This window comes from Numida meleagris, chromosome 1 (assembly GCF_002078875.1).
Source record: "Numida meleagris isolate 19003 breed g44 Domestic line chromosome 1, NumMel1.0, whole genome shotgun sequence".
NCBI lineage: Eukaryota > Metazoa > Chordata > Aves > Galliformes > Numididae > Numida > Numida meleagris.
The window spans coordinates 19,971,037-20,036,345 of record NC_034409.1 but is presented as its reverse complement, the minus strand read 5'-3'; the positions used below and the strand labels follow the sequence as shown (position 1 = coordinate 20,036,345).

Here is a 65,309-nt window from a genome sequence, read left to right as displayed (position 1 = left end):
CCCCGTATAACATACTGTAAAATATACAGCAACTGTTTAATATATAGCATCCTAAAATAGCGAATAAAACCGACTACTTGATGTTGCTCACACATGCATGAAAAATAATTTTAATGTAATTATCTTTCACTATTAAATGTCCCCAGATTTTGTTTACAGCTTGCAGAAAATTAGAACTTTTCAGCAGGTCTTTCCTGGACATAGGTAAGAAAGATTTCTAAGACACTTAAAATGTGATAGCATTCCTTTACCTGTACCTTAATTTCTGTATAGAGACTTTTAAATTTAATAGGCCTTTTTTATGGAATTCTTAAAAACTCCAGCAAAATGAGTAGGACCTTTAGACAGTGTTCATTATAATTTAGTTCACAACCACAGTTCTCATCCCTAATCTGTTTGTTGTGAATTATTGTGAAACTTGTGTGTGCATGTGCATTTGTGTGAGTGTGAGACAAAGAGAGAGAATTATATTCATTGAGAGAAACCTTCTTATGATTTAACTGCTCTCTGAACCACTGCTTGGCAGCAGTAGTTGCTGGGCCTGCCAGAAATAACAGTGTTCACTGCTCACTTAGTATTGTCATGAAGAAAACAGACTTGGTCCAGCCCAAGGAAAGTACGCCTCAGATCTGTCAGTGATCAATAGTAATTACTAGTAAACCCCAGTGAAGTATGGATTCCATTTGTCTTTTGTGGTATCTTTTCTTTTGCTTGGAAATATATGCACAGTACTGGGTTTTATTTCCCAGAAGAACAAAAATTCTTAATTCTACAAAGATGTTCAGTGATTCATTCCCAGGTAAGCGGAAAGCAGCGCATTTTGAGAGACTGTGAGACCTACAGAATAGCTTCTCAAATGTGAGTAATTGTAGGTTTTGCCCAGGGGGTAAAAAGGATATGTATATAGTAAATAAGCATGAGAAATCAAAGACTTTTGCTCAGTAAACAAACTTTGATGGGCACTGTATTTGGACTTTATGAGCTTCCGTGCTTTTGCTGGCATCCTTGCTGGGTTTACCTAAAGGCTCAACTTTATTTCCCCATTGATATAAGTCAGGGCAGCATGCATCCAGACTTTTTGTGGATGTCACTTTGTTGCAGTTGCCAAAACTGTGTCCTGCGATTAATCTGCTCCTCCTTCAATCATGTTGTGTCATATTATGAGTCTAGTACCTTCCCCTTTGCTATCTCCAAACCAAATCATTCCAGTGGAAAGTCTGGCACACTGGAGGAAGAGACACAAATTCTCTTTTTGCTATACAACACTATATCTTCTCTTCTGTTCTGGTAGCCCATAAATAGATGGCATCTGGGAAACTGAGGCTTAGAATCACAGAATCATAGGATCATCAGTGTTGGAAAAGACCTCCAAGATCATCCAGTCCAACCATCTGCCTACCACCAATATTTCCCCACTAAACCATATCCCTCAGTACAACTTCTAAATGTTTCCTGAAACTTCCAGGGACAGCGACTCCACCACCTCCCTGGGCAGCCCATTCCAGTTCCTGACCACTCCCTTGGAGGAGAATTATTTCCTAACATCCAACCTGAATCTCCCCTGGCACAACTTGAGGCCATTCCTTCTCATCCTATTGCTAGTTAATGTGGGATAAGAGGCTGACTCCCACCTCACCACAACCTCCCTTCAGGTAGTTGTAGAGACTGATAAGGCCTCCTCTGAGCCTCCTCTTCTCCAGATTAAATAATCCCAGTTCCCCCAGCCTCTTCCCATATAACTTGTGCTCCAGAGCCCTCACAGGCTTCATTGTCCTTCCCTGGACATGGTCAAGGGCCTCAGAGATTTCTTGCAGTGAGAGTCCCAAAGCTGAACACAGTACTCGAGGTGCAGCCTCACCAGGGCTGAGTACAGAAGGACGATCACTTCTCTGCTCCTGCTGGCAATGCTATTTCTGATACAGGCCAGGATACCAACAGCCTTTTTGGTCACCTGGGCACACTGCTGGCTCATGTTCACCTGAGCATTGACCAGCACCCCCAGGTCCACTTCGTTCACATAATCTTTCAGCCACTCTGCACCAAGCCTGTAGCATTGCTTGGGGTTGTTGTGGCCAAAGTGCAGGACCTGGCACATGGTCTTGTTGAGCTTTAGGAACCACAATAATAAAAAGTAATGTGTGAGGACTGGAAAAGTTAAATCTTTACTACTGTAAATCTCATCCTTTCTTACGTGTTGAGCTAGCCTTGATGAATTAGCTAGGCTTTCAGTGCACACTGTCAGTAGAGCTTCTCTGTGCTATTGCCTTATTCAAATTTCTCTCCTGTTATCTCTCAAGCCTCCCTGTGTTTGTAGAAGGACACATATTGATTTGTACTTAGTAAAATTAAAGGTTCTTCTAGCTTGTACTCTGTCTTCAGCAGATTCTTCTGCAGATAGCCAGGACATGCATAGGGTGATATTCCCAAACTCCCTCAAAGCCAATGGCTTAGGAGCTTAACGAATGAAATATATATTTTTTGTGTTATATATTTTTTGCTTTCAGTACCTCTAGAAGTATTTTTCTTCCATAGATTTATGTAATTTTTATGAACTCATGTAAACTTCTCAAATTTTTGACTTCTTGTGGCACTAGGATGGGCCTATATCTCTAGGACTCTACAGTTTAAGCAGGTGACATATGAAGTACACATCTTTGCTGTAAACCCGTAATCAGCGACCATGCCATTTGCCTAGCTCTAGCTGTCCGCTAGCTCTTCTATTGTAAGGGATAATAAACAGTTTATCTACACTTATTTTCTCACAGTCTGTGTGTTTTATTGATCTCTCTATCATTTCTTCCTGATTTCTTTGCCAGTCTGAAGAACTGATGTCCATTTAATCATTTTTTAATTTCATTTAGAAGTCACTTGAACTGCATAACTGCATACCATATTCAAACAATGAGTATATAAAAGGTTTAGATAACTGTGGTGATTTTATGTCCTAATCTCTGTTTCTTTCTTAGTAAGTCTTCTGTTTCGTTCTTAATAAGCTTTTTTTTTTAACCAATACAACCAAGTGCAGACCAGTTGATAACACGGAACTGATATAAACCTGAGATATCATTTCTTAGTGGCTATAGCTAAATCAGAGTTTAGCAGTATGTAATGTTACAAAAACTACAGCTTTGTGATCTGTGATCACTCTACTTTTTGCAGGCTGGAGGAAGAAAGAAAGGCTTCATTATTACTTGTTTAACTAAACAAAACTTGAAGGGGAAAGAGGTAACTGCTGGAACCCACTGTGTATTAGACAATATAAGATAAATGACCTGTAATATTTTCCTGCAAGATAGATTGCTTTGGAAAAGTTTTGCAGCCCACTCATTATGGATTATTATTATTTTTCCCACATGGATTATTATTATTTTTCCCACAAACCTAGTGAGTTAGTAAGCCAGCACAGAATGTGTTCTGTATGTATGTAAGGCTTTATGGTACAGATACTGATGGTAGTGTCAGTGAAGTCTTTGTAGTTGCTAAGGAAGGATTGTTTTTTTTACCACACATATAACTTTACTTATCAGCATTCGAAGTCACCTACCAATTTTTTATCAGCTGTTCACTGCTGTGAAATCCATTTACAATCTGTCATATTCAGCTTGAATACCTTATGATGATCATCAAATGGTTTATATCAGTACCTTGACCATCTATGAACCTGTTGAACAATTTTGAAACTAAAACTAACATTTGCTCTCTCTAAAGCAATAAAAATTTACATCACTATTTCTTCTTAAGCTGCTGGATATCTTTTCCATGCCCTTTATCTTCATCTTCTTTTTTTTTTTTTTTTTTTTTTGGTCAGTAGACGATATCTTTGTCTCTGGATAAATTGCTTAATAACACAGCTGGGGACAAAAATGAAAACTGTGGAATGGAATTGCACTAACTTGCAATTGGCCATGGAGTGCTCTAAAGGGAAGTGTCATCTGGAATTTATTTCTTATTTTATGCAGATTACTGTGTGCTTTGGATTAGCCATTCTCCTTCACCTTTTCAGCTATGAGTTTTATGAAGTGTTTCTTAACAGCTTGGAAGGTTTAACATTTATTTGATTAACTGTGAAAAACCAAACATAGCATTCAACTGTAATGACTGGTAGGGCAGGAGAATACCTATTGGGCCTAGTAGTTTTGCTGATAGGGGAAATTTCGACCTATGTTGAAATGTACTTCACCAATCACACAGTTCTTCCAAAATTGCCTAGCAAAATTTTCCATGCAATATCCAGGTCATCTAGTTATTCAGTTGTTCCTCTCTTCCTTCTTTGTCATCCTTCAATGTCATCCTTCCTTCCTTCCTTCATTGCCATCCTTCCTTTCTTCCTTGTCTTCCTTCAGTCTCTGATTTCTGAGACAAGCTGTGTGGAAAACTCTTTCTAGACACCAGTTCTCTGTGTGTTTTCAAGACCTACTGGGACCCCTCAGCAGTAATTTAACCTCTTGTTCCTCTTAAAAGTGGCAAAGAGAAGAAACAAAGACCATCCCTTTCTTGGTGCACTTGTGTATTGAAGGTTGGAGTATGATGGAAGATAACTTGTTTCATAGGATGTGCAGCTAGGTAATTGATAATGCCATGTATGTCTGAGCTGTGGTGTCTGACCTCATCTACAACTTGACTTTTTGCATTGTCCTATCTCCAGACTGAGAATTACACAAAATACCCTTTTGGGTTTGGAAGAAAATAAGAGGAAGAAGAACTCCCATCCATCTATGCAATAATGAATATAAAGTAGGAACTTAAGGTACACTGAGAAGAACAAGCAAGGCTGGAAATTCCCCCTAGGAAAATGATAAGACTTAATCTCAATTCAAATTTTTTATGGCCAACGCCTCAACACTGATCTGTGTCTTGCCTTGCATCTCAGTAACTCATGGGAAGGAACAGGAGCTTTCAGCCAGGGCCCAAAAGCTGTCCCTTAAGTAGATGACTATGCTGTGGTACCAGTAAGTGCAAAACTGCGGCTTTGGTTGGAGTGACTCTTGGGCAGGTGGGGAGTACAATGTTTTTGCTGTGTGTGCTGAAAACAGACTGCAAAACCTGGGGCCTGGGCCAACTTGCAGACTGAGAGAACTTACTGTGTGCCAAGAACATGTCTCTAAAGGATTTATTTGGAAAAGAAGATAGATAGTCGGTACACGAATCTTCCCGTTTTAACATGCATTTCATAAAAAGCAAATACATATGCATATGGTGTCAATTAAAATGAGGCACAGGAAGCAAGCGCAGGTGAGGCAGTCTTTGGGCTGTTGCTCCTATAGGAGAGCTTATTCATCGAAAGGTAGAGAGATTACTTTCGAGGTGACTTCCCTGCTGATTCATTGAAAAAGAAATATGGCTTTGTGGAAGCAGATGAAAGTTAGTTACAGATTAAACAGTTATATTGTGGTGGGTAATGATATTATTTTTTAGGGATTTATTTTCCTCATGAAAAGCAGTGGTAACTTTGCTGTGATGGCTGTGGGACATGGCTGCATTTTCCATAGATGTAGCTCCTTTGTTTTCCCAGAGTTACTCCACATATAACTTTCAGAAGGAAAAATGAGCACATGGTGGTGAATCATCATAAATTTTTGGCATAGCTTTAAATCCACAGTTCCCTGATATTTTTCTGCAAAGGCGCCAAAGTAAACCTCTCAGATCTCTTCTGTTTCTCATCTCTCTTCAAATGTCCACTTCCCATCCAATTCTATCTACTGTAGATCATCCTCAGCAGTTCTCTTTTCATGATGCTTCTGTTTCAGTTCTAGGATTCCCAAAGCATACTCCCAGTCTCAGCATGAAACCGCATTCAGAATAGCAAGTACTGCTGTTTACTTCACAGCTTTGTGGTATAGCAATGACAGATGCCCTGAGGGAGGTCCCTCCAGTATGCAGAGACAAGAACGGGGAATTGAATGCAAGTTTGCAAACACCTTTCCTTTTTTTTTTCTATAAAAATCTCAACTCCTCTTAGGTGCAAGGGGAACAAAAGAAAAATGTTAAAATGATATAAAAGAGAGGAATGTGTAACCTATGACTAATTTGGTACCTTTGGAAACAAAATACAAAGGATCTATCTGCTGCTGTCAGATTATCCCCTCCTATGAGGTAATGACTGAGGTATGAATTGCGGAGGCAAGCCTTCAGGGACAACACGTGCACAAATTAAGGAGTAATTGTGTACTAAGGAATGGGAATAACTTGACTATGAATCCTGACTTCAAACATTAACTGTCTCTGCTTCCTCAGTTTTCCTTATTATAGAGGAATTAGTTTATATTAATACTTCTCCCAGTATTACACAAATAATTTTCTCCCAGTCTGTTCATAACCCAAAGATTTGCTCACATCTCTGCATATTTCCTCTTCTACTAGCTACCACTGGGGGAAAAATGAGCCATCAGTTATAATATTGTTTTATTACATTGTGATGAAACTTTCTTTTGTTTAACTTTTATTCCCTTCCTTCTTTACTTTGACAGATAATTCCAAATGTTTACTTTATTCTATAAATGCCTTGCAGTGAGAAACTTGCTTCAGAAGTAGTTTCTGCACTTTCTTCTTATCATTTATCTGTCTTATTTTCGTCTTTTGCATCCTTCAACTGTTTATGCAGAAGGGCATAATAAGTCATTGATTATGAAGGGACATAGTATCTGGGTTTGTCTTTGAGGTGAATTTTTATTTATTAAAAAATGTCTTTCAGAACAGCTTTGTTATCAAGTAGGAAGCTAAAACCTAAAATCATTTATCTTTGTTTATCTCTCTCCGCATTTATTTTTTCCTAAGCCTGTCAGAAAATTTTTCCAGTCCTTAATCTGTTAGCTTCATACTGAATTCGTGGATTGATTCACCACCAATAACATCCATCTCAGTGTAAAATCTTGTTCCAGAATTTGATTTTTATCTTCCGCAGGCAGTAGAAGAGGATTGTGGAGATAATTCCAGATGTTCTTTCAAGAGACCATGTGAACAGGCAAAATGCCAAATTTCAGGGATGCGTTCACATAATCAATGCCTGTGCCATGGTGGCAGTATCTCTGCAAGGAACAGCCTATTGCTGCTTCTAGGTAATGATGTTACCTGGAATAATATTATTAATGATAACAACATTATATGTATAATATCACCTTCCAGGAAACAATTTTCTAAGCCTGGGCTCAGAAACTGCAGACACTAAGGTTATGATCTGTCACACAGCCCACTACAGAACTGCTTGTCCTTGTCCATTCTCCATTCTCCAGTTACAATAGAGCTTTTTTTTTTTTTTTTTTGGTCAGAGGAGGTAACTCAATGAAAGTAACCAGCTGATTCTGAAGCCACATTCTGCACTCAGTGTCCTGTACAAAAAACAATGCAAATGTATTGTAGACTGTAAACCATGTAAGTGTTCAAAGCTGAGAATTTCTCCTCAGTGAGCATTTCTGCAAACTAGTGCAATAATCATGAATGGTGAATTCTGTGAAGAGTGATAACAACAGGAACGGTAGTTTCCAGTAAAGCTTTCATGACAGCCCGGTTAGCTTGTGCTGGGAACCACTAACAGAACCTGAGAACTGCACACTGTGACAAAAGGAGAAATTACTGCATGACAGCAAATGCCATTAGTGTCAATGATTCTTCACGTGGGACTGTGAGGAAGTGTAACTTCCTCTTCTCTGCTGATTATGGGTTATTTTGCATGAGAAAACCCCTTGGAATTTACATAGATAACGCTGAGCAAACCATGGCCTTTGAAGGCTGGGATTCTCTTGTGCATCTCTGGGTACTGCCCTTGCTCAGGCTGCACTCAGCTGAATGGTATGCACTGCTTTTTGGTGCAACTGGAAAAAATCACTGCATCTAAGGAGAGCACAGATCAACCTGAGAGGTCTAAATAACTAATCTTGTTCTCATTATGATTAAATGCTAATCATTAATTAACAGCTACTCAAATTACAAGGTAATGAAATGGAATTAAAGAAGATTAAAACTCTCTACAGATGTTTTCTTAACATTGTCCTACTAAGTGAGTAAGATAAGGAACTTACAGAGGAAGTCAAAGATATGGCATCCCAACTTGCTGGGTATTTGGGACATCTGGAAGAAGAGGAAGCCCTAAGTGTAGCACTGTCTTGCTGCTGAACACTACCCTTTCCAGCAGGCTGCGTTCTGTATGAGGCAGGTAGAAGGCTGCCTAACCTAGTGATAGTGCCCACTCACATTTAACCCTGCTGGCATTTTGAAATGGAAATCTGGATTTTGCCAGTAGATCAGTAACACAAGGAGCTGTTGCTCCTATGCTGCAGTCAGGAGATACCGTAAGTGTCATTTTCCATGGATCCCCAGGGACCTCAGAGGTGTGGGCTGCCGAGGACAGTCATGTGGAATGCACTCCAAGCCATGTGATTTATGATTGCTCCTCTCCACATGGATGTGAAGGGAATGAACAAGGATTTTTACTTGTAATGAAGGATATTAGCTGTGCAAGTTGAGAAAGGGAGAATGATCACAGTCTGTATACACTCTGCTGTACATCTTTGCTCTTTTGTGGGCTAGCTTGTGCCAGGTTGTTGGATAACACACTGATCACACATATGGAAACATTAACAGGAATTTCTTGCTGACACATAGTAAGCTTGATGACTGTAAGCAAATCAATGTGATAAGAAATGACTACTTCCTCTTTTGCGTGAACTTCTCAGCTTTCATTTGTTTGCTGAACTAATTTTGCAATCCTAAGTATTAAAACATGTTCTTATTTGGCTAGTGTACTGTCTAATTACTTTTTTGGTAAAGAATGACCTGTGACTACATCAGTCTGATGAGACATATCTGAAATATCCATGACAAATTTGTGCTAAACAGGAAAGGGAAGCAATTTTTTTTTCTAGATTTTGAATCATAACAGACTTGATCACAGATACAATGCGCATTTCATAGTTGATGTAGAAGTGCACTTTCAGATCAGCTGTTGTGGTCAGGAATTCCCCCTGAGCCAAAAAGATTTATAGCAGCCCTTTCACAAAGGATCCTTACTGCAATTTGTTACATAAGGTTAAATAAAAAGGAGTAAATTTCTAGTGAAAGTCTTTTTTTAAGCAGGAGGAGCCCCATCTCAGGAGCACAAGAAACTCAACTTCAGTTCTGATACAGGCAGTGAAAACTCCTCTGGAGGTAGGGAAATAAAACTAGAGGATAAGGCCATATTTATATCATTCACCAGGCTCTTTAACAGCCAAGTACAATGTGCTGGTGTTGTGGTATAGATAGCAGTGCCTGTGAAACAAGGAAACATGTGCCTCTGAAATGGCCTTAGAGAGCAGGAATAGATGGGTGCAGGCTTGACGCTCAGAGGGTGAATAACACTGTACTGTCATGCCAGGGAACAATTCCTTCTGGCAACACCAGTCCCTCGTGCTGTCCAAAGGTTTCATGTGGATGGCCCGAGGCCACTGGTCATTAGTGTTTAATATCTCTGCTTTGTGCTTGTCTCTCTTCCCGTACCTGTTATTATTTCCAGAAAGGAACTGTCTCCTGCAGCAGGCATTTTCTCACTGAATGACGAGGTTATTTACAGAAATTCTTCCCTCTCCTCTCTCAGGAACATAATATCTCCACTTCATTGTCAACTTTTCTTCCTTTACCTTCTATGGAGTTTAAAGAAAGAAGACGTTCAATTTTTAACTTTTGTCAAGACTGGAAAACTAATATTTTTAAAATGGGAAGTGTGGTTTTAGGAAAAAAAAGACAAATTTTCATTCTGAAAACTGAATTGCAGGAAAATTTGAGACATTTTAAGTCATCCTAGCTAGTAACTTTGATTTAATTTAAAAAATGAGCGGTAAAACTGAATTACAGAGACACAATCTTGTGAGATTGGTAAAAAAAAAGGTGTGAGTGGGGATTTTGGGGATGAGGAAGAGGTAAAGGCAAGTTATTTGACAGATTGTTTATTTACAATATAATATAATATGGTAAAAAGTATTACATGCTGTGTTTAGCCATGTGCTTCTAATATTTGGTTTCATGAAGCTCATGGTTGCTCCCATGCCAGCAAAGCTCATCCTAGTCAGTCACTCCCCTCCTTTATTAGAATTTTGAAGTGCCTAGATTCAACTCCTTTTCAGTAGTGGAGGGATGATCTAGCCCATAAACTCATCTAGTTAACTCCTAGTTTTATCTTACTCCCAATATTTTCGTAATATCATTTCTTCCCAGAAACCAAACTATTTATGTGTTATTTAATTCCTAGCATCAGATTTCCCAAGCTTGTTTTTGGTTATTATCACCAAGTCAGTGAAACTCTTGAAACTTCCTTTTTGTGTATTTCTGCTGGTCATCCTATTCACCATGCCGTGCTGTCTGAAAAGGGGACCTTGAGGTCAAAACACACAGGTGGTTGATGCATGGTGGTGAGTGCAGGATCCTTGATATACAACTCCTTGTTGGCTCTACAGCCCTGTGACTCTACAGTTTGTAATCATTTATCTTTACTAATAATTGTGGCAGATCTGGTAGCAGATAAGGGCTTGACAATGAGGGATTATGTGTGGGACTAGGAACTGAATTAGTCTGTGAAGGATGGGAGGCAGCACTTGTGCTGCTAAGCGGAGCTGGTAGTAGGTATGCTGAGGATTTATGGACATTTTGAATGATCAGTAAGATAGGGCGATGCAGTGGCATGTTGGGGATTTCAGACGTAGGCTGTAGGTGCAGCTGTGGGGTACCTGACATTGTCTGGGGAAATGGGGTAAATGAAGACTTTGTTCCTGGAGGTAAATGTCTATGAGTGCCTGGCCTGGCAACAGGAGTCCCTACACACCCACCTCCCACCCCAGGTACTGGGCAAGGCCCTGGGCTGGGATGAAAAAAGAAGAATTTATCTTCATTTAACTGACAAAAGATGCTATCACCCAGATCCAAAAAAATTTCACGTTTATTACACTGTTTATTGCTGTTGCTTTGAAATATGGTTTTCTGTGAGCAGTCACCAGTCAGCCAGACGAGGCTTTAAACATAAAAGACAAGTGTGTAAAAAAAGTCACTCCTCGGGGTGTTTCCCAGTAGATTACAAACCTGTATCCACAAGCCTCAATGTCAAGTCTTGGTTATTGTAATTAGTGCTTTTACAAAGACAAAGAAAATAGCATGCTGGAATTTGGCTGTGAAATACCAGCCCACCTCACAGATTTATTGGTCCATAAAAGTGACACACATAAACCAAACCTTCTTTTGGGGTTCTCTTATTAAAAAAAAAAATAATCAAACACTATGGAAATGTGATATAATTTGTGACCTTCTCAAAAAGTTATCAAAAACCAAAAAAAAGACTGAATCGGGGCAAACCAACTCAAATTTAAAAATGCTGTCTATGCTACTGCCAAAAAATATAAAATCATGCTTGAGTGCACGCCTTATTTTATAGCACATGCCTGAAGATAAATTTTATGGTTCAGATAAGGCCTTTTGAAAATAGACATGCACAAATCTTTTATTATAGGGAACTCTTCACTGGGCACTACTCTAATAAAATCACATCTCTGCAAAACAGATAATAACCTCACGTTGTTACCATGCAGCACAGTGCTGTTTGGAAGCCTGGCCACAAGACATATGCAATATTGCTCCAGTTCAGGTCAGCAAATATTTAAGCTATCCTTTGAGCAGAAATTGTGGGTTCTCTTCAACTCCAGTTTTTCTAAATTTGAAGGTGAATTTTGACTTGTCATTGGAATGTTTTGGTTTCAGGAAACCTGAGAGTTAACCATGGTTTCACTCTTGCATTCAATTCTCCAGTCCACAGGGACTTCTGAAGTTGAGGACAGAAAATTGTTACTCATTTTATGAGAACCTGAAGGTGCTGCTGCTGAATGCACAAGGGCAAAGGAGAGAGACTTTCACCATCACTCTCCTTAGCTGTAGTTTCACTCCTTGGCTCTATTATGGGCTTCCCCAACCTGCTTTAGTTAGGGTGAAGCCCTGACATTGTTCTGGGGACCACTCCATACTCTTTTCTCAAAAAGTAGTATATAAGCGACTATCGTCTATTGTGCAGTCTTTCCACAATACATCAGCATCTTTTGCCCTCTAACACATCTTTACACACTCCTATAACATATCCCTGGTCACGCAATGCACACTCTACATCACTCACTATGAAAACATCCTGGAGACCCCACCTGGAGTACTGTGTCCTGTTCTGGGGAACCACATGAAGGACATGGAGCTGTCGGAGCAGGTTCAGAGGAGGGCTACAAAGATGATCAGAGGGCTGGAGCACCTTCCCTACGAGGACAGGCTGTGGGAGCTGGGGCTCTTCAGCCTCGAGAAGAGAAGGCTCTGAGGAATCATAGAATCATAGAACTGCTCAGGTTGGAAAGGACATTCAAGATCATCAAGTCCAACCGCAACCTAACTGTACTGCTCTAACAACCCACCTCTAAATCATGTCCCCAGGCACCACATCCAAACAGTTTTTAGCACATTCAGGGATGGTGACTCAACCACCTCCCTGGGGAGCCTGTTCCAGTGCTTAACAACCCTTTCTGTAAAGAAGTTTTTCCCAATATCCAATCTCAACCTCCCCTGGTGCAACTTGAGGCCATTTCCCCTTGTCCTGTCACCTGTCACCAGTGAGAAGAGACCAGCCCCGCTCTCACTGCCATCACCTTTCAGGTATTTGAAGAGAGCAATGAGGTCTCCCCTCAGTCTCCTCTTCCCCAGACTAAACAGCCCCAGTTCCTTTAGTTGCTCCTCGTAGGGCATATTCTCCAAGCCCTTCCCCAGCCTTGTTGCTCTTCTTTGGACCTGCTCCAGCACCTCCATGTCCTTTCTGTACTGGGGCGCCCAAAACTGAACACAGTACTTGAGGTGGGGCCTCACCAATGCCGAGTACAGGGGCAGGATGACTTCCCTGGTCCTGCTCACCACACCATTCCTGATACAAGCCAGGATGCCATTGGCCTTCTTGGCCACCTGGGCACACTGCTGGCTCATATTCAGCCGACTGTCCATCAGCACACCAAGGTCCCTTTCTGTCAGGCAGCTTTCCAGCCACTCCTCCCCAAGCCTGTAGGGTTGCCTGGGGTTGTTGTGACCAAAGTGCAGGACCCGACACTTGGTCCTGTTGAAACTCATATGGTTTACCTTGGCCCATCAATGCAGTCTATCCAGGTCAGCCAAGAGGAAACCTAATAGTGGCCTTCTAGTACCTAAAGAGGGCCTACAAGAAAGCTGGGGAGGGACTTTTTATAAGGGCATGTAGTGACAGGACAAAAGGAAATGGTTTTAAACTGGAAGAGGGTAGATTTAGACTAGAAATTAGGAAGAAATTCTTTACTGTGTGGCTGGTGAGACACTGGAACAGGCTGCCCAGCGAAGCTGTGGATGCCCCCTCCCTGGAAGCATTCAAGGCCAGGCTGGATGGGGCTGTGAGAAACATGGTCTAGAGGGAAGTGTCCCTGCCTATAGCAAGGGAGTTGGAACTAGATGATCTTAAAGGTCCCTTCCAACTCAAACCATTCTATGATTCTGCGATCCTCTTATTATTATTTTAGACTCTTTGACCTATAAACAGCAGACAGAATAATAACAGTACATTAGAACCATCAGAGGACTACATGGTGGAGTTCATCTGTCAGAGAAGGGAAAAAACATCTTTATCTAAAGGCTTGCCAAGCTGGTGAAGAGATATTTACACCAAAGTTGCTGGGGAAGGGGAATCTCAATACACCTGACTCTTACCGGATCAATGCCAGCACCAGCAACTGATGCCTGGAGCCAGGAAAGGGACTAGAGGTCAGTGGAAGAGCACCAGAAGAGCAGCACAAATGAATTCTAGCCACTCTAGCTGTTAAAACTATTTCACCAGTGGCCTGAAAATGCCTCTACCTGAAGACACATAGCACGGGGAACAAATAAAAGGAGCTGGAAAGAGATGAGGCACACTCTTGCAAAGCTATGATCTTACTCACATCACAGAGATGTGGTGGGATGGTTCACATGACTGCAGTGTTGTAAGGGAAGGACACAGGCTCTTTAGGAAAGGGGGGGGGAGGTATGAGAAGGGGATGTTGTGTGAGATGTCAGTGACCAGCTGGAATGCATGGAGCTCTGTCTAGGGATGGATATGGAGCACACTGAGAGTTTACAGGTAAGGGTTAAAGGGAAGATGTGTCCAGGTGGTAACATAGCGGGGGTCTGCTAACAACCACTTGATCAGGAAAAACAAGAGGATGAGGCCCTCTATAGACAGGCAGGAGTACCCTCACATTCAAAAGCCCTGGTCCACCCCAATATCCACTGGAGGGACAACACAGCAGGAGATTCCTGGAATGCGTTGATAATAACATCCTTCCTTCCAAGTGATCAAGGAACAAATGAAGACAGGTGCCATGCTGGACCTTGTTCTCACCGACACGTTTTTATGATGGGTTGCAGACACAAGCACTGATGGAGCCAGCAGTGGTTGTGAGGTCACTCCATTACTTTTGCTTGATTGTGGCAACTGGGAGAAGTGCTGTCTGAACCCTTCTTTTTTTTTCTTGGCACAAAGCTTGTTTTCTGAGGTGTCTTTTGTGATAAGACTCTAACTGACTTACCAAGGAGGCAAGTGGTGGGTGTTGCTGTGTGGCAATCAGCATCACCTTGTGGACATTTGAAAGCATTTCCTTCGTAGCTGTCTGTCTCTGGAAGAGAGTGCTCAGGAGCGTTTACTGGCAGAAGATCTGGCCTGTGGCCAAATAACTCCAGCCTGGTATGGGAGACTGGGGAATGATACCATCGTATCCTCTGAAAAATAGGATGCAGGTGGGCACCTCCCTGCTCACTCTTATCTGCTGGCTAGGCCCGGAAGATGGGGACAAAGGAGTTTCTGCTGAGATCCCAAAGCCAGAAGCTGCCACTCCAAAGAGAGCTGACTCAAATATTTTGGATTTGAGCTGTCACTCCAAAGAGAGCTGACTCGACCACTTTGGACTTATAAATAAGTTTGTACTGTTGTTGGAAGTGGTTATCAACCGAACAACAACCCCTGATGACATATCTCTACTGAAAGTCAACGTCTGCACTACAAACAACGCTGGACCCATGGTGGTGACTATCTCTCTTGCTTTGTACAAAGGCTCCTTGCTCTTATTTCCTATCTCTTTTCTATCGCCCACTTTCCCTTCCCCATCTCCCTAAGCAACTAGGACTTGTAATAGACCGGTTGGGCTAACGTTTGACCTGCTGTGTCTTAATCTTGCTGTTGGGTATACATATATTAAAAGAACCCTGTCTGCATGTGTAGAGATAGGATCAGGAAAGCCAAGGTGCAGGTAGAGCTGAACTTGGCTAGGGATGTGAAAAATAGCAAGAAGGGGTTCTACAGTTACATAGGCAGGAAGATACAAGTCAAGGAGAGCGCTCCCCCTCTGATAAATGAGGATGGAGAAGTGGCTTCCTCAGACATGGAAAAAGATGAGGTGCTCAATAAGTACTTTCCCTCGGTCTTCACTGGTGCTCAGACTCCCCATGTCTGCCAGGACCCTGAACCTCGAGGTGTGGGTGAGACAAGCAGATTCCATCCCACTGTAACAGTGGAACAAGTCCGAGACCTACTCATGAAACGGAATGTATGGAAGTCCATGGGGCCGGATGATATCCATCCCAGGGTTCCGAGAGAGATGGCTGATGTGGTTGCCAAGCCTCTGTCCATCATATTTGAAAAATCATGGCTGTCCGGTGAAGGCCCTGGTGACTGGAGAAAGGGAAACAAACATTACTCCCCTTTTTAAGAATGGGAGAAAGGATGACCCGGGGAACTACACGCTGGTGAGCCTCACCTCTGTGCCTGGGAACATCATGGAGCAGATCCTCCTAGAAGACATGTCAAGGCACATACGTGACAAGGAGATGATCTGAGACAGCCAGCATGGCTTCACCAAGGGCAGATCTTGCCTGACCAGTCTGGTGGCCTTCTATGATGGCGTGACGGCATCAGTGGATGAGAGAAGGGCAATGGATGTCATCTACCTGGACTTCTCCAAAGCCTTTGACAGGGTCCCTCACCACATACTTCTCTCAAAATTGGAGAGGTATGGATTTGAAGGATGGACTGTTCGGTGGATTAGGAACTTGTTGGCTGGTTGCAGCCAAAGGGTAGTGATCAATGGTTCTATGTCAGGGTGGAAGCCAGTCAGGAGTGGTGTCCCCCAAGGCTCAGTCTTGGGACCAGTGCTCTTCAACATCCTTATCAATGACATAAACGATGGAATCGAGTGCACCCTCAGCAAGTTTGCAGATGACACCAAGCTGAGCAGTGCAGTTGATACATTGGAGGGAAGGGAAGCCATCCAGAGGGACCTGGACAGGCTGGACAAGTGGGCCCACGAGAACCTAATGAGGTTCAACAAGGCCAAGTGCAAGGTGCTGCACTTGGGCTGGGGCAATCCCAGGTATTTATACAAACTAGGGGAAGAAGTACTTGAAAGCAGCCCTGCGGAGAGGGACTTGGGGGTCCTGGTGGACGAGAACCTGGACATGAGCCAGCAGTGTGTGCTGGCATCCCGGAAGGCCAACTATGTTCTGGGCTGCATTAAAAGAGGAGTGGCCAGCAGCGAGAGGGAGGTGGTGGTCCCCCTCTACTCAGCTCTTGTGAGGCCCCACTGGAGTACTGTGTCCAGACCTGGGGCCTCCAGCACAAGAAAGATGTGGAACTCTTGGAAAGAGTTCAGAGGAGGGCAACCAAGATGATCAGAAGGCTGGAGCACCTCTCCTATGAAGAAAGGTTAAGGGAACGGGGCTTGTTTAGCTTGGAAAAGAGAAGGCTCCAGGGAGACCTCATTGTGGCCTTCCAATAGTTGAAGAAAGCATATAAACAGGAGGGGGAACGATTGTTCATGAGGGTGGATAGCGATAGGACAAGCAGGAATGGTTTTAAACTGAGACGGGAGATTTAGGTTAGATATTAGGAGGAAGTTTTTCACTCAGAGGGTGGTGATGCACTGGAACAGGCTGCCCAAGGAGGCTGTGGATGCCCCGTCCCTGGAGGTATTCAAAGCCAGGCTGGACGTGGGTCAGGGCAGCCTGAACTAGTGGTTGGCAACACTGCATTCAGCAGGGGGATTGAAACTTGATGATATTTGAGGTCTTTTTCAATGAACACTTCCTCAGATGATGGCCAGAAGTGGCTTAAATAATTCAAGGCTGGGGATGACTGCAATAAGCGGTATGGATAAGACTACACTGTTCTGGAGAAAGAAAACGTCTAGCTAGGTTGAAGCAAAGAAGCCCAGCTGTCTCATTCATTTGCATGGTCAGAAAACATACTCCAACTCTCCTGCTTACTAATACAGATGTGGTCAGTCTTTCATAGCAATGAGCATTATGGTACAGCTGATATAAAAGGGAAAACACTACAGAGGTGTTTAAATTTGGTAAGTTCTTCTCCACTGTCATGCCCTTTTGAAACTTCATGACTTAATTGGCTGAACTTGGTATGTTTTCAGCACAGTTAAAGAGAATCCAGTTTTGATCCAAAGCAAAATTCCAACATTTCAACATTTTTTTTTTTTACTTACAAAGAAAAAAATGTTCTTCAGAGAACAGATGTTCCCACAGAAGTTTAATTAAAATTCTAGACATTTTTCTGCTGTTTTTAAAATCTAAAGCATTATCATAGTCCACAATCAAAAGAATCCACTTTGGTTTATTGAAGTAAGCCCAAATGATTCATTTTCAGGTTTTCACCTCCCATTGCACACCCAAAATAATGAAGTAATATGGCTATGAAGAGTGATCAAAAGAAAATAAGTATTCACCATGGAAACTGTAAGGATTGAAAAGCCTCTGCTCTAGTAGTTAGAGCAATGTTTTGGCTGACAATGGGATTCAGTTGGTCAGGTGTAGACATCTACCGCTGAGCTGGTTGTCTGCTCTTTTATAATCACACTTCTGAATGTACCTAAACTACACAGAGACTGAGCTAATGATCTAATTCTGGGTAATTTTAATGAATAGAAACAGACCTTTTGGGGTGAAATCTGTAGTCAGTATTTACTTTAGAGTGACAGAAAAGGACCTAGAGACAGGCATGAAACACTGAACTTGCCTTTTGTATTTTATCCTGTTTGAGTACATTCCTGTCAGGTATTTTACTGCCTACACACTCTGGAAAATTCATGAATGATCTCTATAGCATATCTCAGTATAATCAGTATAAGTAATAACAGACAATGACAATGAAGAGAGAAGCAGTAAAATCTTTTCTCAGTGCCAGGAGGTAATCAAGCTTTTGATCTCACACATCTGGCATCAGATCAATCTGTGCTGCAGTTATTAGAATGGTCTGGTGTATAACTTCTAATTCATCAGACATGTCTTTAAACATCAGAAGGGAACAGTCATAGATTCTGAACAGGAAGACCTTTTTTCCTTGCCCCAGCTTACTGCAGACTTGACTTGTTTACAGGACTAACCAAAAGAAAATGTAAATGTTTGCATTTCTGAAGAGCTCAGAGTTAGGAATGTCTTCTCAGTGTCTCACGGACAATGGAGGAACTCCTACATGCTTGCTCCTTGCTCCTGATTGCTACAGCTTTTTCCAAAATCGGATGGGTATCCTATGACTTGTCCAGCCAACCCAAACCTTCTGTACCCCACAGAATGGAGTATGGAACAAAAACATCCCTCAGCCTAAAGCTAGTTGGTTGCAGTGATAACTGCCAATCTCTTCTCTGTTAATCTTTGCCACCTCAGTTGTCATCAGTGAAACCTTGATAGGCAGGATCACCAGGCTTTCTGATCATAATGATGATGCCTGAGACTTTCTAATGCTGTATGTAATACAGCAAATCTACAATTCAAAGTATTTTCTGGAGATATAAGAAGCACTGAGGCAGCTTTTTCTTAAATTTGCTCATGCTACGTTAACTACATGGACTTACTTGGACAAAGTATTTCTTAAAAACCTCTCTGCTGAAAACAGATCAAGATTCTTAGCTAAACTTAAAAGGTTCAGTTATGCTCTTCCCCAAAGCTCACAAATCCTATATAGGAACAATGATTTAAACTCTAGGTGCCAGAAATAACCTGTTCTTTTGGATCACATATTTTGGTTGTCTTGTGTGTTGCTATGGCCATAAAGGAGGTGGAGGGTATACCAATCTCCAACCATTTGGAATTCTCCAAAAGGACAGCAGGTTGCATAAAGAGCTCCTACCAGTTAGTTAAGATACTAAGAGTATTTGTAACATTTTAATGGACCTTTCTCAGTTCATGTTATGCTATTTAAATTTCCTGTCTGTATGCAGTGACAGACAGCATCAGTGATTTCTCTGCAGTCTCTGAAAACACATTTGAAAGATCAAACCTAAACATCTGAAGGCTTATTGATTTACAGAAGCCTCTGGATTTAATAGCTGGCAAAGCATTCCTGTAATCACCGTTTTCCTTCAGTTCCTCAAGTTATGAGCTTGGTGTTGCCACAGTTGTTCCCGGAGGGAATCCCTTTGAGGGACTTTTCTAATGTAACTTACATTACAGTAGCTGTAGTTTTCCAGAGCATGATGGCTTCTAGTCTGTCTTGTTCTCCTCAGCAAAAGAACCAACACGCTTTGCTATGGGCACTGTCTATCCTTTATACCCCTGAAGTATGAGTCACTACAAAATGCATGCCTGCTATGTATCTGTACAGACACATATAGATACATAAATAAACACACTATTATCTGTCCAGTAGTCACAGTAAAGTGACTGCAAGGCTGGGTACAAGTGCCATGCAGATACAAAGAGCTGTTACACAGTTCCACATGCAGCCAAAATGACTTCTCACTTCCAAAATGGATTTTCTTCTTGTAATCTTGCTTATGACTGGCAGCTCAGTGTGATGGTAGCTCTGCTGTCTTCACTTATGTAAATTTTCTACCAGATTGACTAGCAGAAAGGAAGGCCCAGTTCAACCCATTGGTCAAGCTCAGTCCCTGGGGAACCCTAACAAATGAGCACAGGCACACACTGTTTTGCACTCCCATGCACGACCATAGGGAAATTAAATTAAATTGAAGAAATTAAATCAAGCTCTCAAGGCTTTGAAGAAAATGTTTCTCCCTAGTCATGTGCAATGTATTGAACAAATGGATCTAAACAAAGAGAAAATGGTGGGAGGAGAGAAAAAAAAAAACACATCATGGATATCCCCAGAGGTAAACCATCACCCTCAGAATATACTGGCATCAGTCTAAATCCAAGCTGTTCCCCTGTAAGGGTGGAAGCAGGAGGCAGGGGATCACCACAGACAAATACAGCAGCCACCACCTGTGCACTCATTAATTTGGAAGATTGTGGCCTCTGCTTCTGAAACTTATTTTTCAGGTTGTGATTGAAAATGAAGGTCTGTGTTTTCTTGGAGAACTGTCTGAAATTACTTTTCTCTAAGCCAGCTGCCAGTGAGTAAGGAAAGCCCCCTTCACCTCTAGCTGTGTTGGGTATTACCACACCTGGACAGAGGCCAAGTTACTTGAGCAAATTATTAACACTTCATATAGCAAAGAGGATGAAACAAAACAATGTGACAAGAAAAGCTAACAGGTCACTTTGATGGATAAACTAGCTTCCTGCTCTGACTTCTTCCATCTGTTAGCCAGGAAGATTTTCATGGTAAAAGTTTTCTAATGTTGCTGTGCTGTCTGTCTGACATGGGAGTAAAGGTGAGTGTGCCAGATGCCCTGAAAGGGGGAATTCAGCAGTTCAAAGCTGTGTCTGTCTCAGATCATGTCACTGGCAGTGGAATCCCCTGCCAGAGTTGTCACTTTACACGGTGATGAGAAATTACCTGGCCTCTTCCATAATCATCCCAGAAATGATTTAAATGTGGGAGTTCCTTCTCTGCATTTTGGCAGCAGCAGCAGTTTCTTTCTGTACTGTCCCACACAGGACATTTTGAAATGCACCACGAGTTGCTCACCTGGTTTGGGAATCCCTACGTGGGGGCAGTCTGAGCTGCCCCCTCACCTCTCCCAGCATCTCACACGTATTCCAGTACTCTGCTCAGAACAGATATTTTTGGCTATTTTGGAAAGCTGTGTTGCTTATTCAAAAAACCTCCCTGAAGAATTTACACATCAATGTTCATGCTGTCAAGAGCATGGAAATTGTAACTACAATAAGAAGGATGTTTAATGAAACCAACACATGATCTTAATGAAACAAATGATTATTGCATCCACTATACTAAGTAAGGAATTAAATATGTGCAGAGGTATAGGACCAAAATGCTTGCTGCTTAAAACTGTGGTATAGTTTTATATAGAAACATATCCTTATAATAGGATAATAAGAAGGTGAGATAATAAGCAGGTGAAGACACATTTAGGTTATGGAAATGAACTCTACCTTTCACAAGAGCAGAAACTGCAGCTGTGAATGAGAAGACTGTGTTCCTGTGACTTATGGACATGCTCCCACAGCAGTGAAACTGAGATCTGCCTGAGCTTGCAGCCTTTACTCCTCAGCTTGCATTGCTGAGATTCCCACTGGTTCTGCAGATCCTCTCCAACTGGTTGATATTGCCTGTGTAAGAGTATGCCAGCTCGTAATGAACAGCCGGTGTATTGACAAGTGGTGGCAGTCCTCAGTGCAGTCACAGAGCAATGCAGAAGCAAAGGGTGTTTCTCCTTGTAGCTGATTTGTAATGCCACTGAAGCAAGTTGAAACGTTACTGAAGCAGCTGCTTTGTGTGTGGGAGAACGTGACTCTTCAAGACTGTTGCTCTTCTGGAGGTCATGGTCACTATCATAAGAACCTATGGTGCTGCCAAGTGTGGTACTGTCCTTCAGTGGGGTGTGAAACAGCTTTGGTAGAAAAGGATTTCTCAAGAGTGGTTAAGAAAAAGTCAAAAGCAAGAGTGGTATGTGCTACCTTCCTGTACAAGCACAGTTCTGGGGAATTGGGAAAAAAGTAAAACCAGGAAATTCCATTGCAACATGGGGCTGCTTCATTTAGGAGCAGTGAGAGCTTCTGATTTTTTTGGCTGATGGTTTGATCAACACTATTTAGCCAGTGAGATGGGGGAAAATATTTATGTAAAATCTGGACAATTTCTTGCACCTGGGGACAAGGGAGGTTTTATTTATGCATGGATTTCATTTTCTGATGAAACTTGTCAAGAAATAAACCATGAAAGGAAACTATATTCCCCCTGTCCCTCCCTACTTCCCTCCCTCTCTTTTTTTGACACTGCGCCCTTATGGAAAGGAGATCAGATATGACAAGCTCCAAAGCACAGAGAGAAGGAGGTGATGCACACAGTTTTTCAGCTATTGGTGGATGAAATTCATGGCACGGGATGGCTTGGGCCATCATCACTGCTGAAGTAACAAGGTCTTTCTTCCTGCACATCTTTTCTCTTGCTCTCAATTACACTGTTCACCCTGCACCAATCTGCACACATGTCATGGTTTTGTGATTTTTGGTTATTGGTATTCCACATCATAACATCATGTAGTGGACATACCTAGTTCTCAGAAGAGAAGGACTACTACAGTCCCCACGGTACTTTGCTCCTTTGTTACCATTTTCCAGCCGGAGGGAAAAGATAGAAGCTCGCAGTATAAAAACTTGCAGATCACGAGACCTCGTCCCTTTTTCCGCCGTCTCTCGTCTTGGCAGCACCTCGCTCTCCAGCCGTCTTATCGTCGGTAGTAGAGTAAGGCCTACCTTGATTTTGGGACATTCTCTCTCTCTGTGTTGGATTTATCAGCTTAAATTGTAATTATATTGTATTATAGTGTGTTGTTTTGCATTCCGATATCTTATTTAGTAAATTAGTTTGTTTCTCCTCAGATTGTTGCCGCTGTTCTTTGCTCTCAGGGCCATCTCCCTACCCTTTTCCCCCTTTCCCCTTTTCCCGGGACGTGGGCCCTTGGGTCCCCTGTCCCCTTCGTCACGGAATCGGGCCTAACGCCCGTAAACCGTTGACAACACATAAGACCCCTATCATCCTTACTTGCCAGAAAAGTGAATCAGTAGGAAAAAAAGGCCTTTTTCTTGATTAGAGACAGGATAGGGCTGCATGGAGACAGATAAGAAGAACACCTCTTCTGGAGACCATATCTCCATAGCAATTTTGTTTACATCAATCTCTGGTTTCATGGGTAGAGTTGATCTCTGCACTGAGAATAGGGTCTACACCCAGGGGTACCGAACTACATGCTTTAATGTTCTTCTTACTATTCTGCATGTATGGTGAGTTCCTGGGCCCTCAGAAAAGGCAGGAACTGGCTTTAGTTGAACCATAGTACTGCCTTTATCTGTGCCCATAAAATTGCTGAGATCATAAATTAATATCAGTACCCTGAGCTGGTAGTGGCTCTTTTCTGACCTTGAAAGACAAGTTTTCAGGGTTGAAATCTTGACTAGGTTAGCAGCTATGAGGTTCAAGCTGTGCAATAGTGAAATGAAAAGCATCAAACTGTATAACATGGGAGGGTACGAACTGCTGCAGAAATACAGTACCAGAGTTTAGTGCTGGATAGGGCAGAAGGCAGGACTCTGGAGAATCTCAGTTTCAGCCTGTACTTTGCTACGACTCAGTTATAACCTAAAATGAAGCACTGAACCTGTCTATCCTTTTGTTATCTCGTGCACAAGCAACACAGAGTTCAAGTTCATTTTTTTCTTTGACATAAAGTAATAAAGAAAGTACACAAATTATAAGCAATAGTTTCACGTCATGGGACATTTCCTGAAGTTTGCTTCCTAGAGGGAAGTATACTCTTTACCAAACCTACCCCCACTTTTTCCAAACCACAGATTTTCTGTTTACTCAAATGTACAAACTCTCAGAATTTTGTCCCAGGGACAGTTCTCTACTGTTGCAACTCATGACGACGCTTTGATTTCCTCAGTAGTTTGGCAACTATCAGAAATGGTGTTTCCGGGATGCCATCTGCTCCTGCCTAGGAAAATAAACAGAGACGCTCAGCGCCCCTAACTGCCTCTCCCCAGCTTCTGCTCCCCTCGCTAGGGTTCTTGCTAACACTGCAGCTCAGTGAAGCTAAACAAACCCCTTCCCATTGTGACCCTGACCAGCTAGGCACAGAGTCCCACGCCCGCATGCGGCACTTGCATGCCACCTGGCGGCGACGGTGGGTACAGAGGAGGCATCCAGGGCCTGCCCCTCCTCCCGTGTGCCCGTCCCGTCCCCAGGCATTGGGCAGCTCCCTGGGGATGGGCTGAAGCTGGGCTGGGAAGTGGGCCTGCAGGTGGGTCCAGCTTGGCGAGGCCGATGGCCTGGCAAGATAGTGCTGTGGGGAGCAAGAGACCAGCACTGGGACAGGGACCGACGGCCCTGGAGGCTGAAATGAGGTCCTGGGCCATTGGCAAGGAGGGGAAGGCTGCAGGGGGCTGGGCAGGGATGGTGAGGTTTTTTAATACCTTTGAGGCTCTGACAATATGATTTCCTTGGGAATGTTGCCTTTTTTAGTATTTTGGAGTCTACATGCTCTTGATCTCCCTGTATCCCAGAGACGTGCTGTTATTCTGCTTTATGGATGGAGAAATAAGAGACGGAGAAGTTAAAGATCAGATCTGTAAAAGGACTTAAGTGCCCTCTTCACACTGCAGCCCAAGTTCTACATATCTGTGGCTGTGCCCGAGGGCCTGAAATGAGATTTCCTGAAGTGAGATTTCATATTTCTATTAGGTCTACATGCCAAGGTTTTGATAGTGGGGGCACTGCGTGTGTGGATTCTGTGAGAACAGTCCATCCAGAAGCTGTCCCACGTTCAGTAAGAGCCAGCTCCAGTCATCTCCTCAAGGAATACAACACTAGCCAAAGCTGAGACAATGAGCACCATTGCTTGCACCATTGTGAGAGTGTACTAAAGAAAGGGTAATAAAATGCTGCACAACAGCAACTGGGAGAGAGAGGATTGAGAAAATATGAGAGAATCAACTCCTCAGACACCAAGGTCTATGGAGAGGGAGGAGGGAGGAGAAAGTGCTCCAGACGCTGGAGCAAAAGTTCTCCTTTAGCCCATGAAGAGGGCCATAGTGGTTGATTTCCCTGTTCTTATTTGAACCCATGAATTTCTTTTTCATCTTGTTTTCTTCTCCAGCCCTTCTGAGGAAGGGGAATGAGAGGGCAGCATGGTAATGTTTAGCTACCTAAACAAAGCTTTAGCTTCTAGCAGTAAGTTGGCCTAATGTCATATGCACCCCAAAGTATCTTGAAGGTGGAATTCACAAAGGGTGTGATTTTCTGATTCCACCTCATTTCCTTCATGTGACCATGAAGAGAGAGTAAGAATGGGAAGGGCTGGTAGATATAGTACTTCTCCTGTTATTCAGTCAAAAGAAGTGCAAATCTAAGATGGGGACTTTTTTTTCTGTTGGCCTGTAAATCTGCTGGGAAAAACTTTGTGTTTTGGCTGGCTGCCCTTTTCAGGAAGGTTAGCAGTAGGTTTATTTGTCTTCTTCAGACTAGTCTAAGCTACTTTCAGCATTTTAATAGTTTGTGTGGGCTTGTTCCCTGCAACTTTTATAAATTCATTTTAACTACGTATTTTGAATGCCACAGAAATGAAAATTAACATAGCAATCATCCTCTCTCTGTTAAACTGCACACTGCAAGATTCTTATCCAAGGAAAACCTCAGCTTCAGTTTTTGGGTTGCTGGTAATCCTCTTAATAACTTTTCCAAAAATACTACATAGCTAGTAAATGCATGAAATTGCCTTTTGATCTAGCTTTCAGGAGGAGTCTTTTATATGGTGTAACTAGAAAATCCATTTCCCAAATGCTGGTGCTTTCCTCCATTCCTAAGTCCATGAACAAAAACACCTTGAGATGGGGAAAAATCTAACAGTAGCACAGTGGAAAAAAAGATTATCAGACATTTTGTCTGTAACAGACATTATGAGTCTCTTCAGGAGAGAATGTGAAAAGGTATTCTAAGAAATCCAGCTATGGAAATCCAACTAATTTACTCTTAAAAAAATAATTAATTATGAGACTGTTTTCTATTTTATGTGCATATTTCAAAAACTTTGCTTTTATGTTTGGACTCGAGGAAGTCCAAGAACCTAAAAGTGAATGAAAATGTTGATAAAAACAAATGTCTCACTCAATAATCTATATGTGCATGTTGGAGCTTGCTGTGAAGGAATGCTGTCTGCAACATTGTTGTACCAGATATCCATTCTGTCTGAAGCAACCAACAATGTAGTAATATTTCCAAGTGTGATTTTCCCTCTTGCATGTCTAAGTTCTGCCACATAGATTCTGTTCACTTAGCATTTTGTAGCCAAAATTCATAATTCTGGAACAGAAGAAAACTTCCCTTGCAGGATCAGAAACGTATGGGAGAGTAATTGGCACCAAGAACTCTGGGCCACGACTTGGTGTGAGGAGTGCAGATGTTTGGAAAAGGAATTGTTTTCCAAAAATTACATTTTCCTTTTTATTTTCACTAATTTGATGAAAAATTGCTGTTCTTCAGATAAACAACTTCTGAACATTCTTGTAGCATGTGACTCTATGACAGGGACAGACTGTCTCTTCTCAGACTGATGAGAGTTCAGCCATTCTCAGTTCCAGGTTCTGTCCCTTCAGACATATCATGTTGGGTCTCCTAGCCTCTTGTAGAGCTTCTTATTTTTCAGTGGAGAGCTGCTAGGTTTCTATCTCCTCTTCCGAACTGAAAAACAGGTGTATACAGTGAGTAAGCCACTCACAATAGATTTGAAACGTGCAGGCTACCACAAAATGCCTACACAAAATAGGATCTACTAAATCCCATCTGTGTCAGGGTGACTGTATTTCAGCATCGTTGATATCTGACTGTATTTCATCAGGTGAGTTGTATCTGAATGATTACCTGCTTGACTCTCCTTCCTGAGGTCCTCACAGTCTGCCTGGACAGAGACGTATATGAAAAATCTAGTGGATGGGTTACTTGGTTTCCATCCAGCTCCAGCTCATTTTTTGTGGGCCCTTCACTGTCAGGGGCTGAAGATCCACCTGCTAAATTACATAAAAATAATTTAAGAGACACCTGAGGGCATTTTTTTTTTTTTTGGAAAAAAATAAGAATGATTTCAATCCCTTTCCTGCATTTGATTTCTAGCCTTGTTTCCATTGCCTTGAGACTTTTGTGTTTTTCAAAAGCTGTGAAGCACATTGCCAATCTTGGCTGGAGTGTCCTGCCACACTCATGTATAGTCCAGTTTTGGCACCTTCTGACTTCCATCTGTTTGGGCCAATGAAAGATGGACTGTGTGGGCAATGTTTTACTAGCAATGATTCCATCATAGCAGTTGTGAAACAGTGGGTACCTCCTCTGGGACAGATTTTTAAGAGCACAGCATGCAGGCTTTTGTTCACTGATGCTGAAAATGCACAGCTAATTGTGGTGACTATATTGAAAAATAGTGTTTTGTAGCTGAGATTTTGTTCTATCAAGTAGTGTTATTGTGCTCCTTGTAGCTGTTGAAGTTTCCATGGAAATAGGAAATTACTCCAGAGCAACCCACATAGAGTACTTGAAAAGTTCAGTTAAACATAAAATAGGTTTCCGGAACAAAGTTGAATGCATTTGCAGGTAAAAAGCCTCAAAATAAAATTTGCAGGAATTAGCAGATTACCGAAACATATAGTTAAATGTACAGATGTTTAGCTGATGAACTATTTTGGAATACATCTATTGGACTCATACACCAAAAACCTTTGGACTCTGTAACAGTTTAGACTCTCAAATATAAGGCCTCTTGGATTCTCAGATACTTGAAATTACCTGAAGGGAGGTTGTGGTGAGGTGGGGGTTGGCCTCTTCTCCCATGTAACTAGTGATAGAATGAGAGGGAATGGCCTCAAGTTGTGCCAGGGGAGATTCAGGTTGGATGTTAGGAAAAATTTCTTTTGCAAGAGAGTGGTCAGGAACTGGAACGGGCTGCCCAGGGAGGTGGTTGAGTCACTGACCCTGGAGGTGTTCAGGAAACATGTAGATGTTGTACTGAGGGACATGGTTTAGTGGGAAATATTGGTGATATGTAGATGGTTGGACTGGATGATCTTGGAAGTCTTTTCCAACCTTGGTGATTCTATGATTCTATGATTCTACTTCCCAGAATTAGGATTTTCCCCAACTCTGTGCTGTTCACTTCCCTAAACGTGTAAATACGCTTGTAACTCAATTCCTACAAAGTTTGAAAATGTTCAGGCATATTACTGGGCAAAGCCCAGTAAATAAATATTCATAGCTTGGACTAGAATAAATTTCCTATAAAATGAATCGTGCTGAATGTCTCATTCTGCTTTTAGAAATGCATTACTCCACTTGAAGCCAGTAGAATTAGGATGAAGTTGGAAGATAGTTCTCTCTTACTTTTAAAGAAACTACTTAAACTAGGATAATCTCTTGCCTGCAGCCCATAAAGGAAATTTCCTAGGTGTTAAAGCATAAACACCTTTAGGAAGATTGGCACAATGTGCGCTATACATATTTATAGTTAAAAAGCCTAAGGTCTGTATTTTAAACATGTAGTTCTGATCGAATAGTGTCAGTAAGCTGTAGACTGACTTTAAAATATAGCTTGATCAGGCTACAGATCTAGAGTTGGTGGCAGTATGTTTTATAGCTGGCTGCCTGTTCTGCATGACATGGATTTTAGTACTGTTCCAGCATTTCATATGCTCATTTAATAGGAAGACCAACATTAAAAACAATCTCTGATGTATAGCAGTGCAGTGAAATGATAGTATAAGGCTCTATTACTGGTAAGCGAGTCCACTAGATGTCCTTCCAGCCCTTTGTGATGAAAACACATGGCTGATTTACTCAGACCAAATGGTTATAAGATTAAGAGCGCTGCATTTCACATTCCATATCTTGCATATGTACAATTTCCCAGTTTCCTACAGAAGTTATGAGTCCAACATAAAATCAATTTCAGCAGGTGAAGGTCGGTGTCTTCCTTCTGTCTATGTATGCATTTAGTTTTAATCTTTCAAATTCTTTTAGGCCTAATTTTCTTTGTAACATAATTTTTGTAGTAATTCAAATGGAAAGAAAATGCACTCTCTCTCAGTGTATGAGTAGTGAGACAGTGGGCAGATGTAACAGTAGGGTGAAAAAGTGAATGCATTTGTAGGTTTTGGCTGGCTTTTTACAGGAAAAAGACAACTTGGTTTCGACAAGTTTGTACCCTGCAGGTAAAGACTAGCCCAGGAGTTAATCTAACATAGCAATCTAGTCAGGTGGCCTGATCCACCATTCTGTCTTACTATGAGAGTGGCTAACTCAGACACCTCAGAAAAGTTAAGGCACTTTTTCACTACGCCCTAAATCATGGAGATTAATTTCCTCTGCAATGCTGTTAGCCCTATCCTATGCTTTCTTATGCTGTCTCTGAACATGTAATCTCCTTTTCCTTCTTGCTATGCTCCTAATGTTTTTAACATCTGGAAATGAAGTTCCAGAATTTGAGTAAATGTAATGAGACTGTATGTAATGTATTCTGTTTTGATTGAATAAATCCTTACTTTTGTGCTTTGACATGGAGAATATGAATCTTCTATTCTTCTGGTTTTTTTAAATATTTGAATCACAGTCTTTTATTCACCTATTTTCTAAGGAAATAATCATTATATTTTTTATGATTTCTACCCGTATTCCTACTCTTTCTTATCATATTTTCCTTGACTTTTCTCCTTCAATTTCTCAGTGTTATGTTTTTCTTCATGAGGTGACTAGTGTGGCATGAATTTCTTTATATGAAAATAACAGAGGAGGTGAAGGTAATCTATTGCTGACTTCTCAACAGAGTCTCCAGTTCACACACGGATTCCCTCATCAACAAGATGTAAATGGAACAGTGCATCCATATTTCTGTTGGCATGATCATATGCAAGGAATATTGGATGTAGGCAAAATAAATTAACTAAGAAGCAGAAAAATAGTCCTTTGGGTAGCTTCATCTGCAGCTCTACTCATCTAATGATTACAGAGACTGATAGTTATTTTTAATAGAGATAAATTGTGTTGAAAATGAGGGATATTGCTTTATAATTAGGAGGTGCTTCTGTTGTTAAATTTAATGCGACCACTCCATTATCCTGTTTGTTGTTCGTCCCCAGTCTCCCAAAACACGTATCCCATACAGTGATGTAGCAGATGTATCTAGACATAGAGCTAATAGGGAGTTAATAAGTGTTCTGTAGAAACTTTTGCTGGATGTCTAGAAAGTAAATAATGTAGGGCAGGCTCTTGCATGATAATCTCCTGCTATAGGTTTATACTATAATCTCAGAGAGAAGAGATGCTTTATTATGTGATGTAGTAACTAAGAAAAATAGATCCCTGTCAGTAAAAACTGGTGATTCAAATGGAAGCGAAAAGTGCTATTTAGAACCAGAGCAATAGTTCCCCAGATTGGTTGCTTCTGCTCCAGCGGTGACTGGCATAATCTGGTTATGAAATCTAGTATTACTGAGTTGAAGATGTGGCTGAAACATGAGAGAGAGAATAATTTTCTCTGTGTAGAGGTGCCAAACGCCTCAAAAATTTTTGGCAATGACAGTAGTTTGGAGTGAGGATGGGGTAAAGAGACAATACAAAGGAGCAGCAATACTGCTGTGCTGATTTACATCAGAAAATCAGATCACTGCATTGTGAGTCAGCTCTGACACACAACTGCACTACTTTAAGCTTAAGAAAGGCTAGCCCATATCCAGAACAGAAGGTGGTAAAATGATCTCTCTATTAAAAGCAAAGATAAAATTCTGCTTTTCTCTGTCTAGAATTAGGCACAAATCACACAAGACCTTTTTCTCTGACTACTAAAACACAGGAAGTTTAGAAAAATGCAAGCTAATTCACTGTGGAAAAAATATCCTGTTATGTGTATTTAAAATAATAACAACAACAGAGAGAGAAAAAATTAGAATGACCAGAATAGGTAAGTGATTTATGTGCATGTAGGACTTCCTAAGCAAAAGTAGGGCTTATTAAGTAGAATCATTATTTGTTGGTTAGTTAGTCATATTTATTATGTAAATCTTCAGGAGGGCAATACTCAAATTCTTTGCTGCTGAAGGTATTAATTCATAATTTTATGAGTATGTCATTGTCAATTCGAAGAGTCTCTATGAAGATAGATTTCAGGATCAAAGTTTTATTGGAATTGGCTCATGTTATTCAGGTATGAAATAGCATTGTCTGCACCAAAATTTTCACTTTGCCTCAGAGATGGAAGCTGATGCACTTGTAATGCATTGAGGGTGCAATTTGCCATCTTAGACACATAAAGATGGATGCATAAACTTCTGACCTTGTTTTACTTTGTAAAAGAAGCCGTAATGCTGATCCTTGCCTGGACAGATGGTCATCATTTATCAAGTGGAAAGAAACATCAAACTATGTAGGATTCTTTGTATAATATTCTTCACTGTGGTTGCCACAAGGAAATAATTCACTTTTATTTATTTACAAAATAGCTTTTACTGGGTCCCTGCTTGTTACACCTCATCTTCCTTGCAGAACTAAGACAGAGAACAAATCAGTGAAGTTAATAATATATATAGAATATTTTTTCCTATTGGACTGAAAAGTCCTATTTTAGACTGGCTGTCAGGAGTAATATAATATTTTCCTCATTTATTAGTATTTTAAAAATCAGGTGAATGTAATGTGATAATGGTAAATCAAGAGATAAACAGTCATTAAATGCTCCAAAATCTCTTTCATAGTTCAGACTAACATAACAGATTAGTCATGGCAACAAGATCAAGTAAGAACAATATTACTTAACTTTCATGGGAATATTTCCATGATCAAAATTGCAGTAAGGATTTTCAACACATGACTCTTTGTTTTCTTTACCTTTTCAAAATCTATTATTTGAGAAGTAACTCAAATTCACAGCAAGTTAAATTTTAGTACTTTGAAAGATGTAGTATCATAACTGCCTAAGTCCTCTTGAAATATGTCAATTTGTTATTATTATTATTTTTATTGTACAGCTTTTTATGGGCCAAGCGATAGTCATGTTCTATTTTTTTAACAGGGGTAAATTCTTAACCCATAACTCAACTGCCTTGTCATCGATATGAGAGAGGCCATTTGGAGATGTGGATTTATTTTTCTTCCTCACTCTCTCAACCCTTTCTGTTGTTAATTTTTAGGAGAAGAAATGAATGACTGGAAGTGAGCTTACCCCTCTCCTTACTGCTATCAGAGAAATTGTCACTGAATTTTTAATGATACTATTTCTTGTCTTTAATAAGCTGTCAGGAGAAGCATCTACAGTATGACTTGTCACAGCTTGCATGGAATGTAAGGGTTTATACTGTAGCTGGTGACAGCATTAATAAGTGATTTAGGAACGGTCCTAATAAGACACTCCATTCTTTTAAAAATAAACTGCAATTTTCACCACTGTTCTCTGGTCTGAATTATCTTCTCTTCACTGTAGAATCTGTGGATAAATGCTACAGGCAGTCCTGGGCCACCAATAGACTGTCTTGACTTTATCTAACTCTGCACTGAAACAGGATGTGAGTATCTTCCGTCTTCCCTCCTCCACAGGAGTAAATGCAGGTAGGTAGGTAGGGAAGGAGGAAGGATGTTGTGGTATTCTTCCATTTCTCCCACAGGGCAAAAGATTGGGACAGCAAGGTTAATGATGATTGTGAAACTTTCCTATAATTTTTAGAAGAAATAGGTGGCAGTAAGATGAGCTTATTTGTAAAAGACGTATTGACCTTTGCTCTTCTGTACCCTGCTCTACCACCTATATTTTTGAAAAGTCATGCCTGTGAGGAGAAGTCCTCAGTGACTGGAAGAGGGGAAACATAATTCCCATTTTCAGGAAAGGGAAAAAGGAAGAACTGGGGAACTACAGGCCAGTGAGCCTCCTCTCTGTTCCTGGAAATATCATGAAGCAGATCCTCCTGGAAGAGATGTTATGCACATGTGAAATGAGGAGCTGATCCAAGACAGTTAGCATGGCTTCACCAAGGGCAGATTGTGCCTGATCAATCTGGTCGCCTTCTGTGATTGAGTGGTGGCATCAGTAGACAAAGGAAACGCAACCGATGTCGTCTAGCTGGATTCGTGTAAGGGCTTTGAAATGGTCCCACATCACATCCTTATCTTTAAACTGGAGATAATTGTATTTGAAGGGTGGACTATTTGGTGGATAAAGAATTGGTTGGATAGTCACACCCAGAGGGCTGTGGTCAATGGGTCTATGTCCAGGTGGAAACCAGTCAGCAGTGGTATCCCCCAGGGGTCCATCTTGGGACGGGTATTCTTCAACATCTTTATCAATGACATAGACAGTGGGATCAAGTGTAGCCTCAAAAAATTTGCTGATGACAAGCTGGGTGGTGGAGTTGATACAATGGAAGGAAGGGATGCCATCCAGAGCGACCTAGACAGGCTTGAAAATTGGACCCTTGTGAACCTTATGAGGTTCAACAAGTCCACGTCCAAGGCCCCCACTGCAGCCTTCCTATACTTGAGGGGATCTTATAAGCAGAAGAAAGACCAACATAATCTGATAGTGACAGGAGAAGGGGTAATGGTTTTAAACTAAAAGAGGTGAGATTTAGGTTAGATGTTAAGGGGAAATTCTTTACTCAGAGGGTAGTGAGGTACTGGCATAGGCTTTCCAGAGAAGCTGTGGATGCCTCATCCCTGGAGACGCTCAAGGCCAGGCTGGATGGGGCCCTGGGCAGCCTGATGTGGTGGGTGGCAGCTCTGCTCGTGGCAGGGGGTTGGAACTAAATTATATTTAAAGTCCCTTCTAATTTAAGCCATTTTATGATTCTATGATTCTATGATTTTAAACTAGCATGAGTTTAAGTGGAAAGTGTAGGTCAGATTCTAAGATTAACTGGCACTTGTGCTTCTTGTGATGAAAATGACAGTACCAGTTATGTAGGAACACATCACCTTTACCCTAATTTCAACAGACCCAAAGTTATCTCTTCACAATTTTATGCATGAGCATGGTGTTAGCAAATGCATTATTAATTTGGTTATTAATGGAAATAACGGATGTTTATTGAAAGATGTAGCTCATTAAACAGTGTCTGAGCTGACTTTCTCAGAAGTCAAAGATTTGTCTTCTGTGATGAAAGTCATGGAAAACACTTTTCCATTTTAGTCATCCTATTTATTTTGTGCTGCTTCTTGGATCTGTCATCATGCTGTTGTTCTTGCCCCATGTTTTCATATTTTTCTTTCTGTACATTAGGTTATTTTGATCCAGGCTTTTATTTTCTTTCAGTTGGGTAATTAAGAGAGCTGGCTTAACTTCTTTTTGTTGTCAAAGTTGAATTTGCCTCATTTCTATTATGCCTTTCAATTCATACGTCAGCAGAGATCTCTAGTTACAACAGCTTCAAATTTCCTGGAAGTTCTGCGTCACAGGGCCAGAATTATGCCTGGTGTATTTTCCATTGACACTGAAATTACATCAAGAATGAATCATTCACTGGTGTTTATGTTCATCTGGTCTTATTTTTTTCCTCGGACATTCATGGTTTATATTAATATTGCAATCCTGGTAGTCATTTAATTACATTAAATCAAATTATGTTGTTTTGGGGACTTTTCAAAGACAAGAACACTGAAATAAAATTACAGAGGTCACAAATCTAGGTTAAACCTGTTTCTTTCTCATAATGTATCTAGTACTCATGTTAAGTACTTAACCTTTTGGCAGTCTATTTTTCAGTGTTCTAAACAAAAGAAATATAAGATGGAAAAAAGATTTTAGAGATATATTTGCATTTGGGAGTACAAAAGCTGCAGACACCTCTGACACCTATACAGATCCAAAAGATGGTGAGCAGTCAACTAACTTTAAGGTGATGCATATTTAAAAATGCGTAGAACAATGCTTCTGAGGGCTGATATGGGTGCCTAATATGGAGTTAAATGATGGAACTTTTCTTTATGCTTGCTAATAATCCTAGAAAACTACACATACAAAAAAAAATTACCAAAGCTGCAAAATATTTAAATATAATGGCTTCCTTCTCAGCAGTGTAGTTGTGAACAGCTAGGACAGACAAGTGTAAGAAAAATGATATTTTTTATTCTTAGTTCAATGCCTGTCTTCACTGGCCCTAAGTAGCTGATAAATAAATTACCTAAATCCCTGTATCTCTTGGCAGTAGTACATTCAGTGAGGCTGTGGGGATGGTCCCTGCACTGCTGACATTGCAGGAGCAGCTGTATGAGGTCAGAAGGGCTTCTGAAGCTGTGTTTTTGTTTATCCTCTGTCTTGAGATGCAGCAGTAACTAGCAGCTCTGATGTACTGCTTGCCAGCTGGCCAATATTTCAACACATGGAGATGGAATGGGTCCTGGCTGTGAGGTCCTGGCCTGCCTGCCACTTCCAAGGAGGACAAAGGGATGCTGGAAAGTAATCTAGGTTTTATCTGGATCATCAATGGGAGTTGAACTCTATGATCCTCGTGGGTATCTTCCAACTTGGGATATCCTATGATGAGAAACTCTTGTTCCCCACAGCACTAATATTGAATTTTAACTTTCCATGAGGAGCCTTCTCTTTAGCGCCTCGCAGGGAGCACTCTGCAAAGGGAAAAACAAGTTGTGCTAATTGAATTAATGAAATCTTCACACATTAACAAAACGTATCCTGGAATTCTTCTTTCCTACATCTGCTCTTCAGATATACATATTGTACAGCAACCACTTGTTACTTACAAAGTGTGATTAGATTGGGGTAATAAATGGGGCAAGCTCTAATTACAGAAGGTGAAATTATGGGGTCTCTCGAGCCCGCTTGCTGCAGTTTAAACTAATTCTGAAGCTGTTTCTGCTTTAGCCTGTAACAGAACTATGATCCGGGATGAAGGAACTTCTGCATCTTTAACAATTAAGTGCTGTGATGGGCTAGAAAGTTTCTCTATTAGCTTTGGCTTTGAAGTAAAACAGATTGGGGCCAGGATAAATGTACATGTGGGTACTGGAGTGTGTCACTAGGTAGGTCTTCCCTGCAAAGATTGCTGATGAAATGGGTCACAAATTGAGGTAGACAAAGGAAGAAGATTCTTGGTCCTTGATGAAAGGAGAGCTGGTGAGGGAGTCAAGGTGAGAGTCATTTCTAGTGCATATGGTCAAGTGCCCTTGGATTCATACATATTTTTGCAAAACTTGGCATAACTAATCTTTGCATGCTTTCTTTTTTAAACAGTAAATGAAATCAGGAATAATACTTTGGGGTTTCATATCATTTGTTAGTTTTGGTATTGTAAAAGCTATCAGCAAATTTAATCCCAGATTCACTTTGTCCAAAGGAAAAATGGCAAGCTTTGCATCTGCATCTTTGCAAATTTATGATAAAAGCATGAAGAACAGACAGGAAAAAGACTTATTTCTTGCTCTTTCCTTCCCGGTCATCTCAGATTGGAATGCATGTTGAACATGTATGAAACCCAGATTCAATTCCCTTGAAGCTCAATGAGATGTGATTTCGTATGTCTCAACATTTTACTAACTACTGTTGAATGTGTTAGTCCAGTGTGAATTTATCTCACATACTATGTTAATTAAGTTCAGGATTGCACAGAATACTAAACCTTTTGGAGAAGAAGGGATAAGAACTTAGTTGTCTTACCTATTTTTTCTCTTTTTACCTTGGTGGGTATTTATTTCATGTAGTGTGGTCCTACTCTAACAGAAGAGATTGAGAGTAATACTTGGGACTCCCTTGGAGTGGTTCAAATGCTCTTTGGGATATGGGGGATGAATTTATCTGCTCCTAGGAAGTGCAGGGGTCCTGTATCCTCCAAATAATCATAACTCCAAGTATCCCATATCTTTCAAATACTCCCACTCTGCTCTTACTGCGATAGGGGGAGAAAGGGCTCATTATTTATTTTCTCAAACTTACTTTCTCTTGTATTACAAGTACAAAAGCCCAGATGCTTTGATTGATGTTTCTTTCTGGGATGTTCATCTGCGAAAGGATGAGAGTGAAAGATATAAGATCACATTGTGAAAGATATAAGACTTTACTTATGAAAGCCTTTAGGGAACAGATACAAGTGCCCATCACAACCTTCTGGCAGCAACCAAACAGGAGTGAACAAGCTGTTTTAAAATACTTCTGCTCAGCCTTAGCAGGTCCTGCAGGCATATCAGTAGTACCTCCACATCAGAGACTGATGAGAGATAGAGCCAAATTGGCAGGAATACTTACTGTTTTGAACAATAAATAGTTATAGTGGGGAAATGTAAAAGAAAGCAGAAGTAATGTGCAAAACTACAAAGGCTAATGTGGACATTTGCACATGAATGTGACTTGAAGTTCTTTATTTCTCAGTATGTGATCTTGAGCAAATTCATACCAAGTACCGGCTTTGTTCACTGCTATTATAGCTAAAAACCCCCTTAAAGAAAGATGCATTTACTTTTATAACCTTATCATCTTATCAACTTCGTGTGAAATAGAAGCTGGCTTTCTGATGTAACCTTGTGTCTCAACGTGCTCTACAAAGTAGGAGCTTTGTAGACACCGATTGTGTGTTGACATATAAGCAAATGGAACGGACAGGTGTGTTTGACAATAACTTTTACACAGTGTTTTGTTTGAAAGCCTGGAAGAGTTGTCCAGCTGTGCTGCATAGTCTTGTTACATTTTTTCATGTCATAAAGTCAGTCTGACAGAACTAGAATGTGATGAAAAGAAACAGCTCTTATACACATTTAAGCTGACCTCTAGCTCATCGGGCTGTTGCTAAACAATGGTAACTTGTGCAGCTGGTTTCTGTGTGGTGATAGGTCTGTCTTTGCGTGGTTCTGACATAAGAATGCCATTTTCAATATGAATTAATGTATAACAAACTGTTCATGTGTCAATTAAAAATTTATATCTTGCCATGTAAGTTCTCCAGTGTTTGAAACAATTATTGACACGATGGCAGTGTCAGAAATATCAGCATTCCTAAATGCTAATATTTCCCCACATCAGCTCATATCAATGTTATTTAATTGTTAAAATATTTAAACCTCAATTTCAGTTCAAAAATGCAGACATCATAAAAGATAAGACTTGTTTTTTTATCAACTGAAAAAGCAGGAGGGGGCTGAAAGTAGAATTTTTTCCTAGATTTAATTTGTAGTGGCTTGCTGATTAAGGCAGTACATTTCGTTTCAGAGTAATATCTTTGTTTTGCTTGCAGGTTTTGGAACAACATGTCCATATTATGAATTCAGTCTGATAAATATTTCTTGTCTCTCTCTTTCAAACAGGAATCCAATGCACAGCATGAACAAATGTGAATCTCATATTTGGAGAAGCATGTAAGCATTTCAAAATTCAGCCCAAATGCCATCAAATATATTTCTCATTGGAAAGAGGGAATATAATTAATCTACAAATGCTTTTCTCTGTGGATGATCATAGTTGCTTCCATTTCTTTCAGGAGTGTATTCTTGGAAATAAGTGGCATTTTAAACTATGGGTAAAACCTAGTGGTCTGTGTTGTACTTTGAGAAGACAGGTTTATTATCAAATTCTAGAGCTCTCAGAGATACCTTTTCATAGGATACTCAGTTAATTTTTTAGTGAACAAGTAATGGACATTCTTCCAAATTTGCACTCCAGTGACAGCACTTTGCTACAGGTGTAGGACTACATGAATTCTGACTTATTTTTTTCTCTCTGAGTGACTATTATACATACATCAGTGTTTCCACAGAAGTTTTGAAACTTGTACTAGAGTTCTTTATTCTCCATAGATTCTCTTTAAGGAACAGCTTTCACTACACCTAGATATCAACAGCCACTGGGTAAAAGAGTGCAACTGTCTCTGGCACTGGCCTTTTTGAGCATCCTAACCCAGACTAACTCCAACAGTGACCTTGAGATTTCAAGTGACCTGGACCCTCCCATCAGAAATGGAATGATAGAGTTTATTGATTTTATCGAACTTTTCATTCACTGAAGAATCTGTGTTATGGGTCTAGGAAACATGGCTAACTCAGAATACCTGCCATCAGCAGTGAGTTAATAGCACCTTATTTTCCATTCATATCACTGCAATTGCTCTTCTGGGTTTAGAGGCATTATCAGGTTGGTTTCTGATGATTTGTGATCAGATTGTGTTCCCACTGATGCTCATAGGTAACTAAACTATTCCTTTTCAAAGAGCATAGCCGATGAAAGATAGTCCCTTATGCTAATACTGCATGTATTTTATTCAGTAATCACTCCAAGCGACAGCAGCAATCCTGGGAAGAAAAAGCAGGTTCTTCTAGAGCAGGTGAACTGGTCTCTAGTGTTAACATTCTCCTCTTCTTTTGGACTCATAAATTAATTATTAATTCAGTTCTTTCCAGTATAGACATCCGGTTGGAGAGTGCTCTTGGCTTCATTGTAACCTCTGGCTTGGTTGTGATAGCACTCTTCAGAGAAAGCAAAGTGAGAAATGCCATGGAAGTATGGTAACAACACAGCTTACTCTAGAACACTTGCCAAACCATTAGCATAAAAGTGGAATTATAAACCACAGGTGGCAGCATGAGCAATCTCACTAGAAACTCTTGGAGATGGGGGACATCAGGTAAGCCTTGTCTGCTTCTACAATGCAGAGGGCTGTGTTTTAACACTAAGGCTGTTGCAGTATCACGGCAAATTTGTGTGGGTAATGAACTTGCTCCTTTCTGTTGGTTTATGGGAATGATGCAGATTCCAGGAAAGCTGTTGGATTGTCCAGGCAGTATTGTTTCACACAGAATACAAGTTGTGCTTCAGGGAGATGTCTCTAATGTTGAGAGAGGTGGGATTTCAGATTCCTATTTTTTAGCATTTTCTGGGTGCCACTTTCTACTCACTAATATAGATATTTTCCTTGTTATTTTTCTCCCTGTCATGGTTTTGTGATTTTCGGTTATTGGTATTCCACATCATAACATCATGTAGTGGATGTACCTAGTTCTCAGAAGAGAAAGACTACTACATTCCCCACGGTACTTTTCTCCTCTGTTACCATTTTCCAGCGGAGGGAAAAGATAAAAACTTGCATATCACGAGACCTCGTCCCTTTTTCTGCCCGTCTCTCGTCTTGGCAGCACCTCGCTCTCCAGCCGTCTTATCGTCGGTAGTAGAGTAAGGCCTACCTTGATTTTGAGATGTTCTCTCTCTCTGTATTGATCAGCTTAAATTGTAATTATATTGTATTATAGTGTGTTGTTTGGCATTCCGATATCTTATTTAGTAAATTAGTTTGTTTCTCCTCAGATTGTTGCTGCTGTTCTTTGCTCTCAGGGCCATCTCCTTACCCTTTTCCCCTTTTCCCGGGTTGTGGATCTGTGGGTCCCCTGTCCCCTTCATCACAGAACCGGGCCGAACGCCCGTAAACCGTTGACACTCCCAAGTATTTATTTAGAGCTGCAAGATGAATACAGTCTGAGATCTACCCTTCCCAGCAGATACCTGGTTCCCTGCCCTGGGAAATGAAGGTGTACCCAGCCGTGTTTAATCAGAGCAAGAGGGTGCTGTACTTATGCCCTAAATATTCTACTTGCAGTAATGTTAAATCGTTTTTCTCCACAGAGACGTATAATCCAAATCACAATCCTGCACAAAGTAAATGTTGCTCTAAGCCTTGTGTCTTAATCTATGCAGACAAACTCTAATTACATGAACACTGCAATAGTGTAATAGTAGTTACTTTACTAGTGTAATAGCAATAGTAATACATAGTAATAGTAATACAAAAAGTAATAGTGTTACATAATAGTATAATAGTAATTGCATTACTACATGTAATAATATATCATAAAGTCAGAGTGAGCATCCTAGATATTCAGTTGTGTTTTAGCTCACAAGTTGTGACTTCTTGCAAAACATGAACTGGGTTCAGGTTCCTTAGAGCTGATGATGATGTGGAACTGGGCTCACTGTGGCCCTGATTCTACAGAAGATACTGGGGACGTATCATACTTCATGTTGTAGTTTCAGAGGAGTTCTTGTTACAGTGATGTCCTTATTCAGAGCACACATCTAATTTCAAGTAGACTCTGCTAGTCGAGTGTCATTAGACATACTGTTTGTACAGCTGGTGGTATTTTGAGGAGTGTTGAAAGTAACAAGTGGATTCACTTATATCTTTAAATTGCCAGTAAAATGTAACCGTGCTATCAATTCTGCCTGCGACTTTGCCATCCTCAGCCAGCTTTGTTGAACAAATGTAGCTTCAACATGTGAAGCACTGATGACTTTTGTTATTCTCTATTGTGTCTGGAGTAAGCCCATTTGTGTTATACAGTAACTGGGAAATTTACTGCACAGTGAATTTAAATCAATGAAGTTAAAGAGAATTTTCTGTTTACCTGAGCACTAATAGCAGTTTCAGCAAGGCAGAAGGATTGACTTTGGGACTTCAGATATTGTATGAGGAAAGGTAGATGAAACATTGAGGTGGTTATGGGGAAAGAGCAACAGCATAACAGCATGCAGTAATCATTTAAAAAGTAGCAGGAGTCTGATTTGTTCATAATCTGGCTAGAAGGACCTGGGCAGGTAGCTCTGTGAAGTGATTTGGGAGTGCTCCATCAAGGCATTCACACTCAGAAAGGAGTTCAAATTCTGAATTGTCAATGAGTGGTTCAGGAAAAGTAGTAAGTCATGTCAGTGGCTGTAGGAGTAAGCTTGATTTCAGTCTTCTTTTAATTATAGCTATTTAAATCTTTCAGCTTTTTTGGTAGCCAAATTCTCTGCAATATACCAAATGCATTATTTTACCATTTATTTAATTTTTTTATTTGATATCTCTCAAGTTTTGAGTAAATGGTTCAAGGACTGACGTCACTGACACTGCCTCAGAAAAATAGTCTGCTTCTGCTGTTACATTTCCTTGTTCTGTTACAGAAGAGACTGGGAACAAATTTTGAATGAACTATGTATTTTATTTGTATTTAGTTTTTGTCTAATTTTATCATTTCTACTCTTTTGTTGTAGAAATTGTGTCAGTCCATCTTTATAACAACTTCCAAGAGCAAGGATCAAAAATCTCCCATCTTCCAAGAGAGCACTGTGGATGGTGGAAGTAGTGAATGTTTGTTCTGCTCAGTTTTATTCCTGCACTTGTGCTGTTATTGCCATCAAGATCTTTAACTGTTTCTCAGTACCTCAGTTGGGAACCTGTTGCTCCTTACATTTAATATAAGAGCAAAACTCATTTTGCAGCATTTGTCAAACTATGAAGGATTAAATGGAGCCCTTAACCATATCTAATGCTATGTGCGTCTCATCTAAATTTTGGAGCTCCTGGAATCCAGGCAACCACATTTTCTTCTGTAACGTGGGGAAACTGAATGCTGTAATGTCTATTTCCCTATTTTTTTTCCTCTCTATTCCCCTTTCCCTTACATAATAATTTGAGTTGACATGGTTTTCCCAATTCTCACTAGGTGACGTTAGTTTCCAGACTTGTGCTCAATGACTACCACCCATACTAGAACAGATAATGCTTGGAAAACGCTTGGAAACCTGAGATGCTGGTTCAGAACAGGGCCCAATCTGGCTTTCAGTCTCAAATTGCAGCTTTCAGAGGCTTTAATTCAACTAGCTGAGTATTTCATTGGCACAGTTACACAAAGGAATTGAGAAATAGTAATCTGCAAAGCAACCTTAATATGTGTATGTTTTTAAGCAAGCTAGCTCATTTCTGTAAATACCAAAAATTAAATGATTTTTGCAGTGCCTTAGGAAGTTCAGCTGCTTTTCCACCTTACTGATAATTCCTTTTGCCACCAACAATCTAAGAAGTCATACTGCCATTTTTAGAAAAAAAAATTTAAGGGATAAAAATGCAAAACAAGCCTGCAGGAGCCCCTTTTTCAACATCCTTTTTGGCTCACTTGTGGTTCGACTTTTTGTTTTTAACTCAATGGGTGACCTACACACAGCCATCCCTCTAAGAGAGCTTATTCTATTTTCTCTGAAACATCTGACCAGCCCAACTCTTGCACAAAGCTTCATACAGAGCAAGAATTTTATTTCCTGAAAACTTTTCATTAGAAGGGAGCCAGAATGAATGTATACATCTTCTGTTCTGAAATTTCAAGGGGATAGGGTAAGAAAATACTATTAAATGCAGTCTTGCTCCAGGTGCTTTGATGTAACTTGTTGCCAATGGACTAACTTCCTATTGTAACTTTCACACTGAAACCCTTAGTCATCTGAACTGCTGTGTACACAAGATATTTATATATATAGAGAGAAAGGTACAGTGGCATAGCAGAGCAGTCTGCTTTGTTGCACAGAGAAATTAGTGTCATGTATAGATGCTTGCAAGGGTAAATTGGATGCAAGTTCAGTGTTGAAAACACAATTCTGAAATGCGTAGGTGCTGCATACAATTCTTTTTAGTGCCACAGACATTCTCTTATTTCTATTCAAAGGGCTCTTTTTCAGTTCTTCTTCACTACCCACCCTTCAACTGTATGCCTTCTCAATTATTAGTGCCATGCCTATTTCAAACTATGGCTTTTTCCTGTATCTCAGTTCTTAGTAAAAGAAAGACTGATTGGTGACAGAGTGGCTACTTCATATCTTAATAATATTTAATAAGTAATCATTAAAATTAAGTGAAATCTTAGATCTCAGTAAAAATTTTCTTTCATGAACTTGGACACATTTTTGTGGACACTTGTATAAATCACCTGTGTAGGTGACTTAAAGGGCCTGCATCAAATTCTGGTCCAGTTGCTGCACATCTTCTGTAGCCAGAGCAAGAGCTGATTTGCGTAAAAAAAAAAAAAAAGAGAGAGAGAAGGTTGAACCTTCCCACCAATATTCCATTACATTTTGTTGCTTTGTGACAATGACTAAGAACCGTAAAATCATAGAATGGTTTGGGTGGGAAGGCATATTTAATGACCACTTAGTCCAGCTCCTTTGCCATAGGAAAGGACACCTTTCACTGGATCACATTTCTTAAAGCCCCATCCAACCTGATCTTGAACACTTTCAGTGACGGGGCATTTACAACTTCTTTGGCAGCTCTTTCCAGCACACCGCCATCCTCACTGTGAAAAATTTGTTTCTAATATCCAACCTAAGTATACCCTCTTTCAGTTTAAAAACATTGCCACTTGCTTCATCACTGCAAGTCCCGCTAAAAAGTCTTTCTCCATCTTTCTTATAAGTTCCTTTTGTATATTGGAAGACAACAGTAAAGTGTCCCTAGGGCTGAATTCTGTGGTGCAAACTGAGCTGTGAATCAGCTGCCACACTCCAAATCACCAAATGCTTTATTATTAGCATGCATTAAAACCGACATCTTGTTCAAGTGGGAAGGGTAACACAAGTTTGAGGCATCCTTGTAAGTCAATGGTATGTGTAGGAAGCACAGAAGCATTGTGTAAAGGGAAGAGCATCCCGCAATCCATCTTGCCAGCCTTTCTGAGGGAAAACTGCCAGAGATTTGAGCTGTTAAGTCAATGTTGCCTTTTAATGAATATCCTGGCACATCTGATGCTAAAAGTCCCCTCAAGGGAAAATATTGTAAAGCTGCCTGGTAGTGCTAGAAACAAGGCTTATAGGCTGGGAAGAAGATTGTTTATTCTAGCACATACTGGGAGCTGAGGAAAGATGCTGCTTTCCATCCCATGGGGCTAGCCCTGGTGAAGTGTGGCCGGGAATGGCCATACACTCACTTGCTGCCAAGGGAGAGTTTGCTGTGACTGGAGGAGGTGGCACTGAGCCTGGATGTGAGCAGGGAGCCAACAGTGCCCAATGGAACCCCCACATGGAAACCCATGCCAATAAATAGCATAACATGTGAAATGAACTATCTATAGGTAAGGAGAATATACACACCAGGATGCCTATGAGTCTTGTGTGTTTTGAAATATGGCAATGCACGATGACCTTCATGATTGCATGCATAAATATGAAAGGAAGCATTTGAAAAAATATTTATAACAAAGAATAAAATTTTACTTCAAAGATTGCTTATAGGCATCAGTCAGTTAGGGAAAATACACTTTTAACTCTTGTTACAAATTTCCAAAACAATTTTTATGTACTTGCACTTGGGAAATGTAGGCAAACACAGTAATGCAATATCTATTTTATATCAATTTAATAATAATGAGGTTATCATTTGAGACTGATGTGTACTGTAACAGTAAGTACATAACATCATTCATGCCTTGGTCTCTGTGTGTGGAAGTTGTTCAACTTGATAGTCTCAGCAGACAAGGCATGACATAGCCTGTTTTGTAGTATCTCCCTGTCTTCATATCTGATATATTTCTGTGAAATTCCTCTGCTCTGAAGAAATAAAATCTTCAGTTAAAATTATATTTCTTTTCAGAGAATCATGTTCTCCTAATTAGGAGTGGGCTTGCTCCATATTTGTACTTATCCCATCATTGCCTACTGCACATCTTGGGCTGAAGCAACAGGATGATGGTTTATCTGACATAGACAAATTAATAAAATATAGAAGCGATCTTCTGATATGAAGCATATTCTATGTTTCTACCTTTCATAATGTATGAATGGTAAGAAATAATTTCTTCTGGCAGCAGAAGGGCAATCTGACAAAATGGCATCTGACGTAGAAGTGGATATGAAGCCAAGGTGTGTCACTGAATTCTTCCATGTGGAAAAAAAATTGTACACATTGACATTCATTGACACTTACTGAATGTTTATGGAGACCACACAGACCAGCTTATCTGCTTGAATCAGCAAATGATGGTGACTATACTGAAAAACATTGTTTGGTAGCTGAGAATTTGCTCTATCAAGTAGTGTTATTGAGCCCTTTGCATCTATTGTAGTTTACGTGGAAATAAATATGTGTCATTAATTTTGGAGCAACCTATACATTTAAGAAATTCAGAAGGTATTTATGAATACATTTGATAGGCCACAGAAGTAGCTTAGACTCTTTTCTACTTGTACAGAGAGGTCATTTCTTTCTAAATGCATAATTAGTTTAGAGGTCTCTTATTTTAAGTAGACACCTAGATTTTGTATATAGACCACACTTCTAAGATTTTTAATTGCTTCTAAAATTTAATGTCTTTCTGGAAGTGATGTGGTTGTTTGCATAAATATATATTTAGTCTTCTCCTTGTAAAATGACTACTTGAGCTCTTGAAAGTCTTTTCTGTGGTGTAGTTTAACTTCACATTACTGGGACGTCCTAGTATGCCCAAGGTGATAATAAGCATTAGTATGCACTAGTATATACTATAACACAACAGTATGTAGTACAGTATATAGTATATAGTAAAACACAACTTTAGAAAAGTTTGGAAGTAAATTTTCTGTTAGACCTGAAGAAATACTACAAAGCACTTCCTCAAATATTTGAATATTTCAGTAATTTCAATTTTATACTCACTATTATCACTTTTTGTAATCATTTTCTGTAAATATTCCCTTTTAATCCTCAAAAAAACCCATGAGAAACATCAGTTTATTCATAGATTAAAATAAGTTGACTGATTTATAAGTACCTAAGTATGAATTAATCATTCTACTCTAATTACCTTCTCTTAAAACTGTGTGCAGTCTGTGATTGAGTCAGTTGTAATCAAGGGGTTCAAAACTTTATTTCTTAAAGTAATTTCTTTCAATTTTTTTTTTAAAGAAAGAAGAAAAAAGAGTGTTGGGATGCTAATAATTTTCAAAACAACCGTCAGTTCTAAGAAACTTCCTTCCTTCGACTGGCTTACCTCACAAGCCAAAAGAGAAATGATTACTTTAGACATTACATAAAACAGATCCCTTGTCTTAGAAATCTTTAGTATCCATAATAATAGGAAAAGCATACCAGTGGGTATTTACACCAGCTTTTTTTTTTTATTATTTTTTAAGGTAGCTGGCTGTTCTCTGCTTTTGCCTTGTACAGTCTGTGCAAAAAGTAATCAAGAAAGCTCCAGGGGCAGTTTAGAGCAGGAATCTTTACTTTGAACTCTAGATTTCCCTGTAGTAAAAGCCCTCTTTTCCTTCCTATTGGCTGCTAGTGAGAACAGCTGGTTAAATTAGGTGCCCAGTGTTGCAGCTCTCCTTGGTTTGTATACACATCCCTGTGTATCACACAGGTTGTAGCCTATGTTATATTACGACTTCTCTGTTTCTGGTTTCTCTCTGCTACTTAACCTTTGTACAGGATTCCACTGCAGCAAAACAAAAGCACTTCTGTCCGGCCCAGACTGGGACCCAGGTACAATCCTGCTTCTGTTAACTCTGTATGGAACTTAGCCAGCTCAGCTACATTACTCTCCTTTCAGAATATGCAACCATACAGTTTAACTGAAAATAGGAGGTTAGTTATCCAGTGGAACAAAAGATTGCTTTAGAGAGGCAAATTTTATAATCTTAAGTGTCCTATGTATAATATTCTCCCTTGATCTTGTACATTATCAAAAGCTAATTTGGATGGGATTCCTCTTCTAAGATAAAGGAAAGGAACAGTTCCAGCCTGCAGTCTTCAGGCAAGCACAAAACTACTTCAGGCTTGGTGTAGGCTTTGTTTTCAAAGGAACAGACCGAGTCTGTTTTTTTTTAGTTTTTGATTATTCTCATTATATAGTTTGCTGTTTTTTTTTTTTTTTGATCATCCACACTCCAAGAAAAGGTTTGATTCTCAAATTACACCTTATTTTCCAGAGTTCTGAAGACAAAACAGAGGGATTTCTTTGCAAAGAACATCTACAGGCATGCTGGCCATCTTCTTGTGTACAAACATGCACCTCTTCAGAGAAGTAGAGAAACTCAAGTGAGAACAAACCATTTAAGTGTGGAAAAGGCTTAGGACATCACAGATGCTCACATCAGTATGGAAGCTTGTCAGGTCTTGAAAATAATTTCAAGCAAAACCCATTTTATGTGGAAGCAGAGTTTACCCTGAGACTGCTCTTATGAATCAAACACTGATAAATGGGGACAATTTGGAAATTCCCTTAGAGAAGTGCATACTGGACAGACCTAAACAACTTGTGCAGACATATGGTTTAAAGTTCCAGCTGCTGCATAGAAGTTTGCAGCCTTTTGAATGCTCCAAACTCTTAATGAACAAGAGAGACAATTGAGACCATGACATCTTAATTGAAAGGTAAAATCACTACATGCTGCAGCAGGAACCAATCAAAACATTGCAATGTAAAACAATGTATAAACCTGGAAGCAAGAAGCAGATTGAACCATGAAGGAGATACAAGGCAAGGCATAAAACAGCTCTTTAGTAGTGCTTTGAATTCAAAATTCTACTACAGTCCTTTCACTAGCTTAAAATTACATTCAGGAAAACTTACCTGTGTTGTCAGCCATTCAAGTAGGTACAAAAAAATCCCGTTTCTAATATCCAAATATGTTCTTGGTTTTGGAATGGTCTTCCTCCTCTTTTTGCGACTTCGTACATAATTTGAACATAGATGTACGTTTTCTAAAATACAGGACGTAGAAAAGTCCTGGAAAGGAAAGTTCTTGAGTTGCATTTTACAGTACTTGGATATTTTGTTGTTAGTGTTCTCAATTTTGACATTGATGTTTGTCTTTATTAATGGATCTCCTGGAATTACTTCTGGTTCCTTCATATTTCAGTTAATAAATTAAGCATCCCTATTCCCTCCATCTATCTGTTACAATATTCTCCATATGTAGTATCCCATAATACTCAATAGAGGTGTAAGAAAGTTTACTGTCTTATAATGTCTGTTATATCTATTCTGTGTTTGGATCAATACTGAGGTTTGCTATGTATGGTTGTGGTCAAATCTATGATAAGTGATCTTTTCATCAGTGCTTATAGACAATTTATCATTAACATGCTGTCGTCTTAGAGGAATTCATATTAAACTGGATTATACTTGCATAAAGAATCCCTGTAGTTTCTTCAGATTCTAACAAAATGCATTTAGGATTCATCTTTCCTCCTTCCTTTCTTCCTTTCTTCCTTTCTTCCTTTCTTCCTTTCTTCCTTTCTTCCTTTCTTCCTTTCTTCCTTTCTTCCTTTCTTCCTTTCTTCCTTTCTTCCTTTCTTCCTTTCTTCCTTTCTTCCTTTCTTCCTTTCTTCCTTTCTTCCTTTCTTCCTTTCTTTTCCTCCCCCCAACAACTTTTTTCCTTTCCCCTCCTTCTCTGTTGATACACTCATTATTTTCTGAATGCATGCCAACACCGTAGCAGATTTTTCAAAGACTCTCATTGTAGCAGACATTTTGAGCTGTGGCTTTGACAGATTGCACATTTTGAAAGTGCGATACTGTAGCAAGCTTTTTAGTAAATTTGGCAGACTACATACTGTCTTGAAATCCACTGATGAAAAGTGAAAAATCTATTAGATGTAGGTTGGCAGGATACATGTGACCTGCTGACAGGCTGTGCACATATTTTATTTGATTCCAGGGGCAAGGAATCCAATTCTCGAGGGTTTATGAGGAATTGCAGTAAATGTCACTTACAGAATGAAAAAAAGACAGTCTTGGAAGAGTAGCATTGTAGGAGATGACTGAAAAAAGAGCTGTAAAAGCCTTTGTCTTACATATAGGGGTTTTACTGAAAATATGATTGCAAAGAATAAATAAGAAGTGTAATGGTAGTAGTTATACTACTAAACAGCTTACTGAATTCTACTCCCTTGTTGTAAAAAAATTTGCAAGTACAGGAAACCCTTTCATTTTCCAGTGCTCAAAATACAGAAATACAGGCTTACAGTTGTGATTTTGACTCTTTGTTCTGAAGCTGTGTCTGGGACACTCAGTAGCCCATAATTTTTTTCCGCAGGAAAGAAGTCAGCTTCCAAAAATAAAGTGGTTTTTAAAACAATTTATTTGCAGACAGAAAAGCTGCTCTGATGAATTTCCCTTGTGGTTTTAAAATCTCTTATTTTGCTTGGTGATTCCTCAAAAAATGTTTCTGTCTTGTATGAGAGAATGTTGAAGCAAATTTTCAGTGAGCTTGTGTAGAAGAAACATCCAAAACAGGAAAAAAAAACCCAAGAGTTCATAACTGGATCAGGAGGCTTGATGGACACACGGGTACTAGTATTGATGCAAAGAGGGGAGGAAACGTGCGTTTACAGCATGTAAAGGCTAGAACTACATTTTTGGTAGCCACTTCACCTTGTAATTTTTTAATTCAGTGAAGTCTGATGTACCTTTCAGAGAAATGAATGGCTTACCCAATTCTCTCCTAGGCTGTGGTTAGACTTAAGCTGCTATTCGAAGTGTCACATGAGAGACTGGAGGCATCCACACTGCAGTTCATTACACTGTAAGTGAATCTTAACAGCTGCTTTTCTACTGCCTTCATAAAATTCCTACATTAAGCAATAATTGTGGAATATTAAAATAGGTCTAACCAAAATAGGTAAATTGGCTATCAGAATTTCCATCTTTTGTGGAAGTATGCTTCATCACATGGTCATGCTCATTTCCTTTCCTGCTACTTGCATATTTTGGAATTTTTCATTGCAAAAAGAATATCTGTGTTCTGATTTTTAGTATTTGATAATTCCCTGAAAAACATATAGCCTTAGCACAGAGCATGTCGTGATGAAGCAAAACACTGCGCATATTACTTGTTGATTAACATTTGCTCAAGCAGGGCAAAGTAGATGTATTTTTCATATCCATTCCTTTCATTATAATTTTTCAGACATTAAACTGAGGAGCAGGAAGATGAAGAATGAACAAGATGAAAGAAAGATTCTTTAACAAGAGAAAGGAATATAAACATTTTTTACAGATCAAAACTACTGAGTGTTAAATCTATAGCTTTGCATTCTGGTATTTGAAACTGATTTCTACTTCTAATATTTACTTTTATGTTTCTCTGTTAAGAAACAGAATGCAGGGATTCTGTTCCATGCTGAATTCTCTAAGTTAAGCTTTGTGTTCTTCTATCTTAGATTTGATTCAGAAGCTTTATACTGTTTTAGGGAGGCCTATTCTGTTTTAGCAAGATCAGTGCTGACACTAGCGACAAACAGTAACATAAAATGACATGGAAGTTACCAGATAGAAATGCCCTAAGGAGTTAAAAGACATTTATAATTTCTGTGAGTGGGGTAAGATGTAAAGGAGAGCTATTACAGACTTATAATTATGCTTACAGGGACATTTCATAGAGTCATTTTGCACAGGTATGCAGTGTCAATTTGTCCCATGAGGTTGTTTTACATGGCAGCTCTAAGTTCAAGAGAACAGTCGCCCAATTTGTAGCATGCTGAACAATTAATTCTCTTGGCCATAAGGAAAGGATATGAGGATGCAGGAAAAAGTAGTTGATACGGAGAAGTGGTCAGGTTGCCCATCTAGTCGTCACTGTCTTGTGAAGTCACCTTGCCTGTGTCCCACATTGCCCCAAACCCACATCAGAAACTGCTTCACCAGCATGGGTTAGGCAGCCTGGTGGTGGTGTCTGAAAACACTGGGGAAGAAAACGAGAAATAGATGACATAAGGATATATGAATATATGGAATGTGGGCAAGAAAATGGATGTTTGGAAATAAAGGTAAGGAGGGAAGTTAAAGACACTGAGATGAAGTGAAAGGGGATGAGTGGATAAGAAGGTATTTTTGTTACAGTTTGCCAAAACTTAACAGTGAAACACAGCAGCCTGAGTTGCAGAGAACTGTGCTGTGGTTACATATTCAGAAAGTTGGGTCTGAAATGGTAAATAGGAATACATAATTAACTATAAAAATTGAGATGATTTTTGTTTGTATGATTTGTGTTATGAAGAAGGTATTTATAAAGAGTTTAGAGTGTATTTTTTGCATTTGCTAGAAACAACATAGAAAAGTACTCTCTGAACTTTCAGTACAGGCCGTAGTGAGGGGCAGCGTTTCAGATAAAATACAACATTTTTTGTTTCACTCCACTAAGTCAGCTCCCAGTTTAAGTATTAGTTCAGGATTAGGTACCACCTATCAATCACAACATCCATGTCTTCGTACTTCCCTTTGTTGTCATCTTCAATCTTGAACTGGCATGTTCCAAATATGTGTCATTTTTAATCGGCGTAGCCAGAATGGCATCCAACCTTTTGCAAGTTGTGGTGTACTTTTTCTGAACTGACATCTGATCTGTCAAATTCACACCTCTTGAAAATGTGAAGATGTAGGCAACAGGGTTAGTAAAAGAGTTATATAATCATGAGAGAAAATGTATAAAAGATTTTCAGTAATTTTTTTTAACACTATGTATTTGAATACTGTCTTTTCATCATTTGTATTACATTTATGTATTTCTTTTCAAAGTAATTCCCACAATTCAAATTATTCTCCAGATATAAATACACGAAATCTTCGCCCCATGAACTAAACCACTATCAACAGGGAAAATGCAATTCAAGATATTGAAACTCTTTGCTTGTAAGGAACAAGATAATTGTGAACAGCAAGGGTTGAGAACTGACTTCCAAAAGCAGAAAAAAGAAATCCTCTACAGATTTGGTAACAGTGGTCCTTTTCACTCTTTTTTGTTTTTGACTTTTTTTTTCACTTTGAATACAAACTTTAATGTTTTACTGAGCTATGAAACTATTTTCTTCAATTCACTGGGGAAGAAGTGACATTCTTGCAGATGCATGTGAACTAGCTGTGTAGTTACAGAAAGAGTAATTGAAAATGCCTTTCAAGTCACATACATCTGCATAAAAAATCATATACAATACATTTGAACTTCTCACTTTTGCACTTGTCTCACAGACGGAATCACTTCTGCAGAAGGACTGACAGCACCGAATAGAAGCACTTATGGAGGCAGACAGTTCACACTAAAGTTTATTAGGAACTGAAATGAGAGTAAGCATATGGGGTCTACTTGAACCCGTAAATTACTGAGGGTTAGAGTTGCCATGTGTACTGTTCCCTTGCTCTCATGTCTCTGTTCAGAACTGTGAAGTCCCCATCCAAGCTTTGTTGGATCTCAGAGGCAGGAAGAGAAGTGTGTAAACTATGCATGGGTCCTTGGAAGGGTTGGTTTACTAAGCGTCTGAGTTATGCACCGAGGAGACTGAGTTTGGTTCAAAGTAAAGAAACGCTGTCCATCTCTGACAAGTAACGCAGTAATTAGAGGACTTAACTCAGTTAAAAATGTAGGATTGAATTCATAGCTTTTGTTACAGGGACTTGAATCCTGAACACCTTTGCAAAAAAAAATGCCATAACCATTTTGATACAAGCACACCTAAGCTACAGAAGTGAGTAATTTCATCTGTGACAATATTAGTTCCTCTGTACAGAAGGGAGGGCTGGAGACATCTCAGTAGAGCAAGTAGAAATTGAAGCATAGACACTTGCGTACATATTACTGGAGAAGAGATGCTCCTTGGGCTGCCTATGGGTTTAATATTAAGGACTGATTGGAAGGAGGGCATCATCAGCACTGGAAAGCAGGATCTCAACCTGGAACAGCAAATCCACAAAGGAGTGGATTGATTTTCATGTCAGTATAAAAATGTCACTTGAAGCATTTACTTGCTCATTTACATCTCTCTTGTCCTAATCAGAAATACTCTGAATTTGATGAGCTTTGCCTTTGATTTTTATACTGTTGGCACAGGCTGTACATTTAAATTTGACTCTGCCTCTCTCAAAGAAGTATTGTGGTAGATATTTATCACTGATGATATGAGTTGTCATTCTGATTACAAAAAGAGGCTCTGTGGGGAGTAGCTCTAATAAAGTGTCAGGCCATAAAAATCCAGAACTCAGTGTAAATTATAACTGTTCTTTAATTTATAATTGTTGACTAACAAAGTGTTCTCTAAGGAACACTTTAAAAATAAATCATCCATACAGCTATTCTTAATGGAAGTGAAACATTGCATTTTATATGTGGACAATAAAAATATGCAAATAATTGTCTTTTTATAATACAGTGCAAAAGAAAATATTTGAAATACCAAATAAAACATTTAGAATTCAAGAATTTGTAAGGACTTTCAAGAATTTGTAAGGACTGCGGTTCTAATTCTCTTTCTCAGCAAAACATGGTCTATTTCTTTATTCCTTCTGGGAGCAATAGCATATTAACCCCAGACAGCATCAGCCATAAAGTCAAAGTGACAGGACTATGTTCCTCAAGGGGAGAATGCTTCTTTCATTTGCATTAAGGATCAAAGCACAATTTGGGATGGGTGCTGACTGAATGTACACATTCAAAAGACATTTAAGGCTAATAGCTCTAATTAGTGATTTAACAGACTGTGTTAATGGCAGAATAGGAATTTCATGTAGCAGAACGTAAAGAAAGGATGCTCTAAATGAAGAACTGAATTCAGCCAAAGACCTACCTGATAAAGCTTTTAAAAAATGCTTCTTTCTACCATAGAATAAGCTAGAAAACAAAAATTTTTTGGTTAATATGTAACAACAATGAGAGCAACTTCACAGCAGCAAAATATTTTTCATTCAGTGGCAAGGAGCCATATACATTATCAGATAAGTGATAGTGTGTCATTAATTATGTCCTTGTACTTTCTGCTAGGCAGGAATGGGCAAATCATATTCTGCCCACTGCTCATTAATAGGGGCCCTTCTCCCTGGGAGCTGAGCTCCAGGAGGGCTGGCTGCAGTCCATCATCCCCAATCTCTCCTTCTCTCTGTGTGCAAGGACAGTAAACACAGTGATATTAATATTTAGACTGCAATCAAGAGATCATGCTGTTTTAAATCATCCTATTATCATATTTATTTCTTCTCGTCTTTCTTTCCTGTGGTGAATTTAACTATCTGCTGTTTATGTAATTTCTTACATAAAGCCTCTATTTCAGAGGTTCTACAACTAGAAGTAAAACACTTAAAAACACACAAATCAGAATAGATAAAATGACTCTTCACATCTGTTGCTTACACAATTTAAAATGATGCATGTTGAAAATTAGGTTATTTAATACTCTGTGGATTCTCACAGGAGAGTGACACAAAGCTGTATGGTTCTCCCGCAACTGCAATGCAGGAAAAAATGAGTTTTCAGTTACTTGTTTTGGGGTAGTTTAAAACGTATCCTTTAAAATGCAAAAACCATTTGGCAGAGAAATGAGGAGAAAAGGAACCTAAGAACTGTAACATATCTACAAGCTTATTTATATCTTTATTGTCTAACATATGCTTTGCCTTTTTCTGTCAGCTTTCCTAGCTCTGAACTCAAGCCAGGTACTACTATGGGGATGGACAGATATGCTTATAAAGGCAATCTGATACCAGATGACCTTGGGGTGGTTGTGAAATAAGTATATGTTTCAAAAGGGAAACCACAAATAAAATAACAATAATTTAAAAAGCATGTTTGCATTGGCCTTCGAGTTGGCATGATAGGACTAGAAGAGCTCTGCTGCTTAGATTCTTTGAAGGTGGACATACAATGTTTTATACATACCACAAGCTGGGACTCTTGATCTGGAAGGTTTGGCTCTTGAAACAAATTGGATGTTTTGCATATTTGATCAATTAAAATAATGTGGATTTGTTTAATTTTCCCTGTAGAAACAATGAACCCATGATATGGGGATGGTGTGGTATAGCAATCTCTAGTCTGAATACTTGATGAAGGAATAGTTCTGGGAGACCTGAGATGCCCAGCAGAGCAGTTCTCATTTCTAGCCATTTCTCTGCATTTCTGTTACTGACTATTTCTGTGTCTCAACCTAGTGCCTGTGATACTTTGGAGCGATTTAAGGCTTGTGCTTCACTGCATGTTAAATTTTCTTATTAACATCAAAAATATGACCTCAGAAAAGAATAGTTTTTGGATCTCTCTTGCTCACCTCATTAAAAGCTGTACAGATATTGGAACATTGCTCTTATGGGAGATCTGAAGGTGTGCATTAATCTTTTAATTAATAATTTAAAAGAAAAATGATTCTCTTTGTGCATATGAGCTTATTCTTAACAGAGTGATCAAAATGAAATGCAAGGGACAAAAAAAGCAGGTCTGAAATAGCTGGCACAGCATGTTATACCTGTGGTTAGAATTCAGACATTTTCTATATGCAATTAAAATTCATTATATCTTTGTACAAGAGCTTATTTAGTAAGTCTGACACAGAGAAATTACTTGAGAGATTTGACTTACTGTATTTTTATGCATATAGTAATCTTAGGAAGGATTCCATTAGACTGAGTGTTCAGAATTAACAATAGTTCCACCTTTAACTTCCAACTGTAGCAGCTATAATGCAATCTAATGTATTTTTAAAGTCAAGTCTAAGTATTTCTTATCAGTACAGTTCAATTCAGCTCAATGACTTCTTAAAATATGAAAGTTATTTTTTTAAATATGCCTTTAAAGAAACTGCCAGAAAAGGAAATATTGATGTAAAACTTGAGAGCAGTGTCTCGCTATTTATTTATTTGATGTGAGATGTTTCCAGTTTTCTTGTAAACAAATGGCTCTTTCCTTCTATACATATCTTGGATTTCCAGACTTAGATATTATTTGGGAATGAACCAGCAACCCACCACCATGAGTGAAGGGTGCATTTCTGTTATGGTTTTGTGATTTTTGTTGTTGGTATTCCACATCATTACATCATGTAAGGTACGGGCAGTTGAAGAGTTAATTCCCTGGTTACTGCAAACTGCCTTTTTTGGTGTGGCCCTCTGAGGGGGAGGGGAGGAGGTGCACGCCCCAGGGGTCTTTGCGTTGGAGGGGAGGGGGTGAAGCCGCGCTGGAGACGCAGGGTCTGTTCCTTCCTGCCCGGCGGAGAAAGCACGTGGTCCTCCTGCAGTTTACTGTGTAAGATTTTCAGCCTGTAAACCCTCTATTATAATTCTGCTAGCCTCATTTTGGTATATTTAGTAAAATTAGTTGTTCCTCCTCAGATTGGTGCCGCTGTTTTTGTGTTAGATCCGCCTACGAGTCCCCTGCTTTTCCTCTCTTCCCTTTGTTTTCCCAGGTTGCGGCTCCGCGGCTTCTCTGCCGCTTTAGCCGCCGGACCCCCCGGGGGCCGGCCTCTACTCGCCGGCAATTTTTTTTTCCTTCCTCTTTTCTCGCTTTTTTTTTTTTCTTTCGGGCCTGTCCCCCTTGTCACGGACGCAGACCCTTAGATAATACCGTGACAATTTCTTCCTCTGGTCCTTTCAAGCTGACATTATTAGCTGTCTCTCCAGGTGCAGGTGAGACAGGAGAGGAGGGAAGCAGGCACTTGAGAAGTGTACAAGCCAGCCTATAAATATTAAGGCCACAAGTACAAATCCATACAATAATACATACTTATTGATTTCTGAATTTTTGGAAGCGGTTAATTTCATCCAGTTAGCACATATTCCATGGTAAATGGTGATGCTTTTCTTCACAACAAATACATTTACTCACATGAAATACAAAACCTGTGATCAAAGCCACCTAAACACTACATTAAATATGCCTACTGTAAGTATGTTGCTTAAGGTATCTAGCACCTGTTGTAACATTTTAGGTCAAGAAAGTGACTTTGGAGGGCTTAATGTTCACAACTCCCTAATGCTTACTTTCTAGATTGGGAGCTAAATTTACGGCTGTCACATACAAGTACATTGGGGTGACATGACAGTCCCTTCTTCTTTTCCTTCTCCCTCTATTTACTATTTACTCTATTTATTTGTAGACCCATCCTGGTCTACAAACTTTTCTTTTAGTAAAGAAAAGAAGTAATAATGAGGAGCTGTCCTAGCACAAGAAATATTATCCTAAATGCAGCAGGGCCTAGATCATTAATTTTAGTAAAGCACTCTTGACTGGTTTTGTTCTGAAAACACAACTAAGAATTGGCTGCTGTGTGAAGTAGAATCCTGTTGATATTGGATAGATGCTCTCCATGGAGTGTGAGCTGCAGAGTTTTGGCCACAAAGCAGCTCTCATTATGGGCTTTTTTATTTTATTTTATTTTTTGGCTCAAGATGCCATTTGCTAAGTTAGGAGCTATAATTTTTGTTCTAAGTTAAGACAGAAGAATACAGAAGGATATCTACAAACTTTTATCATAATTGCTTATGTTGCTGAGTAGGTTGTGCTTGAGGTGTTTCTAGGACAGCAGTGACAGTTCTGCAGCAGACTGACAGAAGACTGCTTGCGCCAATTAGGCACTGCTTCTTTAGCTCAGAAGAGGAAAGCTGTATGTATTGATTTCTCCCTATGTCTGGAATACAGCAAACAAAAAACATGCCTTGTGTATCTATGTCTAAACTGAATAGACTGGAGGACACTGTAAGAAGTGCAAGAACAGCCTGTTAAAGATTCAGTTTAAAAAGGAAACTGAAATATCTTTTTGTCACCTGATACAAGTGCCAGAATACTTAGTGATACTAGTTTTGATTCTGTAGAATTGGTATTAGGAACTGAGAATCAAATAGGAAAATAGGGAAGATCTGAGCCTGTTTAAAAAGCTGAATCAATTAAAATTGAGAGAATGGGAATTCACTTATCAAAAGCATATTTATATCTCCTCTTCAAATGGGAAATATGAGGAAAAAAAAGAAGGCTTGAATTGGAATAACTGTGAAGGTGTTCCACTACACAGTCAGAGCAGAACCCAGTGCTGTTAACTGTCATTCAGTTGATCCTAGCCCCAATACCTCACTGCTTTCAGTTCATAAAAACACTTAGATGATGTGAGCAACTGAAATGATGTTCAAGCCCATCTTATTTAGGGATGTGTTATGTTTACTTTTTTTACCTGTTCGGGAAAAAGAGATATGAAAATCTCTTTTTTACATTTTATGCACCAGATTGTATTGGGTAATAACTCAGTTCTCTCTGTAGGTTCATTCTGTTGATATCGATAAACCTTGTGAATTCTACAAAGGAGACACTGAGTATAAGGCTTACAGTGGTATTTTCACACATAGTATGCATAAAGCCTGTGATCCTGGTAGAAATGGATCTCATCTCTGGGCTTATCGCAATAATTCATGAAATGGAGGCAAACAATGGTGGAAACTACAGCAACAAGTCTTTTTCACTGGCCATTTCAAACTGTAGTGCACGGATGTCCTTTTAGTGTTCCCAAGAGATTTGTAAGCATGTGCCAGAAACAAACAGCGGACCAAAAGAAGAGTTTTCCCCTGTGCATCTGCTTGGGTTATAGGTTTATGACAGTAACGAGCTGTGGAAATCAATCTTTTGTAATCTCTGCCCTTTATGCTTTACTCAGAGGGCTGCTTTCACATCTATAAATAATCCATTTGTGGATCTGTTTGAAGATAAAAGAGGCTGGCAAACAAAAAAGCTTTGCACACTCTCCAGTTACTCATCCAAAAATGAATGTGCAGAACATGGAGTGATTCAGGTGCACCTTATTGATTTAGATGTTCCTTCCTACAAAATCTTGTTAATGCAGATTGCATTTCAAGACAGGACTTGCAATACAGGCAAGACTTAAAATTTATATTGCCTATAAAATCCTAACAGAACAAACCCGTCCAATTCTATCTTGTAAGCAAGGACCTAGTAGAACAGGTCAACACAAAAGAAATGTAACAAATTGCAGATACAGCTATTTATGTGCATGTGCTTTATTTACTCCAAGTGCAAGTCAAAAGAATTGTGGGAACATTGTTATAATTATTGTATCATTCTTATAGTTTTATGTAGCTCATTTTTTCAGCTTCAACCTGGCTGACTTATTGAAACCTTAACAGCTCTAAATTGGAAAAACAAATAAATCTTTTTACATGGATCCCTTTCCAGAATTTCTTATATAGTTAGTTCAATGACTTTTGTACATTTTTCTTTCTTTCTTTCTTTCTTTTTTTTTTTTTTTTTTTGCATTAACAGCACTGTCTTTTAATTTGAAGTCTGTTATTCATTTATCCCATTATGTTGCCTTCTCTGTGTGACCACTGGCAAAGTCACTCTCCCTTACTACTGGTCTGTATAGGGGAAAAAAATCCCCTTGTGTGTAATGAATAGGCTTCACAGGTGGGATTGCTTCTTCCCTGCTGCCTTAGCTCTGCTTTCTCATGAAAGTAGTTTTCTGTGTGTGTCTTGGATGGAGGATATTATTTATGGTTTAGATGCTCTTGATGTCTCATATCTTTAGGGACGAGACTGCCTATTCAGGTTTCCATGTCTTTGCAGAAAAGCTGAAGAGCCCTTCAAATACTCATGGAGTGGGGGGAAGACTACAATGCTCCAAAACTACATCTCTCCCCTTGTGGGTGGTTTTTATCTCTAATTCTTACTGCTGAATGAGCTGACCTCCTGATAAATCTGTTTCCCTGATGTTATTTTCACAATTCTGAGCAAGCTGGATCTCTGCGGAGACAGTGTTTCTCATTTTACTGAGATGATAGGGAATTCAAATGATGCAGAAGTCCAGCTCTTATCCATCACTTGCTTCACGACTCTCTGCTTGCCTCTATCCTCACAAAGCATCGTGTTAGCATTTCCTGACATAGGATCACTTAGGAAGATATCCTGAAAGGTATTCGAATATAGTTTATCTGTCACTTCTGTGATACATGAACTTACCTTTAGAAAACAAAAGTAACAAACAAATGGAGCTGTGAAATGCACCCCTTTCATCCTTGGATCTGAGCTGGAAATGGTGCGACTGAATATAATGGCTTCTGTGGATCATAGTGGTGTTGAGGCACAAATAGAGCTCTGAGGGACCTACTTCTGTTTTCTGTTTGATTCTTATCTATTCTATCTTGACTCACTTTAGATCAGCACTGTTAATTAAGCAGATGTCCTCAAGTTTCACTGAGGTGGGAAAAGAATGTAATTTCTGGGGATATTTCTCAGAAATGTGATTGGTGTAGCAGCAAGGAGGAGAAGTGCCTTACTAGAAGAGGAGGAGATAAAGAAATACATTTATGGCTGACAGAGTGAAACAGATCATGTAGAAAGATATAAGCACGCTACTGACTACAGTGAGGATCCGTACTATCAGCCTGTGTAACTATTGTGTTTAGCGAATGTTGTATTGTGATTACCATATTGTGTGAGTGGTCCTTCTTCACCCACAGCATTCTTCACAGCAGGCAACTTCAACCAAGTCTGATTTAAGCTTTCGTTCCAGTTGAATTCTCCTCCTCCTTTAACCTTGTCAAAGCCAAAGCAAAGTGCTTGCCACAGTGCACAGGTTGTTGCCTGCTGGAGAAGAGCATCACAGATGCATTCCAAACTTGGACAAAGCATTGTTCTTTGAGAATCATAGAATTATAGAAGAGAAGAGACCTAAACATTAAAATATAGTTTAAAGAATCTTAAAGAAAATTTTAGGAACCATAGTTTTAAAATATTTACTTTATTGTCTTCCTTATGGTGGAGTTGTTCCTCTTAGTATTCTCAGGATATGTAAGAATGGTCACTGGTCACACGTCTTTCTTGTGGCGAACACTGATGTAGTGAGCTGTGCAATAGCACTGAAATAAACATTGGGGTCCTGCAAAACCTGTGAATTGTATCTTCTTGGAGAAGGTGAAGCTACTCTGAAGGAGCTGAGAGAAACTGGATAATGAGGAAGGAATTTCCAAAGAATGTACTCTCCAAACTTTGATTTTGTACCATGAAATGAAGGACAGAGAATGATAACACTGCAAGAAGCTCTGTGTCATAGAATCTACCTGTGAGTCTATTTGTAAATATGGGAAAAGTAAGTGAGTGAATATCCTCTAAAAATGAACATTCTATGAGAAGCTATGAAATGCCTTTGTAAACCTCATCCCCTCAATTAACTGGCTCATCATTCTTCCTAGTTAAAGTACATATGGGGTAGCTGTACCGTGTTTTCTAACTCTACAGATATTCAAACTTCAGATCTCTCTGAAATGCTGGAATTAATGGGTTTTCCTAATCACGGTTCTTTGCAAAGCTGATGGGAGGCTTCCTGCTGACAAAAATGATTAGAACTTCAACCTTAGTTTTCAGCTATGACAAAAAGGCTGTTATTGATGTATTAGGATAAGCCGCAGATAAGAAATACCTTCAAGAATTTGATATTGAATTATAACAGAAATTCCTATATCCTGCTGAAGTTCATTTAGCTTTTGCCTTGACCTTTCTATATATTTAGTATTGTTATTGGCTTTAATGACATACACACATGAAATTACTGTTTAGAGACTTCATTCTTCAGATACTGTATCATATCCAATAGTACAATAACAGAAAATAGAAGACTACTATAAGGGCTCTAGACAAAAAATCTTGCTTTGCTGTTGACTTAATTAAGAGAGACATATGGAAGTTTGTGTTGCTAAAAGAATGTATTGGACTGCAACTAGAAATGCAGAATGGAGAAATTCAAACAGTTAATTTCCGTACTATGTTATGAAATTAGAAATATACTGATCCTGAATAGGAACTGTAAAAATGTATAATGACTTTTGACAGAGATCATAAATTATGGGCTTTTCAAGGGTATTAAATTCCATCCACATTGGTATAGCTGCTTTTAAAATACTTGTGTTAGCTAATGGCTGTGCTGTTTTGAAAAATATAGTTTCCTATTCCAAATTACTCGAGTTATTGAAATAGCTTAATTACACTCAAACTTGTAAAGAAGCCCACAATTCTATAACGCGGTTGTTCTAACTTTATTGATATGTTAAGTATAATGCTTATTATTCTATAATGTGGTTGTTATAAATTTATTGATACATTTAGTGCTTATAAGAGCAGAATGAAATGCTAAAGATAAGACCTGTTTATTCAGTGAAATTGTAACACTATCCAAAATACAGTAAAACAGAAATGTAAAAACAAGTGTTTATGGTTATTTTTTTCTGGAATTAATAAGGTACATCTTTTTGATTTTATGTCTAGATTTACAAACACTTTCAGATAAATAATCCTGGAAGGATTACATAAAAAGTTTGAATGCTAATAATGTTACTGCATCAGAATCTTATGTTGAAGAATACCTTCCACTGAAACCTACTGGCTAAGTACCACTCAGATTCAGAATCGTCTCCAATGATTGCATAAAACATTTTGCATGACTAAAGACTGTTCATAGGAGAGAAAGGCTTGCAATGTTTAATTCCTTCTTCAGGAAATTTACAGGTATCCTAAAAGCCTGCTCAAAACTCCTACAATATTCTTGCTTTTTTCTCTTCAAAAAAGAAGAATTAAAGATGTTTTTTGTAGGTTATAGAAATGATGAAGAAGAGTCTTTTTCTTAATTTTAGAAGTTCATTTTATAGTAGTAAAGAACTCACTGCAAAATGACACTTTGCTAAAAAAAAAAAACTCAACAAGAATAAAACTCATGTTTTTAGGGGGAAAAAAAGGACAGAATGATTCAGTTGAATACCTATATATGTGAAGATGGTGTTCACAAACTTCAGTCTTTTTCCCAGAAATGTCAAAGCCCTTTACAAAAGCTGATATAACATAAGCTTGCAACTAAACACATAAAAATGAGGATGTACTTGTACTTCTGTTTTTCAGAAAAAGGAGAGAATAACAGAGCAAACACTGATTTCCCGGTGTTGCACACAGTCTCACTGGTGGAGTAATGAAAACAGCCCCAACTATTCATTTCTTGTCCTTGTTTTTAGGTACAGAACCACAAGTTCTCCAGCATGATTGAAGTCTGAAGTTAAAAGTGGCAAAAGACAGATGAAAGTAAGAAAATGCTATTTGTATTTCAAGAGAATGAAGACACACTTTTAAAGGAAATTGCGTGTTGAAAAGCTGTATTTTGTGGTTGGAATAGCTTTCGTAGAAGGGCAGTGAATTTCTGGCATTGTGTTCAAAACAGTACTTCAGTTCCGGAAGGTTGCTGTAAATAAAATAGCCCATAAATTTATTTGGGAATGAAAATAATCTAAAAGATTACCCTGCATTTGAAATATAAATTTCTAAGACTGTACCTATTTTTTTCTAAAAAAAAAAAAAAGAATCAAAGCTCAGCAGAACTATCTGTTGGATAGAAAGAAGGAAATACTTCAACAAATTGTATTTACAGAGCTAGTGCTCTACAGTTTTCTCTCATCTCTTAGGCCACAACTAAGAAAATATTTTCAGCTAGTCCAGGGTAGCTGGCACTTCTTGTTGCCCTGAGCTGTTCATATTAGTGCCCCAAATCATTCCTGGCAGAGTGATCAGCAAGAACTGCAAAATCGGAGTCACCTCCTGAACTTCCATCCCAGATGATGTCCCATACTTCATCCTGGGTAAGTGCTTCAGGTTGCTCTTACAGCATGCTTGATCTCTTTTACCTGTCACTTCCAGTCTGGTGAGGTATCTCTCCATCTCCAGCTTGCTTTAGTGAATATTTAGGCACTTTCAGGCCTTAAAGTGAGATTCTTTTGACTTTCATTAATAGAACAATTTTTATCTTATTAGTATTTAGAAGTGAGAAGGATGTTCTAGGTCAGTAAGTCCAGTTTAGACATGGCTGATATCTGTATATAGTAAAACAATATGGACTTAAAAAAGCAAACAATCTTGCTGGTAAATATGCAGTGCTAGATTTGGCTGCTAGATGTTTTAGTATCAACTTCTACTAAATTAGTCAAGGAGAACACTGAAAGTTAAAGATCTGAGGGAATGGAGGTTTTATAACACTGACCTTAACTTCAGTGCAGCATGAATATTGCTTAATTAATCATAGTACTGTCTATGTTACCCAACATGTCTTCTGTTCCTCAGTTGTTTTCATACCTCAGAATGTATTTAGTCTACAGTGTTGACAATTGAAAATTGCATTTAAATAAGAATATAAATTGTTTGGGGGGAGAGAGTTTTTTTTTCTGATATTCTTTTGATTGTGGTTTATGACTTCTCTATCTTTAAAGCTGATTTTAATATTTTTCATTAAATCTAGTACATTCTTTCTTCACAAAAGCCCTGCCTCTTCATTATAACCATTTCCATCAATGACAAGATCAGAGAGCATTTTTAATGCTAAAAAGGATAGAAGGGTAGAAATTAGTACTTAGAGGGTGAAATCATTAGTATTTCTGAGTGCTTCTCCGTATTCATCACTGCCTGATACAGATCAGTATTAATAATGGGAGCAGCCAGACATAATCCATCTGCTGGATATTCCTTTTCTCTCTATGCACTGACTGCCTTGTCTTCTTTCTCAGACACTGCCTGCTCCAGTCTCCAGACAGGAAATCCAGACATAGCCATTCATCAGTGCTGCTATAATCTGTCTGATTTTATTAGCTTTTGAATTTTATCATCAAAATGAAAAGGAAGGGGGGGGGAAAGAGCTCAGCTCAGCAGTATGATTCTCCCATACCTATGCATTTTCCTCAGTATAGTGGATTGAGACCGGAGGAAAATTGAGAAGTGAAAAGGTGCCTGGTAAATTCCACTTCCCCCCTGCCTCACTCTTTTAAATTTAAGAGGCTGATATATTTTATTTTTTCTTCAAAAAGAATAAATGTATGGTGTCATGTAATC

The 65,309-nt window shown here is 39.3% G+C and overlaps 2 long non-coding RNA genes across 3 annotated transcripts in view; both read left to right on the top strand.

Annotated features, from left to right (window-relative positions):
- LOC110392533 lies at positions 24,070-50,699 on the top strand. Of its 2 annotated transcripts, XR_002434456.1 has the most exons (4): positions 24,070-24,209; positions 38,237-38,287; positions 50,149-50,225; positions 50,610-50,699. It is a non-coding gene; the product is annotated as an uncharacterized LOC110392533 (long non-coding RNA). The 2 variants fall into 2 exon arrangements; XR_002434457.1 differs by lacking the exons at positions 50,149-50,225; positions 50,610-50,699 and adding an exon at positions 41,949-42,159.
- The window catches only part of LOC110392526, a 14,220-nt gene continuing 12,903 nt past the window's right edge, over positions 63,993-65,309 (top strand). Inside the window, exon 1 of the long non-coding RNA XR_002434450.1 lies at positions 63,993-64,069. This is a non-coding gene — a long non-coding RNA (uncharacterized LOC110392526). The remainder of the gene's footprint in view (positions 64,070-65,309) is intronic.